Source organism: Vanessa atalanta, chromosome 11 (assembly GCF_905147765.1).
Source record: "Vanessa atalanta chromosome 11, ilVanAtal1.2, whole genome shotgun sequence".
Lineage (NCBI taxonomy): Eukaryota > Metazoa > Arthropoda > Insecta > Lepidoptera > Nymphalidae > Vanessa > Vanessa atalanta.
Genome location: NC_061881.1, coordinates 7,672,612 through 7,744,700, shown reverse-complemented (window position 1 = coordinate 7,744,700; position 72,089 = coordinate 7,672,612). Strand labels below are relative to the sequence as shown.

Below are 72,089 nucleotides of genomic sequence, written 5' to 3'. Positions count from 1 at the left end.
GTAGAAAAAAAAAAAAAAAAATAAAGTCAGTACGGGCAAGAGCCTCCGGCAAGAAGACATCGCCGGCGGAGGCGGAGAAGATCTTCGCTGCTCATCGATCTACAGTAGTTGATAAGCTAGTACTGTTAGAATAGTAACTACTGTAAATCCCAGTGCGCTAATCACAGGCACAAGGGACATAACATCTTAGTTCCCAAGGTTGGTGGCGCATAGATGATGTAAGGAATGGTTAATATTTCTTACAGCGCCTTTGTCTATGGGCGGTGGTGACCACTTACCATCAGGTGGCCCATATGCTAGACCGCCAACCAATGCCATTAAAAAAAAATCGTGATTTAAATAAAACAAATTATTTTACCGGAAACAAAGCACCACTGGTTTATAAAGAGTGGGCTGCCAATAGACCAGACGTCCAACATAAGCTCCCGATCCGATGTGTAATAAATTTGATAATTTGTTTTAGATCTTGAAATAATAATCTTTCATCACCGCCTTTTATTTCTGAAAAAATACATGATATGTAACAGTTAAAATATGATTAACGAAGAAATTTTATGAAAAAACATACCGAAATATACATAAGGTAGAAATTAACATATGCATATGACTTATTAGGATATTACAGTAGAACACGTATTTGTGTACTGAGTTATACATATTTATATATGTATAATTGACGGTTCAATATTTAATGGTTTATATTCTATAAGCGATTACATTTATGCGTGTACATGAACACGTATTAAGAGACGTCGTTTGGCGAATTTATACATGAAAATTCCATCGAAATAATGAAATAAATATATAATGGATCACATCACGTCTACGTCTAAAGGTCGATGACACTAAAATATGAATCCTTTGAATAATGTACAGTGCAATGTTATTTTTATAAGATTTTGGATGTTACATTTATTTTATATACATTAAAGTTAGGTATAAACCAATATTGTTACAATTTTAGCGACATTTTTATCCAGTTTATGGAACCTACTATATTAAATTTATGGAATAAACATATTTCTGAATATTGAAATCAAATTTGTTTTGTTGCAGTGTAACACACTTTGGTAACAAATAATTAAAATGTCCATCAAATTTATACGATATTGTGTAAATATACGCAATACAATGTACATATATAATAATATAATATTAACAACCTAAAAAAGTCAATTTCCCACTGCTGGGCTAAGGCCTCCTCTCAATTTGAGGAGAATGTTAGGAACATATTCCACCACGCTGCTCCAATGCCGGTTGGTGGATACACATGTGACTGAATTTCGTTGAAATTAGACACATGCAATTTCATTCACCGCCGAGTGAAAGATAAATTATAAACAAAAATTAAGCACATGAAAATTCAGTGGTGCTTTCCTGGGGTTTAACCCGCAATCATCGGTTAAAATATACGCGTTTTAACCTCTGGGCCATCTCGGCCCTCCATGAATGTACATAATCTGTAATGTTCATTTCACATTCCGTAAGAAATTCAGTTCAGGATAGTTATTATCTATATCCTATACAATAATATTATGAATGTGAAAGTAACTCTGTCTGTTACCTATTCACGCTTAAACCGCTGGACCGATTTAGTTAAAATTCGGTATAAAATATAGTTTGAGTCCCAGGAAGGGACTCGAGCTACTTTTATCAATTCTTGTAAAACACGGGTGACTGTTGTAGGTAAAGGTTTTTTTTTTTTATTTCGCGAGTGTATAGCCGCAGTTTTCATTTTTTATTTCAACTTTTAACTAGTTACTAATAAATATCGATATCAGTATTAGACGCGTACGAGACGAGCAATTAAGCTCGGCAGTTTGTGATCATTGGCGATATTCATAGGCGTTGTATGCAGTATATTCCGTTGTTCCTTCCGAAATTATTCTTGATCTTAGAGTTGGCAACGCGTTGACAATATAATTAATGGTTTATACTGACATAGCATAAGGTATGTGTGTGCCATTAAGCTGATACACTCACCCTTTAAACTATGACAAAGCCATATAAATTATTGACGTTTTGGTTATTTTAGTAGAAATAATTTCACCCGAAAATAACCTGATTAAATGGAAATAATCTCATTGGTTTACACCTACCGTATTAGTTCTTGCACAAAACAAAACACCTATCAGCACTAATAACGAAAAGGAGCGTATTTAGATAGAAATCCTAAAATAAATAATAGTTAAAAAAAATAAAAAACCTAAACTAATTTATTCGACACTAGGACGCTACGTGGACAACCTATACAAGTATATTTTTAATTTATATCCTGCCCAAACAAAGACAAAATGAAACATTTTTATTGTCATAGGTCATTAGTACGTGTGCCAATTTTCAAGTTCATCAGATGTCTTGAAGATGTAAGTTACGTTTAAAGACTCCGTTACATATATACGTTCATGAAAATAAAGTCATGAAATCATATGGCTACTAATCTAACGTCGAAATATCTAACAGACGACCCAAAGCCACTATTAACATGGTAATAATTCATTCTGTGAATATAATTGCTTTGTTATTGCTTTAGTCGTATATTTTATAACAGGCCTCTCGTTTATGATTCAGCCGTTTATTGCTCTATATTTGAATTAAGGTTTTTTCATAAAAATGTTACTCAAATTTAAATGTAAGTATAAAATACTACCGAGTACATTTCGGATAGATTTTTAAAGATTTTTAAATCAAAAAATATATATTCAAATTGTAATGAAGAATAACGATTGTATACACAATGTTAAGATTACATTTATTTTTAAATTAAGATAAAAAAAGTTGAGTTATTTTAAATTAAACTTTTATTTTAAAATTCTGACTGTTTTATTTCTCAATATTTTTTTAATTAGTGTTGCCAATGTAATATTTTGAAACTAATTATTTAATATTATAATAAAATAATAAATTTTCTTTACTAATGTTGTCTTAGATTTTCGCGATTATTACACATTGATTAAAAACTAGTTTTATTTTCTTTACTAATTATGTTCTAAAATAAACTAAGTGCATTGATAAAAATAGATTATTTTTCGTTGAAAATATACATTTGATTTATTGACTAAGATTAACCATTCACGTTTCATAATTACAGCTTTTAAAATTCCTTCTTAAGGATTTAGAATTCTTTTAATTTATTATTGAAATAAGGTAAGTCGAAATAAACTTCGCGTAGGCGCAATTGAAATAATTTTGAAAATGCGCATGATAGTTATTTCATGCTATGGAGTTGAAAAGTTACTCAAGCATTTTACGCCTTTCCCCTACTACGAGTAAGCTTATGATAAAAATATAATATTAAACTTTATTTTATTTAATTATTGTTTATGTTAATTTATATTTTCAATACATACATTGTGTAATATGATATTGCATAGTGAGAGTGTGATAATTTGAAATGTAATTTATTTTCCTCCTAGTGTCCTAATGAAAATAAAATAAAATATATTTATTTCAAAAAATTAAATTAATTGTAGCTACTTCTATCCAAAGGAGTTTATGTATAAGTCTGTAAAAAATCAACCAATTAGTTTTAATGTATGTCATTTGTATTATGATACATAGAATGAAGGAAAAAAATGGATAGAAATCATATAGACATTATGTCGCTTGAAGGTTTCCACCAAATAGCATAACAGCAGCTTGGTGGAATGTTCGAAAGTTCGTCGCTCATGAAGAGACGGCCTTAGCCCAGCAGTGTTACCTACATTACAGTATACTAATTGTACTATTTTAACAAAAGCTTTTAATATTTGATTAATCTCAAATGTCTGTTGGATTTTTATGAAGATATAAATACATTGCTCCAAAAAGGTTGTATATACTTTGCGTTACAATTCGATATTCGGTTCGTGTTTAAACAATGTTTGTCATGGTTTCTATCAAACCAATCATTACGAGTATTGTTCTAGATATATATAATAAAAGCACATAAAGTCAATAGATATTTTTTACTTATATATAGTTATATTAGATAGCAAATGCGAAAGTAAGTCTGTCTGTCTGTCTATTGCTCTTTTACGGCCAATCCACTGAATCGAATTTGATAAAATTAAGTATGAAACAAGTTTGAACTCCAAGGAAGTATATACTTTTTATTCCTAGCACTTGATGACTTACCCTTAAAGCATGAACGAAGCCGCGGGCGACAACTATTATATAATTACTTTATATCTACAACACGCAGCCTCTTCAAGTATAAGTTTTTTTTTAATTGCTTCATAATACATTTCCACATAAAACTTTATCCTTTGACTCACATATTATTTAACAAGTAAGTATCAAACTGTATTCCAATAGTATAGGTACAGGTGTGGCAAGTGAATATAATTATGGGAACTTTCTAGCTCGCACGCTGCACCATTTTAAAGTTACACTTTCGTAAAGTAAAATTAGTTCTGTGGCTTTCTTTTGTGATGTTGGATAAATACAGAGCGGTTTTACTATGAAATAAATCGAGTGATTGACCCTTTAATTTTTTTTTTATACATTACAATTATGTTGTCTCAGTATTCTTCTCATAGCCTAATAAGTATTTTCAATATAACTATAAACGATAAATCAATATTTATAAATTTATAAAAGGTGTCGAGTATTGCGCTGGTCGAGTCATCGTTGTTTTTCAAATCTGAATTTGAAATTCTAACAAATTAACAAAGAAACTCTTACAAAGTTCATTTTAAATATATTTAAATAATTTTGATTTAGATGCTTGCAACATTTTGAACACAACCACCGTCAAAATACTCAACTATTTGTGTTAAAAGTTTCAAAATTGTTAGTTTAATTAAATGAAACGTCACAAACGTAACTGTAATCAACGTTTAGAAACAGCTAGTGCAGATAATTGCTTATAAATATGTTACAAAGTGTTGCCACATTGTATAAATAAACAATTTATTTATCGCTCGAGATGGTCAAATGGTGAATAAACCAGGAGAAACTTAAACGATGATCGTGGAATCAAACCCATACAAGGAAGCACGTATCGAATGAAAATCTACCACATTTTTTAACAACATGGCACTGTAAAAAATATTAATCATTCCTTACATCGCTAATGTGCCGCCAAACTTGGAAAGTAAGATATTATGTCCCTTGTGCCTGTAGTTCCAGTGGATCACTCACCCTTTAAACCGGAACACAGCGATACTGAGTACTACTGTTTGGCGGTAGAATATATGATAAATGGGTGGTACTTACCCAGACGGGCTTGCACAAAGCCCTACTACCATACTCATATGTACTACTCGAATGTAGTGGTTTCGACAGCTGCGATGCAGTTCACTGTCGTTTCGGATAAGTATCAAATACAAACCCCGTTGCGTCAACATTTTACTGAGTGACTTATTCGGAATTGAAACCGTATAAATATTGTGAAATATATTATTATTTTAGCCATGACTTGGGTATTTTTTGTTTTGTATTATTATAAACGTCTTGGTCTACCTTGGTGGTAGTTTATAATAATACACACCTTTGTCCAAGCGCATCTGGTTAGGTTAATATTACTTACGTCACCAATGTTAATGGGCCATGTTGCTCATTTACCAACTTACGGACGAATGACTACAAGCAAATATACACGATCCATACTTAAACTTTTTGTGGTTATAAAAATACATGGCAAATCACAGACATACATGACAATTTAATTTATTTGTAGATACCACATATACTAGTATATTGAGTGCAAATGTTTTAAAAGATACATGAAATAAAATTAATTGGATAAAATATACCTACATTATTTTACTAGTGTCGATACATTCGAGTTTTAATATGTAGGTACATAACATTAGGATATCTGTTTTTCAATTTAAGCCTTAACCACGTTAATAATAAAATTCAATGTCGTTTAAATATATAAAGAATTAATAACAATCTTAAAAAAAAATAAAACTGAGAATTCTCATAAACTCATATTATTATAAATGATGTTGATATTAGAATACGGTATGTGATTTAGTTAATATAATTTCCATTCGGTGACATGATGTCACAGATTCAGTGTGACCCAGAACTATCCATGAAAATTAATTAAGAAGATTAACTACTCGCAGCGCATGTGTTGCAGCTTGTGACACTTATTGCCACGTTAGTAAATACGTCAAGTGACAGCCATTATAATAGATAACCAATACTATTAATACAATAATTATTACAAGAATAATAAAGTGTTTATCGCGTCAATAGCCTAAATTAAGCGTGTGAAAATATGACTCGCAGTATTTTATAATAATATTTTATACTAAGATCTTCTCCGAAACGCGTTACATTTTCTTGTATAAGTTGTGTATGTGTGTGTGTTTTAAGTGTTATGTATTGAATTAGTAGTTGTAATAAAATATGTCTCCTCTACCATTAGTATAGTTAGATATTCTGACTGTCAGTAATTGTTTCAATTTTTCCTTCGTCAATATGACACAATTATATCTCAAAAAACTCTTAATACTTAATAAATAAAACCTTTTTTAATAAGTAAACATTCCTCCTACCTTCTTACCGCGCTTCAATGTTATGTCCTTGATTCTTAGACTGTCTGGAAGATACCTTTGTTTTAACAACAAGACCGTCTTTAGTATATGGGTTACTGTAAAAGCTCGAACTACTGTAAATCTTAAGATTATCCAGTAAAACCTAAGATTTACCGATTATGAATGGTAAATGTCCATAAATATCATTCACTTGGTAAATCTTAGGATTTACATTTTGTCATGGTTAAATTGGAATGGTTAAAGTCCGAAAAAGTCGTCCCTTTATAAAAAATACTTACATTTACCAACTCATGTCGGTAAATCTTAGGTTTTACTAGAAAATCTTAAGATTTACCTTAATTCGAGCTTTTACAGTAACATATACATTAGTCTAACTTACTAGGTAATAGAGGTTTTTGCAAGCCCATGTGGTTTGGTACCACCACAGACCAAATATTCCACTACCGAAGAGCAATACTTAGTATTGTTGTGAATCGGTTTGAATGGTGAGTAGGAGAGTGTAATTAAAGGCACAAGGAACATAACATCTTAGGACCTAAGGTTGGAGGCGCCTACCTACCTGTATCATAAAAAATATACATATATAGCTTACAATAAAGTATTTTAATATTACAGTATTCACGTTTGAACTTTGTGTCTTGAAGAGTCATTCAACTGACACTTTATATAAAAGGTTAAAGTTTTCAAATCAATATTAACACTATATTAATTAAGGAAATAAATAAGATAAATAGCATAATAGTACTCAAATTGCTTGGCGTTTGTAATATATTTACATCTATGCAACATGTTATAGAGTACTGAAATTATAAACGGGTTTCTTGTTAAGAGGCAATTTAAAATCCATTAATAAAATTTCCCGTCACGCGACCGCTACGCTTACTGATCGATCCTAAGCCCTGCTATTCATAGCTCTAGTACAATGCACTCCCTTGCTATTTACGTCCTTGTTAAAATTAAAACTTAATTTTGTTCATTGGGAATTTTTAAATTTCATAAAAACAACTATCGATGTAATAGCGAGGGCAAATAACCTGCTTGTAAAATAAATAATGCATTCTGAAGACGCTCGGAGAGAGGCACGACACTCAAACTTACATGCACTTTATAAAATTGTATGTAAGGTCTCCGGTAAGTTAAAATGTCCACTAACTTTTTAGTTCTAAAATGCTGTAGTGTTTATTTTACAATTGATGTTATGTTATTTGATTTATTTCACTTTGAGTTTATGTATATATTAAGACATGATGATTAAATTAATTTGATATTTTTGTTGTTTTGTATAAAGTCACTTTATAAAATTTTATTTCACAATATAACCCCTAAGTTTTTAGTTTAGAGCCTTGTTTGTCAAAATTAAATAATTTCAAAAAACTTTTCTAATAAATAAAATCTAGTCAATTAAAAATAATTTATGACAATATTTTATGAATATGGATGGAAAAATTTATATAATGTAATAAAATTAATGTTGTCTTAGATTTTCGCGATTATTACACATTGAAATAAAACTAGTTTTTAACGTTTGGTTTATCTTACATAGGTCAAACAAAGAGAAGTATCGGTACTAGGGTCAAGGAACATATAGGAGATGTCAAAAATAGGCGTTCTTCAAAGTCTGCAGTCTGTGAACATGCTCTGGATAAACATAACCATTTTATTCGATTTGATAAACCACAGATCCTCGCTAGAGAACACAGATTCATTCCTAGAATGATACGCGAGGCTATTGAAATTCAAAAACATCCGAACTTCAATACAGAAGATGGTTGGAGACTTTCTAACACTTGGGATTCACTTATTAAAAATTTAAAATCCCAAATCCAACAGACTGCAAGACCTAAAGATACAGTTAGTGCCTTCTGCGTGCAACCGGAACGCTACTCAAGATATCAATTAAGAAATCGTTGGCGGTAGTTGTAAATAATATTTCTTTTGTAATTTGAACAGACAAATGTCACCTTAGTCTGCCCGTGACCACGAACACTGCAAAGTGCTCGAAACGTCGGGATGTTAAAATAATTAATATACGCGATTAAATCCGTTAAAAACTAGTTTTAGTTCATTGTAATAAAATTAATTTTAAGTTAATAATTCCAGTTTACTTTTTTTTTCATACAAACAATTAAATTATTGTAATTAAAACATACATATGCATACACGTCGTGTTGCATTGCCTACAAAGCTCGGAACAAATTACTTTTAAGTTTTTGCTTACATGTTTGTTTGAATTATAATGTAACTGCATTTACACGTAATATTTAAACGGAAAGACCAGAAAATTAAACGATTTGGTAGATTAGTTCGATAGTTACATATAAATGACGTAATAGAAATATAAAAGTTATAGCAAGTATGAGAAAATACTAAATATATAATAACAAAAACGAAATTCGTTCTTATTTAAAACACGTGATTCTTATAAAGACGAAGATTTCTGGTTTGACACTTTAATAATAATAATTTGCTTGCACGTCGCAAGATGATTTGTTTATATGAAAATTACTTTTAATTATAAAATAATAATTAAATTCTAAAACAATATCTACCTATTCTGAAATGCATGGGGATAGTATTTTCGTGAAACATTTGAAAATTTCTTTCATAATGAATTCCTATTCAAAATGTCATCCTGTCGTCCATCGGTTTGGGAAGTGCGTTTTATTTCAGTCAATTATTTTAAAATTTTATCATCTAGACTAAGCGAAGGAATGTCATAAGAGCCAAAAAAATGTACACAAATATATACTGTGAATCATTATGAAATAAGCTCCAACTTCTCCTTCTTAAAAGTAGATGAGCTATTTAACCACGGAGAGTCCACTGTACCACCTAGTACAAGAACCATCTATACTGTTACTACAACCATGTAAAAGTATAACGTTCAATTATAACCAGCTCAATTCGTTCATATGATTCATTAGCAGCCCGTAAATGTCCCACTGCTGGGATAAAGGCCTCCTCTCCTTTGAGAAGAAGGTTTGGAGCATATTCCACCACGCTGCTCCAATGCGGGTTGACGGAATACACATGTGGCAGAATTTCGTTGAAATTAGACACATGCAGGTTTCCTCACGATGTTTTCCTTCACCGCCGAGCACGAGATGAATTATAAACACAAATTAAGCACATGAAAAATCAGTGGTGCCTGCCTGGGTTTGAACCCGAAAGCATCGGTTAAGATGCACGCGTTCAAACCACTGGGCCATCTCGGCTCCCACTGGGCCATCTCGGCTCGATTACATTTTATTAAATTAATATTGACGTCATAAATAAAAGAAATAGTACTTAAAAGTAAGAGCTGAGTAGACTCAGCTAGGACGTCAGTCTTGTTCAAAGCCGAAGCCGAAGTTCAAACCCAGGCGAGCAAAACTAAGTTTAAATGTGCTTAAATTGTGTATAAAATTCAAATCATGGTTGAAATTGATAAAAATCTGTCTCATATATAACCAGCTTTGTTGCAGCGTGTAGGAATGAGCTCCTAACTGTCTCGTCAAAGCAAGAACCTTAGCACAGCACTATGACATTTACAGACTTACTTTAATTATTTTTACAGAATGCAGCTATTTATTGTACAATTATAACTAGCTGGTTATAAGAACTTACATTTGCAAGAGTAAGTTTAATAATAATACAGACCTCGCGATAATAGCGACGGAGTATAACTAAACAGTGTAACAAAGACGAAATGAAAGCTGCTAACCTAGTTAGCACAATACTGCCACCATTACTTTAAAAGCCCAACCCACACTGGCGAGAACATAATGGGACTATCAAAGAAATAAGGGGCTGTTCCCAATGTAGTTGTAAAATCATTCGCAGTGATTAACAACGACTTTAGTGAACTCGGTTATGTGAGGATGATTTTATTGCTTATTTGATTTACTGTTTAATTAATAATGTGAATATTTATGACTGTCTCGTTTGATATTTGTCCATGCTTTAGAAATATAAGGAATGATTAATCCTTTTCATAATGTCTATAATTACCATTTGTAAATAGCTGATCAAATGTCACCAATCAATAAAAACAAGAATCAAAATTCAAGTAAATAAATGGAAACACAATATTTTAAGAAACATTAATTGTACACCTAAGAATTATTTTTTATCATATAAAATTAAATATATATTATTTTATAGTTTTATTTATTTTCACCGTGTAAACAAGGTGTGTCTTTACATTTACGTGTACATTCCAAAAGAGGGTGTACCATTTATATTATATTTAACTTAAATACTGGTTTAGATAGACATGGCTAGTGACTGGATTGAACGGATGTCTTTTAAGAGTTCACGGCTTCATTTTCAAATTGAAGTCAAATAAATACAAGTTAGTGGATTTTTTTCTTGAGATATTCAGTTACTCGCAATAACAGCCCCAATTTATTCATATAGCAGTATTTGCTTGCGACTGAACAATTTTCTTACCATATCGGATCGCCGTCCAATAGAACTTTGAGAATGACGGAATAGTCCAGCTGTGTTTACGTAAAGACTTATGCATTGTAATATGCAAGTTCCCGTTGAAAGACTACGATTTCAATCGATATTTTAATTTATTTCTTTATTATTGGAATCTTAATTTACATTTCCTTTATAACAATGAAGAAAATTTTGATTGATTGATTTAAAACATAGTATGATAAATATTTATACTCATAAATAAAACGAATTATTATACATAAAAAAATATAAATAAGCTATGTGTGTGAGATTAATAAGAAACTTTAATATTTACATTAATTATATACATGAGTAAGCTAAATTGCTTACTTTTTATCGATAACAAAAAAATTTTTCTAATCAAAATCAAAATATACTTCATTCAAGTAGGCTTTTACAACCGCTTAACATTTCGGCACTTTGAATGAAACCTCAACTCTTTGAATCGTCATTTAACAAACTATATTCAGTTAAGCTACCACCGGTTCGGTATGCAGATTCTACCTAGAAGAACCGGCAAGAAAATCAGTAATTACTCATTTCAAAATTTTAAAATACAAAGTCACGTTAGTTAAATACTATTATATACCTATGTATATAATACATCCTACCTGGAAGTCAACAAGTAATTTGTTAATACGGATTTAATCTGGGACATCAAACTGATGGGTATACAAAAATATATTTAATGATAAAAACATCGAAAACTAATTCGGTGAAATTGATTCACGAAAACGTGAAAACTCTTTCCATTCGTTTTTAATATGTTCCGCGTGCTGTCAAAATGCAAGCCAATTTCCGAATTGGGGAACACGTTTCACCCGTTGTATACATACCAGGCGCAGCTAACATTTTCTGTGGCAATGGTCCAGTTTGTAGATGTGTAGACGACCATCTGGCGCGTAACGTGATAGCCGGGGGATATTGTTCCAGCCAGCGAACTTGGTTGACGATACGTGTACATGCATACAATACAAGCATTTGCAACTTAACACGATACTGAGGGAACCGGGACGTGGACGAACAAACTCAATTTTCTAGCCAAGGACAACGTGCAAAGACACTTATTAAAGTCGGTCTTGTCGCATTACTTAAAGTAATTAAAAATGCAGGTGCTATAACAAAATGACATTTATATTTGTATTAGTTAATAATACACACAAATACAATACAAAAAATAAAAATCTATTTTCCATATTATAATTTAGGCAATCAAGAGTGCGTTTTCAAAATTTCGCTTAAATTTTTCTTACTTCACAACAATTCCCATTTTATACTGGAAATAATTTTCTTAACGGCGCTTGTTTCGTTAAAAATGCTAAGTATTATAATGAGCGCTACAAAAGTGCTACATCTCGTAACTCAACTGGTTTTTTCAGACTGTTTTCTTGGTATATATCACCTCGACATTGGACCTGTGGAAAAAATATTGTACCGTTTTTAAATACGACAATTTAACAAGGCAACGTTTTATTTCAAAACTCGTCATTTCTCATTGTCATACATCATCTGATCAGCCCGGTTGTAGTTGTCCGAAAGAAAACAAATTTTAGATTTAATTTCAATAGTAACTATTTTAATGAGCTACGTCCTTAACTGTATCATGTAGATACTTTTAGGGTTGTTACATGGTCGTCTTTAATTAGTTAAAACGCGTGACGTTATAAATCGGCATAAGTATCTGATATCGATATAGTTTTTAAAAGGTCGAGAAATCTCTCACAGATTCTTAGAATTATCATAGCTGTTTTCGAGAAAAACTTTTTTTAATCCAAATATAAACGACCAGAAGACGTTAAGTACTGTCTATTTTACTATTGTTTTAATATTATTTACATAAACGTACAGACAAACCAAGAAATTAAACTGATTTCAAAAAACGAGTGTATTATTAACATTCTAATTTTACAATTAAATTGAACTGTTTTCTGCGAACTTTAATCATACAATTTTCGTATAGCCAAGCTATTTATAAGTACTTTAATTGATGCGGTTCAATTATCAACTTTTACAGAAATTAGAATCATTTCAATTATATAGAACACTTTAACCTTTGTACACTTCTTCCATCGTTTTCACCTTAACGTTGGGAGGTTTTGGGTATTTAAAGAATTTCGGTATATTAGAGTCATATTGCAGATTGTACGTGTGATTCTGTATATACGTTTTGAAATCCTTCGGCTTGGGATACGCAGTCGCTAGGTCTGGAAACAAAACTTTTATATTGAAAACTACTTTGTATAAATCGATCGACGTATTGTATAGAATCCAGCAGTGCGCTGGAAAGTGTGACGTAAATTTCAAACTTATGATTCAATATTGCTTATTCACTCACTCGCATCTATCTCATTTATGCAAAACATATACTTTTTGATTGATAATAACACGCATATCATATTTAGTATAAAAGTTATACTCTCAAACGCTCTAACATTTATTACATGTCATTTAAGATTCGAATTGTAAATACGTGCTCAAATATGATCTAAAACAAAAATTTGAAACTGGTTATTTATTAGGAAGCGACGTCTAGGACGACGAATCGTCGTTTTCTATTAAAACCAATCATATAGACCAATACAAGATATCTTTCTTTTCAAACGACTATATGTATATGTACACAAACATTACGTATTATTCTATACACCGTGTATTATAAGATTTTGAAAGCGTGATTTGGTGGGATTTTTTTTAAAGAATTATAGCAATTAACGGATTTAAGTAATAACCAGTGTTCATATTTACCGCTTCAATTAAGCTTTAAGTTTATGCTAGGAGTGGGGATGACAATAGCTTAAGGGGTCAGGATTGAAACCAAGACTTCTTACATCGTTACCCATTGCGCTATTGAAGTTTCAATTGTTATAAAAATATAAAGCACTGTGTTTTCGTTATTTAATCAAACGAGGAAATAATTTGAGATAAGTCAGTATGGACTGTATTAACCGCTACAGTCACAAAAACTTTTCAGAACTGCGCTCATTAATTATTTAAAATTTTGTTAATTGATAATAATATAGTCGTTGAAACAATATAACAAAAAAATCTGGTATTCAATACCGAATTCAATTAAATCAAATTGCATAGCTAATTTTAAATTCAAGTGTTGAAGCTTAGCTTAAAATTTTCACGGTACTCGTACACATAACTTAAGAATTAAACGTGTAATATATTTTTTTTAAATACACACACAACTAATAAAAATAATTGTTTATAATATTCAAGAGAATAGAGACACATGAATGACTTTTATTATCTACACTCACACGCTCACATACGCACGCACGCATAAAGGTAACCGCACGCACACGTAGATTGTATTGTGTTTAGTTTTGATTTAAGTAAAATACATCTGTCTACATATCAATATACAAAATGTACCTTTACAATAGGCTAACTTGGCGACTTCGATCGCAATATTAAGCGATACGTTCCTCACGTCGCAGAGAGGAGGATATATTCGGCCGAGCGCCAAGTCTCCTTCGCTTACAAAGTTTGCCAACGTCTGAAATGATCTCTACTCTTATCTATACAACTTAAATTCACACTATTGTTGACGGTAGTGAATGCAACAACTTTTTCAACAAATACCGGAACCGCTATGAATGCAAATTGAATTCAAGAATAAGCGCGCAATGAAAATGGTTAAATGTGATAATTTTGTTTGTATTGCTTGGTAATGGCTCTGTTGGTACATACAACGTATACTTTGTTCAAAAGAATATAATGTTGTTTAAGATTTCTGAATATTTTTATGATGAAATAAACATTTTACAACCGTTTATGCTAGTATAATGTTTCGTAAATTTTCATGAACATTTTATACGGGCTGTTCCCTATAGTTTCCCAGTTCGGAATTAGTTTTGTTCCGAAAGCAGAAGTTTTTAAAGCAAAGCATATCAATCTTCCCATGAAATTAATGGACAAATATTATGTCTGCTTAAAAAATAATATCTGTTATGACATTGTGTGCTTTTGAAAACCAAATGGTTAAATGTTTTTTTTTTTTAATCTGCCGACTATATAAGTAAATTTAAACTATAGCCTTTTTGTATTAAATAGTTCTCAATTCTAAAGCGATTATGATGTAGTTCTCGATATTTCACAAGGTGACAAACTATCGGTTAACAAAAGGTAATCAATGCAAAAACCATATAACTTTTGAAATTCGACTACTTACCCTAGCCGCAGTCAAGAACATACTCTCTGGAATATGTCGCGAGCGGGCCACAATCACACCGAGCGCAATTCCAGGGAATATGTAAGAATTGTTACCTTGACCGGTAAAATATTCTTTGCCATTATACTTGACGGGCGGGAAAGGAGAACCTGATGCGAAAACACATCTCCCCTATGAAAACAGACGAGAAAGGAAACAAATGTTAAAAAAAAATATAAATGGGTTTATATGAGCTTGTACTGACTGACTTTGAATATAAAAAGTATTAATTATTCTCTTGGGAATATCTTAATTTTCCGAATAGCTCACGGTTACTTAAAACAATAACAAAAACATTTTTGAAACGTCATTTTACAAATCTATTCTCATTTTATTTTAACGCTACAAAAAACTAAGGCAAATTTGGTGTTCTTTATCTGTTTAGAATTCCACATTGCAATTAGTAAGTGTTATAGTCATAATACACTAACAAATTATTATTAATGATATAATTATTAATTAATCGATATATTATTACAATAATAAAATAGGATCGATAAAATAGCAATAGGTAGGTACATATTTTTGAAACATGTTAAATTATTAGAAATATCTTAATAAAATTTAACACAGAATAGTTTGTATCGCAAGTTGTTGTCTTACTACTAATTATCAATAATATTGTTTAACTACTAATTGAACATACTGATTATTATTACTAAGTCCTCTGGCAAAGCCATCTGGCGTACTAATCAAAGACAATGAGATTTAGACATAGACAATTTTGCTACTTTTTACTAATTGTTACATTTCCAATGTACGTAAAATATGATATCTTGGAAAATTAAAAATTATTCAAAAATAGAAAACTATTAATTTCTTGTCTAGAGTTCACGCAAACGATATTCGTTGAAGCAGCGCCTTTTTTGTAAAAAATAAATTGTCAGAAAGATCTTTAATTCAAAAATAATTTAAAAATATCCGAATTCCTGTTCCATCTTTTACTTTTAATTCAAAATAAACCAACGACAAAATTCGCCGTTCCTAGTATGACTTATAATTAAACAATTAACTGATCCTTTGTAGAAATTGTTTCAAGAAATTTTATCCTTCAACTCAACTTTAGTTGTTTCATAATTATATCTTTTAGACTTTATCAAGATTAAGAATTTCCTAAAGCTCATCTTGTCGTTGAGTATATTCCTAAATTGTATTACTTGTACAAATTACCTCTGTGTGATCATAAGCAGCTTGTGCTGTGCATTCCGCTTTACTGGTAGGGTTCGATAGAGCGAATATTACCGGTCTCTCCGCATTTTTAGCCATTTGCTTCAAAATATTTTCGTTAAACGCACCACCAACAGTCGAACAACCTAAACGATAATGATCGTTCAAAAAATATTCAACTACTTAATATTAAAACAGCTGTATGGTAAATGTTCATTCATAATTTTAAATTTCGTTAATTTCGGTAAATTAATTTAACAATTTCATCAAGAATTGCTTCTTAAACTTCAAGTTATAAATTATTTACTATTAAAACTAACCAATTAGACAGGTTGGCTTAATAGTAGCGACGCACTTTTCAAAATTTTTTTCGGCTTCCATATCTTTTCCGAAATGTTTGGCATGGCTTGGAAGACCATTTGGACGATTTTTGGTTAACAGACCGTCGACGTCGAACATATAGATTAATTTTTGAGCTTCTTCGAGTTTCATACCATCTTCGACCATAGCTGCGACTATTAAGTTGGCTATACCGGTTGCCGCCTAATAAACTCATACATTTTATATTTGTTTATCTATTATTGCATAAATTTCAAGAATGAATTTAAAGCTCAACTTACAAGCATGTCGTTAAAATTCATTTCTCGTAAAATTATTTTATTATCAGGAAATTTTATAAGCTGGCTAAAAACCGAAATAATTGAGGTATGTCTTATGTAATATCTTGCACTTACAGATCCAGCACCGAGGAACATGAAAATATTTTCGTTCATTTTCTTTTTGGTTATTCTACTAGAAGCAAAAAGTCCGGCAACTGCCACACTCGCAGTACCTTGAATGTCATCATTAAATGTACAGTATTCCTCACGATATTTTTCAAGAAGTCGAGTTGCATTTATTAAGGCAAAATCTTCAAACTATAAAGAAAAGTAATGATAGCTATAGTAGGAATTATCGTACGACATAATATTTTGTCCGTTGTTTAGTTTGTAATGTTAGTGATATTATGAACTTTGGTTCCAATTGATTAAATTCGGCCTTAACTGACTACTCTATCATTGGGTTTAAGTCTATAAAACATTGTTGACTTTATGATATGATGAATTGGGTGTAATTATTTTCATTAGTTTTAAACTACAGTGATAGAGTTTACATAGTATTTGCATAATATCGTTTACTAAACATGTATATGTATTTACAAATTTGTATAATGTTATATTATGTTTCATACAAATAAACAACTATTATCATTATTTTACATTTTTTATTGAAAATTTTAATGACATTTAATATCTTGAATTTTTGAACTTTGAAGACAATAATGAATAAGTAACTATATGCCTAACATCTCAACATCCTCTTTGGGTCGGCGCAGCATGTCTTCTTCTTCCATACTTCTGTGTCGGACGTCATCTCACAAGTAACATTATTTCTAACCATATCGTCTTTCACACAATCCATCCATCGTTTCTTTGGTCGTCCCCTACCTCTATATCCATCCATATCCATTCTCAAAACCTTTCTCACAATATGGTCCTCATTCCTACGCATAACATGCCCATACCAAGACCGCCGGTTTCCAGATAGCTTCTCGATTTTCCGGTGCCACTTTCGAACTTCCTCTTATGAAAAACCATATGCTTAACATCTATGAGTAAATATTAGTTAAAATAAATTTACCTGCAACAGAGTATTGGGACCAAATCTTTCAATAGCGGCTCGCATAAACTCATCAATAAATTCATCGTATTCTTTGCCACGAACTCTCTTCTGCCGAAGGCCTATATAAAGAGGGTCTTCTAAAAGGTCCTAAAATAATGTTTCCGACAAACAATATAATATATTTATAATGACATACTGCCAACATTGTTAAATGTAGGTATGTTTTGTGTTTTCATTAAGAAGTACCCAATTTATTTGTTTTCAGAGTCGTCATTCTATTTTGGTAGAGATTGCCACCAATTAATTTGACTGTCAGTAGATTTTACCAATAACAACCAACTAATTTAAAATAACTTTAAAATAGCTCTCATTTGCTTTTTATTTTACTGTTACGGAATTAAACCATTAAGAAGCACCAAGAAAGTTTAGAGGTTTCTCCGAAATATGTACCAATAGCGTCTTTCGAATTTATAATTTTTTCTAGTTAAGCAATATTTAAATTTTTATACACATACCATACACATACAAAATATAACCAATAAAAATAATATAGCAACACATTTCATACAAAAGAATTTACAAGGTAATCTTAGCAGACCTAAAATATGTAACATGTTCATCTCTGAAAACCATATTTTAACTAAAACTTCTAACAAGCTAAGAAACATTCCTTTATGGGAACGTTACGTCGCTCATAATTAGTTTGTACTGTTATGAACGCTTTGTAAACTATAGAATATTCTAAAAGCTACCTATTCCAGGCCTGACCTCATGTTATTTATTTGTTTACTGTTCATGATAATTTTCAAATTATTTTTAACATCTTGGTAAGGATAAGCGAAACGTACTAAGACATCTCCATGTAGATTGTTTCTATGAATAATAATTAATTACCAAGTTGCATATTTGTCTTGCAAGCAAATATGTATATTAATTTTAAGCTACCATTCAAAACTAAAAGTACTTAGTCCATTTAATATGATTATACCTTAACGTATTTTATTTTAAACATGAAACGGCATTTTCAAAGTCAGTTAAAATAATGTCCAATTCATTCATATGGAATTTTTGAAAAATAATTATAAACGCAAGATACCTGATTATCTGTCCCGACATCCAAAGTAATAGGAAGACATTGATGAGGTTTGATACCAGCTAAAACTGTATAAAGAGCCAGTTTACCAACAGGTATTCCCATTCCATAGGCGCCTAGATCTCCCAAGCCCAATATTCGTTCACCATCTGTGAATACGATGGCCCTGACGTCCTGTTCAGGCCTATTATATAAATAAAAATTATTCCCCTTAAAATTTTCGGTAATAAAACGAATAAGTTGATAAGGCTAACAACGTCGTAACATGCCTATGTCTAAGCCCGCCCGGTAGCCCAAGGGTATACGAGTACTTGAAAACACTTCGAAGATTAATCCACCGCGTTATGCCACGAGGTTACATAGATATAAATGTTTCATAACTCCTTATATTTCCATAGAATGTTTTTCTTCAAAGCTTATTCAGTAATACTTGGCATGTAATTAACCCTCACTTATACTACATACCTATTTCGTGTGTTGTCGATTCATATTACATCATAGTCCTTCTTTTTTAAATCTATAATATTATTTGTATAAATATTTAATACATACCAGTTATTAAGAATGTTTAACACATGACCTTTGTCGTAAATAGTTACGAAGAGGCCACGAGGTCTTCTGTAAATGAGACCAAATCTTTGACAAGCCAATCCCACTGTCGGGGTGTAAACTATAGGCAAAAATTTTTCAATATTCTGTGATAAGAGACTAAAGAATAATTTTTCATTCATATCCTAAAATAAAGCACAAAAATATCATAAAGGCCTAGAAAGATATTTGTTACGAATAGTTTTGCTTAAATATTACAAGTATTGTTGGGTTAAAATACCTGCAATTCTACCAAATAAATATATTTGCTTAGAGGGTCTTTGTATAAATCCAATGATATTCTGCATATATTTAATTGTTCTTCTTGTGTTTTATATTCAGTAGCTAAAAGTCCTTGAATACCCAATGTTTGTCTCTCTTCTAATGTAAATGCTAAACCCTAAAATATATAAAAAAGACTTTGTAAAAAGAAATAAGAGGACACAAAAGAAGGAATAATATTCTAAGATGTTGCTGTTATTATTAAATATCTTGTTGAAATACATTTTTATAAAATAAATAAAAATTATTTAAATTAGATAAGTATCTATCTACCACTTTTTTTTATTTGAGAGCGGGTTAGATATTAGTGTTTTTATATTAAATTTTTTATATAAGCTGTTCTGAATTTTCTTTATTTTTTTACCAAATAATGATATGATATTTTTTAAATATCTTACCTTGTTAAGACGAGGGTCTCGAAGGTGGTCTATACCTCTAATCATATTCGGACAAACCATATCTCCAGTAATATCAGTAAAGTTGCGACACATATTTTTCAATTTAAGAAAAAATAGATATTTTTTGAGGAACGTACCATGTATAATTATATTTCTACAACTGAAAAAAAAAGTATGCCATTAGTTCGCCCAGGCAATGTATAATAATATCTTAGTATCTTTGTAAAAAAACGGGCACAAACATTTAAAAAATATTGTCCAATTTACTTTTGCTTTTACTTTGATTTTTTGGAATAAATGCCTACATCATTTAAGTATCACATTACGCCCTAAAAAATAATAGTGTTCTTAAAAATGCATAGAATATAATACTCCTGCATCCTTATAACAGCTCAGAGTAGGAAGTCAGCAAAGATGACCGATCGCGCTGCCGATCTGGTACGTGAGTTTCAGATCACTCTCACAAATGAAAGCGTGCAGAACTGCCGAGTATGTTAAGATCAAGACGATTTCCTTTCCCCGTAGGTTGGAAGGAAGAGGAGCAACCTGAAAGGTTGAGGCGAGTCTGTCTTGCTCTAAGGAGATTTTTTTCCACCGCAAAGCATAACGGCTAACCCACCCCATAACTCCTCCGATCAATGCAGAGGCGCGGCCGCAGAAATTTTAGTGTGTAAGCTTAAACAGATTCAGATAGCCACTATTAGAAAAATACCCCTTATCTCACCATTAAATCATAATACTTGATTTAGGACACAGTCTGAACATCTGACTGTAGCCGTTCGAGCCTAAGCGTTATAAATATGATAAGTTCTGTTGAACATTATGATTTTGCACATTACCTGAAACATGCATTCTTGTGTCTAAGCATTTTCTTGATAAAATTCGTTTAAAGTCAAAAAAATAAATTATTTCTTCTTAAAACATAAGTTGAATCTAAAAATGTTCCTTGCATTATAAAAAAAATAATAACATGAAAAATATTAACTTGAAAAATTTAAAAACATTACAGAAAATTTGACAGAATAACAATAATTACAAAGATGTCAAATATTCTCTATTTTATTCTTATCAAAACGGTAGATAAAAAATAAAAAGAAAAAAATGAATTTATGTTCAGAGGTGTATATGTCACCGTAAATACCGTTAGATTATAAATCTATTTCGCGAGATTGTAAACTGCCGAAATATTGTGAACAGTGATTTAACTCAAAATAAAACGTCAAAAATTTAGATATTTACGCCAAATTGTAAAATAAAATCTACTACTTATTTTGCATAAGCACTTCTCATTTCTAACAGTATTTAAAACGGGATATTTACCATGTTTTTTATATTTATTTGGTGGAGCTCGATATTTCGACAATATCTCCGAATGTCTTGTTCACGAGACTGACGTTTGCGGGTAGATGTTCAAATCAACATGTCTTCTTCTACCATAACAACGAAATATCGAGCTCCACCAAATAAAAATAAAAAAACATGTTAAATATCCCGTTTTAAATACTGTTAGTAATAAAAATAACCATGTTAATTTAAAATCACTTCTCATTTCTCTATTAATAAACTGATACCGCGCGAATTCGGGGCGATTTTTGGCTCGCTAGTATATCATAAAACAAATATATATTATACTAATAAATTTGCTGCGACTTTATACTTTACTCATTAGGGAAAGGTATAATAAAAATAAATAGACACGATAAGGTTTTGAACATTTTTAATTAGTAACATCCATTCGATATAATTGAACAATTTACTTTCTAGAGAACAAACACATAAACGCCTTGTATTCCATGAAGTTTCTAAATTGTAAATAAATTGACCTAGTACACTGAACATAAACACACCGAACCCATGTCATACTACAATTACTGTTAGGCAAAGGTCACACGAATCATTATTCGACCTTAAGCAACGAGTACCTTAACACACCGACATCGATTTAAGCCAAACAACAAAATAATAAATACATTAACGTAAATAAGTTTAAATAAATACCATAATCTTCACATAGACTCTTTTCTATGACAGTGAAATAGATTGAAGAAAATGTGACATTTATAGCAACTTCATACAATCACGCATTATTAGTAATATATAATACGGCACTTCAAATTGTGACTATAATATTAACAACCACACGAAATAAAACGAGTTCAAACGTTTTACTAGGATATTAGTCTTTAAAGACTTTCTTTTTTATTAATATCATAACATTTTATAATCCGATTGTTTTATTGCTTCGCCAATAGTGCGTAACATTAATAAGTGTGGTTATTGAAAATTAGAATATTTTATAACGAATAAAGCAACACGTCACGGGTAGTTCTCGAACTGTACTATGTTTAAATAGTTCATGTCAATAGAATTCATAAAAAAAAATACATCATTCTAGTTCAAACATAGATAAATGTTGAATTTTTAACTTACGCGAAACCGTGAACACCTCCAAACCGCTGTTAATTTTCGGTCTTACGCCAAATGTATATAGAACGCCTTTATAGATTATTTCGTTGTTATTTATCTATATTTATTTTCTTATTATTTAATAATAATTTAAAATAAATATTAAATGTATTGTTTTGAGCTCACAAAACTTTAAGCTTTTAATTTATATAAATTCTATTGAACAGCACTATATATAATCTAATTTTATTATCTATCACAAGAAAAAAAAAAAGATGAAATAGTGATAAATTACATAATAGTCCATAACAGAACAGAACAAGCACAACCAACAAATTAATTTAAACATTAACACGGGTGGTTAGTTCAAAACCTACATACACCTCACAGCAACATAATCACTTCGTATCAAGAGATACCGGGTTTAACATAAATTTACACAAAACTTGAATCAACATAAATTAATATTTTTTTTCGCTCAGCGAAAATAAAACCTGTCTCACTATATTAAAATACTGAACGAAATACGTATACTTTATTCCCAGTCGAAGTATATAGCTGATGACATAAAGCATTCGTCAAAGTTAATTAAACACGTTCAACTGTTCAGTTGTGTAACATACATTTTAAGTAAATAATTATAAATATAATGTCTCACTTCGTGGTCGATCGAACCAATTTAGGGCCTAATATATAAATAGATAAAAGTTGATAATAATATATAAATACATTATGGATCTACATTTTCTTACAAATAATGTCCCTACATGTCTTTTATGTTATTTTATTATTTAAAAGTAAGAATTTAAGTATAGTATTAGATGACGTAATGCTGCGGTGACTAGACGTTGAATTTCGTACAGAAATGACGTAATACTCAAAAATACACGGGCAAAGGTTTTATAAAACGTAACTAATAATTTAAGACCAGTTAAGAATCATTAAAGATCACTAAATTTGAAAAATAATTTAAATATTTTTTTTGCACGAAACAGATCTAATATTACCGAATTTGTATTAGTCGTAAACGGGGCTCAAGCGATACTGGCCACATATACGTTGCACAAACAACGGTATTACATCTACTGGCACAAACATACATACAATAAATATTATAGAGTAACCATAGCTACAAACTACGATAAATAGTTTTTTTTTTATATAGAAGTCAGACAAAAATTATGTTTACAAATCAAAATATGCATCAATTAAATTTTATAAATACTCTTTGATCTTCAAAATATATTCTTAATACAGTTGCTTTAGAAGCGTTGTTTTTCATTGTCGAATCAAACAAGTCACGGTATTATAGTAATTCTAGAAATTTCTAATATTTAATCTGTGCACAGTTTGAACACATTGACTGATGGAAATTTTTAGAAATATACGTATAATTGATTATTTCTACAATTTTACTTAATTTAATCATGCATTTTTTAATGGGACTAAAACTCTCCTTATAATCAACAATTACTCTAGTATCATTATAATAACTTGACTTATTCAATCTCGTTTCATAAAAACCTTAAAAATTAGCTAATACGGAGGTAATACATTGTGTATCAAATAATAATTAAAAAAAAACACAAAATCTTTCAACCTTGTCGCAAAATGCTTTGAATAGATAAAAAAAAAATACTGTTTAAATATTTTTGGGTACTGGTTGTATTGGTCTAATGTTGAACTTCTCTTCTGGTTTCCAGTCCCACACGATGGGCATGGAGCTCTCGTAGTTGTAGTTATACATCTGGTTCTCGACATGCTTAGCTAGATCCTTCGGCTGGGGATAAACTGAAGCAAGACCTGGAAAATTAAATTATAGTCTTAAATTTATGGATATTTGGAATATTTTTAAATATTTTCATTTTAATGTATATATTTTATGCATATCAATCTCAAATTCTCATTTACAATTATTAAATAAAAATAAGATATGTTATTAATAATAATATAGTTTTGAAAATATATAGGGTTTATAATTAATGATTTCTTAAATAGTATGTTTCATGAATAATTAGGTATATCTTATTAAGGTACCTAGTTTATATATTTAATTTATTTTTATGCAACATTACTAATGTACTAGCAAAGCTACTTAAATTTTTTACTGAGATACGTTACTCATTTAATTTAAATGTCGAAGCAAATTTTGTCAACTCATCTATAATGAGCGCTACAAATCCAACTACAAATAAGTTTATCTACATAAAATTACGTTATAGCTCGACAAAACTCCACCAAAAATTTACTCTTTAAAATAATATCGTTACCATTTATAATGCGCACACGTTAAAAAGTTATTTACTTTATAACAAATGAACATCGTTAAATTTAAAGTTTAAACGAAAACCGGTGAACTCCTTCCTTCGCAGTACTTATAATTTACTGGGGGATATTCGGGCCAGCAATAGCTGTCTGGCAACTGAGACTCATAGTTACAGTTATATTGGCAACTCTTTACGTGTTCCTTGAAATCTGTTGGCGTTGGATACACAGAACCGCATCCTAGATAAAAATTCGATTATTGTTTTTTATTTTTAAAGTATGTATATATTTTATGTATGAAGAATACACTTAAAAAAACGTATCAAAATTAGTTTATTAATGAATATAATACGTCAGTCATGTTATTGCAACAAACACAATAGTAATCTCTTTTATTATTATAAATTAAATTTTCAGTTGTTAATAATAACAATCACTAAAAATTGACAATTTAAATCTATAATTATATAATATTGTCAGTAAATCTTTTAGCAGTCTACTTTAATAATAATTTATTAGGTATGAATCAACCAATGATGTTATCTGTTAAAATTTACTGTAACCACGGAGTTTAAAAACTGTGATAATTACACAAAATAAATTTTAGAACAAGCATCCAGACATTTTTTTGGTCCTCTCAAGTCATTACTGTATAAAATTATAACTCTCTTAATAACAATTGAATGTTAAGAACGTAATGTTTCTGTATTTTTATCAGTACTGTTTGAATTTGATATCTATTTATGTGATTAAAACATCGTGTCTATTTATTTAGATTCAATGCATATCAATGGAATGAGAAGAATTTTTTTTATCACTAGAATAATATTATAATAATCATATCATACCTTCGTCGTAAGCCATCTTTGCGACCTCTATTGCTATTGCAAGTGAAACCTCCTTTACTTCAGCGAGAGATGGATAAATACGACCAAGCGCCAGATCATCTGTGCTAACATAGTTAGCTAGAGTCTGTAAACAAAAAAAAAAAAACTTTTTGTAAATTCATTTGTATCTTATGTTTTTAAGATTGGTTACACAGGTGTATAACTAAAAAAAGGAATAATTGTAGATTAAAAAATTCTCAAACTTAATTTTATTTATTTTATATTTTTGATCTATAAACAATAAACGCTGTCATAAAGTTAAAGTCGCTTATTTATGTTTATAAAAATATAAATAATTGGCAAAACAAAAGTAATAGACGAGTCTTTGTCAACACTTGGCAACAATATTTTATATGATTGCCAACAGAAATGAAAAGTAATGAAAAAGTAAACAACGACGGAACGAAATTTTTCATGTAAATTTTCATAATAAAAATCTACATATTACATCTTGTGCTAGAGGAATGTATTTTAGAATATTAAAAAAATATTTAAAGTTTCTGGTCAGTCGGCTGGTTAGTTATTCGCCCCTTATGATGTGGTGGTGGTAGGTGGTATAGGGCTTAGTGCAAGACATTCCGGGTACTCATCACATGTACTACCACCAAAAGCCAACAATCAGTATTGTTGTGTTCCGGTTCCAAGTAAGTGAGTCAGTCAGACAAGCAAAAGGGTCATAACTTCTTACTTCCCGAGGTGACTATGTATGGCGGTTATGACCTTTTTATCATTAGGCTTATTTACAAGTCCAAAAAAATTAAAAAAAGGTTTACTTATTTTTATAGTGAGCATATTCCCAACAATTTAATTATTGTTACATTTGCGTTGACAATTGGCACCGAACGCAACTCGGTTCCCGACTTTACATCACTTATTGTGTACACTGAATTTAACGCCCACTTTCATTCTATTTATACGCGGTTCCTTGGTACTTTTATTGGCGTTTAATCTATACGTTAGCACTATCGTTTCGATAACCATAAAAATGCTTTTCCTAGCAACACAATGTACCATTTTCTGCATTTGATAACTTAACCGACCAATGTGTGCTTATCAAAAACTTTATTCGACGTTTCCTATAGTCATAAACTGCATCAACTCTTAGGCTAATTATTTTTATGGATTAGATATTACAGCCCATAGCTGATATTAGCATAATTAATATCATTCGAATAAATAAATATAAATAAATAAATATTGGACAACATCAGATATATTTCTCTGATCCCAATGTAAGTAGCTAAAGCACTTGTGTTATGGAAATCTGATTTTTACACAACTGTACTGACCAATAGACAATTATTAGTGACAATTTAACTGGTAGCTTCAAATATGTGGCTAGTCTATGTATATAAATACATACATGTGTATGAGTTTTAATCTATTTAATAATGAAAGGTGCTTATCAATATTGGTACAAATGAAAAATTACATTATAAAATCACACAGCACATACTCAGATTACAAGTAACTAAAATAACAAAATTATTGTGAAAATTTAAAAACTTCTTAGATTACATACCCGAGCAGCAGTCAAGAACATGGTCTCCGGTATGTGATGGGTCGCCGTCGCGATAACCCCGAGAGCCACTCCGGGAAAGATGTAAGAGTTGTTTCCTTGTCCCGTGAGGTACTCCTTGCCGCCATACTGAACGGGGGGGAAGGGGGAGCCCGAAGCAAAAATGCAGCGACCCTGGAAATATTCAAATGAAATTTCATTAGTTATACGATAAACGAATAAAAACACCAAAAACATCACATATATATACGTTATATATTTAATAGAAAAAAAAATTTAGATTTAAATACATATTATATAAGGTTTTAAATCGTAGAAATTATCAGACAAAACTCCAAATCTGCGTTTACACGATAAGAGTCCGATGCGAGTAATCTGGATTATATGCATGACTTTTATTTTTATGGACTAATTATAAATATAAAATATATATGTAATATATCAATAAAATGGTGGCACAAAAAGAAGCAGACATCACAGATATATTACAACAGGAAATATTGAACATTATGTATAACATTTTGCTTTATTTTACACACAACCTTGACCTTGAAGTAAAAATGCCATGTCAATCGACAAAGACGGTCTATTTTTAAAGACGTTGTAAAACAATCTATTATTTACACTTCACGTTATTCACCGGTACATTAAAGAGCGATGTATTTGAAAAACTAGTTTTAGGCAGTTATATTCGCTTTTCGGGACCGATACGAAATCGATATGCTAATCTGAAGCTTATATTCATCGAAAAAAAGATAAAAATATCGAATCGTTGGAAATCATTTATTGGTACATAATCATCGATGGAAGGATTACTACAACATTATAAACATGATCGTAGTACTCTGAATAAATTTTAATAGGTTTGGAGCTATTTGGAGATATGTATGTTTATCCACCGTTCAGTACTCTTTGGTTAGATAAACATACATACGGGAGTATATCATCCGGCACATAGTTCACCACCGACTGATTGTACTAGACATTGGGACTGTAAAAAATATTAACCATTCCTTAAATCGCCAATGTGCTACCAACCTTGGGTGCTAAGAAGTGTCAATTGTGCCTGGCACACTCACTTTTCAAACCGGAACACAGAATGTAACAGATTTTTCAATTGGTGGGTTACAAAGACTGACTTAAACAATGCCCTACCACCAAGTAAACTTACTTTACTTGGTAATATTGACTTCTGATTTAAATGGTATTTAAGACAGTGACACTACACTACAGGCACCAGAAACATAACATCATAGTTGCCAAGGTCGGTAGCTCATTTGGAAGAGATACCCATTATAAATTAAATAAAAAAAAACGTTAAATCATTTTAATGACTTACTTCAGTGTTGTCGTATGCTGCCTGTGCGGTACATTCTGCTTTACTGGTGGGATTGGAGAGGGCGAAGATAACCGGATGTTCGGTGTTCAGAGCCATTTGCTTTAAAACGTTCGGAGTGAACGCACCTCCCACAGTAGAACAACCTGATAACATGTTATATGAATAATTCATAACATGAAAATGTTTCTAGACGATTACCTGAGTTTTTCTATAAATTAAAAAAAAATAACAATAACACCATAGAAAGAAAATATTAATTTTATTTATTCGTTGGTAGAGGCATGCCCATTACCAATATTTAAATCGATACAATGTCGATATTATTAAGATAGTTGCACAAATTAAGGTAAAAGGATTAACTTTGTTCAAAGTCAATGATCAGTACCACAAATTTCAATCCAAAAATATTCATAATTAATCTTGGAATTTGCATATTTCGTCATGATAGGATTTTAATAATTTTAACTAACAAATCGACTGTCAAAGTGGAAATTTGACGAATTCAATATTATTCAAAATGTATAAATACTCACCTATAAGGCAGCTTGGTTTAATCTTTGCAATGCACTTCTCAAAGTCCTTCTCGGGCTCGACATCCTTGCCGAAGACCTTCGCGTGAGGGGGAACACCGCCTTCTCGTCTCGTAGACAAAAGTCCGTCAATATCGAACATGTAGACTCGGTCTTGAGCTTGCTTCTCAGTCAAACCTTCAGACACCATCGCGGCAACAGTAAGGTTTGCTATACCGTTTGCAGCCTGTTGAAAAAATATTTTTATCAGGTCAATTTTGAATAAACAAGGACACCTTTTTCGGGAGTTAAATAAGAGAATGTAAATCATAAAAACGGATATTTTTAAGTCAAGGCTAGGAGGTCATTCAGCCAATACTTCAAGGTTGGACAGGTTTCCTCACAATTTCTCCTTCACCGCCGAGGACGAGATGAATTATACGTATCAATAAAACACATGAAAACACAGTCTTTGTCCGGTTTTGAGCCCGAAATCTTTCATTCAAGATTCTAGTGTTCTTGAAACTGGGTCATTACTTCCTTTTTTTATGACAATATAATAAACAAGCAACAACGGTAAGTTAGCGTTGTGTTAGTGAGTATACGTTAAATTATTTATTTCGTTACCATCTGCGCAAGTCATATTTATTACTACTACGAGTACTACGCCTTTCAGTACTTCTAGCAAACCGTGTGCCGCCTTTAGTAAAATGTTTTGGAATTTAGGAGGTTAGGGTAAAATAATAGAGGCAGCTCGGTTCAGTTTGAATTTATTTCACCGAATAAATATTTTAAGAGACTTAAAGAAAATATTTAAATTGACAATACTCTGAAATAAGTATTAGTGGCCAGTAGCAGGCAAATCTTTTATGGTAAGACATATAATACTTTTTACAAGAGATTAAATTTTGGCTATAAAAATCTTTTGAAAATCCAACAGAACTTAATTTGGTGCAAAGAATTCGTTAAAATATCCAAAATTAAACGGTATTTTTTTTTACAATAGGGCCACCATAGAGGAATGGAATTAGGAGGTCAGTTCCGCCCATAGACATTGGCACTGTCAGAAAAATTAACCATCCCTGACATCATCAACGCGCCAACAAGCTTGGGAACCAAGATGTTGAGTCCTCCGTTCCTGTAACATTGTCTCACTCACGCGATACTACAATTAATAATAGTTTTCATTAAATAAATGGAGTTTAAAACTACTTTATAATATTCTACATACATCATAATAATCTACTTCGACTTAACTTTCTAATAAATAATTTTGCCAACAATTTTTTTTTCGTTTTATTTTCGTATTTCGATTTAAAACACCTACTCATAAATGGTATAGAATATAATTTTTAAGTCAATCGGGCTTATAGTTTCCGGGATAGTGTGATCAGTAATTTATATGATTACCTAACGTACAGCAAACGCTACGAAATTATAAAGAATTGTATTACAGTAAGAATACACAAGTACCAATTTGATACAAATAATACTTATTTATTTAATTAATGTTTTTAAACTTTAAATTAATTCGTTCTAAATATAAATCTTCAAGTAAATTAATTGGCTTGTTACTGCGCTATTTTCGCTAATCTTATCATTCCTACTGCTTCTAGTGAAGATAGTCGTCACGATTGCTTTATGCGCTGTCGACTTAAATATAGAACATATTCTTAAACCAACTTCGTCACAATACGACATTATGTAAATGTATTGTGTTATACGTGTTACGAAATAGCAAGTATTTTCTTTTATCTCTCAAACTAACTAACATTATATTCACTTTTTAACAGAGATAAACAAATCGTTAGAGCATGAATCTTAACTAAAGGTTGCTAGTTCAAACCGTGACAAGTATCACTGAGTTTTTATGTGATTAATTTGTTTTTATATAGTTATTGTGTTCGGCGATGAAGAAAAACATAGTGAGGAAACCTACATTAATACCATATATAGCAGGGCCGGATCTATCGGATATGGCTTTTTGGGCCAAAAGTCAAAGTAAAAAATAGACGATAATGCGAAAGAACCCATAACTTTATTAAATTGAACAGATCGTATGGTTTGCAGTCCAGCGAGTCCTGCAATTAATCAAACCCATTCAATTTTTTAAATTCAAGTCTACGTCCAGATATGTCTTAGTTGTGCCCCTAAGTAGTGTTAGCACAGGGCTCTCTAAGCTGACGGTCCGTCCCTGAATATTAGTGTATATATCGACACGCAATGGAACGTCTTAGTGGAATAGCCTGTGCTATATATTTTAGTATATTTACACTGCGTATGTTTTTATAAATAAACCTACAAAAAAATGGATACGATACTGTTGTATGAACGATAATATTCGACTGTTATTATATAAAAACGCTTAAGATAACAAGTGATCGAATACTTTATTTGCGTAATTATAAATCTGCAATGTTATCAATTTCAAATCAATATGTATAATTGATAAAAATAACAGTTGTAAGTAAAAAATGTATTTGATATACATAATATTAAAAACCAGAAGAAGCAGCACGTTTCTTAAAATATTTTATATGTTATGTTATGTTGGGTTATTTTTACCGGTTATAAAATCATAGTATCGGCAAGCGTGAATTTCGTTCCATATATATGATATAAACAATTTACAAAAACAACAAAAATAGATGAAACTAAACTGACTCATGACGGACTAGTGTATTCAATACAGACCGGAACACGTTAATACAAAGTATTTAACGGTCGTGTTTAGCCATAGAATATCCGATTCATTTAAAAATACATACTAAATTATTTATTTTTTTCACTTTTAATTACCTATAATATATATCTTATATATTAATAGCGTAAGCCGATTTTTGTCCCAGTGTTTATGGGACGATAGCTGCACATAAATTATCGGTTATAGTTTCATTTTGAAAAGCTCAGAAAAGTAAAGAGGTTTCTTGATTACAATTACCTAAATTGTTATGATTTATACAATGACAAATAATTAATTTTAGAGAGCGGAAAAAAGTTACTGGCCACGTAGAGAGCGAATCTATGGCTGTATAAAAAAACAATAAATCGTGCGAAAGGACGTCGTCAGTTTACAATGAAATTAAATAAAAAAAACCTTTCATAGTTTTCGAAAATTGTAAAAATCAGTCGAATAAACGAGAAGTTTCGCGTGCAACTCCCTAGTATTACACGAAGATCGTAGTGTAATTTTATTAGTCTACAACCTCGAACTGGCGATACTGATTGATTTTAAATAAAAACAATTGTCGTTATTGAAACGTTACTCTATATTACAAGTAGACATTATTATTTTATCATTGACATCTGGGTCCTGTCGCCAATTTTGTGGCTATTAGAAGGCCAACTGTAAGTAAAATGACTACGGAATCTTGGCCGGTGGCCGTTAAAGCAACACATAAGAGTAAAATTAGACCTTGGAGAGATTAATTTTGACTGCAAGAAGGATGTTTCTTTATAGAGAGGAAACCAGTGATTATTTACTAAAAGTGAAATTTCTCACTGTCGATAAAATTAAAGTTAATCTTATACGTTGATCTTAACGGAACGTCACTAGTACACATTAGAACAAGCGCCAATGCCGGAAACATACACATAAAAATAAAAGTCTGTCTGAAGTAAATGTGCCACTGCTGTCCTCTCGCTTTAAGGAAAATGTCTGGAGCTTATTCCACCACGCTGCTCCAATGCGGGTTGGTGGATGGATATTTGCACACTACGCAAAATTGCACCACATATATCCTTTATCAACACTGTTGATATAAACTTTAATCAAGAGCTGCCACAATATTACAAAACTAAAAACTAAGACTCAATCCCTCAGAGCGGCAAAGTTAAATTAAGCAATAGGTTTTTAAAACTTATTATTGACATTCATTCATTTTCTTTTAAATGTACGACCATAGCATATTTATAGATGCAAAAGACCTTGTGCTCTCAAAAGACAAATGCAGGAAAATATTGTCGTTGATTTGTTAATATTGAATAATTTGCTTAAATTTGAATACATTAACAATTTGATAGATAAACTAAAACACATTTAAATTGAATTAATGTTAAGGTAAAACATTTATATGACACTCACAGATCCGGCTCCAAGGAAGAAATAGATGTTTTCGCTGAGTTTCCTCTTAGTGATCCTGACGGCTGCCATCATACCGGCCACGGCCACGCTGGCGGTTCCTTGGATGTCGTCATTGAACGTGCAATACTTGTATCTGTACTTCGCGAGGAGACGACCGGCGTTACCGAGCGCGAAGTCCTCAAACTACGGAAGCAAGAACGGGAAATTAAAATGGAAAAGTAATGGGAAAACTATTCTACATTTCAATGTGTGTGGTTTATTGAAAATATCAATAACAAAATAAGATTTCATGTGCTATAACAAATAATTTTTTTTTTTTTAAATGTTAACTTTCTTTTGTTGTGTTATCAATTTAAACCCCCATTGGGTCTATTTTTTAATTCGTACAATTGAAGTTCGGTCGCTGGAAAGAGATCGCTTGCGATAAGGTCGCCCTTCGAATGCTTTTAACTCATTGTATTTACAGCGCTATTATGATGTATTGTGTTTGTGGTTTAGAAACATATCAATATAAAATTGCACATTATTATTATTTTAAAAAAGTTTAATTGCAGAGAAAATTACATTAGTTTCATTTAATTGTTATTATTTAATAACATCAAGTTCAAGTAAAGAATTAATATTCATTGATATATGTATTATATTACGCACAGTAAGTAAAGCGTGCCAATAACACAAATTGGACAATCAAATTATCATAAAATCTTATTATGCACGTCGTTGAATCAAACTTACTTTTTTTTTAATGAATCAAATCAACGTACGAAATAAATATTATTCTATTCGATATTTTTCAGTCATCGAGAATTACACAAAGGTAATCGTATTTATAGGCAGTAAATCCAAAATTAACCGGATAAATGGTCAAACAACCAAACAATAGTTTTAAAGTGGTTTATTCCACTTGGAACTCGATTATTTCCTCCTATTAAAGAACATTAGGCGAAAGAACAAATTACTGGAAATTATTGCCATTCATTGTTATTAGACTAAATTGTAGATATAATCTGTTATGGTTAGTGTTACCAGTTATAGAGACGGTTGCTTTTATTCAATGTGAAGTTTGTTTTGTTTTATTACTTTTATTTTTAATACTTTCGTAAAAACAAATGAAATTTCGACTTGCGGGAATTTTTAGTATCAGAAACTAATATAAACTACTTAAGTTTAATTATACAGTGTGACTAATTGTTTTGCGGAACCATGGGTATATATGATCTACAACAGTTACCCAGAAAACATGTCAAAGGAACGTGTCCAGTAATATTATAGAATTAAAATCTATTTAAACTCGTAAGGAACAAAACATCGCTCCAGGCGTTTCAAATAAAATATAAAATCATTGTAAACAAACAATTGTTTAAAAAAACACGCTGATATATTTTTTTACGAGTATTCTCAAGTCTGAGATACCTACTTCTTTCGAAACCGAAAGTACATTTTTGAGAATCGATAAGCAAGTGAAATTCTATATTTAATAAAAATAAGCAGTTTTTAATAAAACTAATATAATTTAAGTGTATTTTATCAAATTAAAAGATAAAAAAGATTAAAATAATAATACGCAATAATAATTAATTTAAATAATAATAACAAACATCCAGTAATATTACGAACAAATAACCTCTTATCATACTTCAATTGAATAGATAGAGAAAATATAAACGATGCAGATATTTATAAAATACCGAATTATTACCAAGACTTTTTTTATTACACTAATAGATAAAGGTCAAGTGGTCAACTTCACCAAAATACCGACGAGACGTTTTAACATCTAGTATTTTATTAATTGCAAGTCGTTGACTCCAATGTTCACTTACTATAACTAACGGCAATTTATTTTATTCTTTTAAGACCTACTAGTTTCCGCCTACTGTATCAGCTGCACGTGGAGGGGGGAGGGGGTCGAGGTATGAGGTAGTAAGTTATTTCAATAAACTTCTTATACATATCTGTATTATATAATTGTCAAACATATCATGACAATTTAATTGAATTGAGAATTATGATTTATTTATTTTTATACGAAATAGGTAACCTGGTACCTGATCGTAAATGGTCACAACCACCCGTACCCATTGAAGTCGTTAGAAAAAACTTTTTACATCTCCAATGCGCTACCAACCTTGGAAACTAAGTTATTATGTCCCTTGTGCCTGGAGTAACACTGGCTTACTCACCCTTCAAATTTGGAACACAACGGAATATATTATGAACGGGTGGTACCCTTACGGGTTTGTACATAGCCCAACCACCCAGTATTATAAAATTTCCAGGTATTAGAAACATTGTAAATCATATTTTAATATTATATTGTTAAAATGTATTTATTTTCGAACGTAGATAAAACAGCTGATAACAATAGACAATAAAAAAATATATATTTTCCGACAATCATCTTCGATACCAAAATTTATTTGTTTTCGAAACCCTGCATCACGATATCATGACATATTAGCAAATTATCCGACTATTGTAAATTAAATCTTATGCCTAATAGAGAAAGGTCGAATTTCTTAAAACAAACTTTTCGCCAAACTAACGCTTACCTGTAGCAGTGTGTTCTGTCCATATCTTTGGACACACGCTTCCATGAATTCGTCAATAAATTCGTCATACTCTTTACCCCTTACTCTCTTTTGACGCAAGCCGATGTAAAGTGGGTCTTCCAGTAAATCCTGTGAAAATAAACACGAATGAAAACAAAACGATATTGTGTGTAAATTAAGGTACACGTCAGTGATAAAAACTTCTCACGTCCATGCCAACTATAAGCGAAAGATTAAGTTATTTTAATCCAAAGCGAGTTGAATAAACTCTACTGTATTTGTTGTGGAATCGCCGGCTGTTTATCTCCTACGTAACTCTTATGATTAGATACTGATAGAAATCTAATGGATTAGGATCTAGAGAACTACATAAGTCATAGACACAACATTTTTTCTCCAATGTATAGTTTTTGCACAGCTGCGTCAGTGTGTGAAAATAAATAGGTATCTTTATTTTTTACGATATAGGTAGGGACGGGCAAATGGGCGACTTGATGGTAAGTGGTCACCCCCGCTCATAGACATAAGCGCTGTACGAAAATTTAACCATACCAACCAAGCAACGCGCGGCCAACCTTGGAAGCTAAGATGTTATGTCACTTGTGCTAGTATCACAACAATTGTAAGTATTACCACTTGGCGGTTAGAACATATAATGAAAACCCCTAAAACCCTACCACCAAGTATATAATATATATTATTATGTATATTTTGATAAAAAATAATAATAAAAATATATTTACTACGTCCTATTTCATGATATAATCGACTTCTTTGCCAAATCTCATTACATTCCGTGTAAGAGTTCGATCCAACTTTGTAACCTTGAAGCGTCAACGAAAATTCACATGTATATTTAGCTAATACTTTCGATTAAATAAAACTACTCAACGTAAAAAAAATTAGGTGTGGTCAGTAAAACAATATCTAGAATGACATTATAATAATAATTTAGTTTATCTCTCTAAGACTTTTCTAATTACGGTTATTTGAAATCCAAAAAATATTTATAAAATTTTTTAAGCACCTGGTTATCAGTTCCAACGTCCAATGTGATCGGAAGACATTGATGTGGCTTTATACCAGCCAGCGCTGTGTACAAAGAGAGTTTACCCACAGGTATACCCATACCATATGCACCCAAGTCTCCTAAGCCGAGGATACGTTCTCCATCCGTGAATACTATTGCACGAACATCAGGTTCAGGCCTAAAATTAATAATTTGATAAAACACGCACCATATCATGTACGCTGATACAAAAACAGTGTTATAACTTACCAATTTTTGAGAATATTAAATATATGTCCCTTATCGTTGATGGTGATGAAAAGACCTCTAGGTCTTCTATAAATGAGACCGAATCTTTGGCAGGCCAAGCCCACGGTGGGTGTGTAAACAATTGGCAAATACTTTTCGACGTTTTCGGACAAAAGTCGGAAGAACAATTTCTCATTTCTGTCCTGGAAACAAATAAATCCACTATAAAAAAATTCAGATATCTGTGTAAATAAAGTTGATAGCAAACAAGCATACGTATGACTATAAAAATACAAAATAAAATGAACATAAAATGTTTTGTGATTAATTAAAAATACTAAACTAGCACTTCAGTCTTAGTCGTAGTACTGAAACGTCTGAAAATCGTTACTAATATCGTATCACAAAAACCAGAACTTAGAACTTTCGCAATTTAACTAACACTTTAGTTGTTTAGTAACTTCTGCAATTAATATTGTAGAGTTGAACACTTAAAGAACTTTTCTTTCGAGGTCTCTATTAATATATATACAATCTTCAAAACCAAAATCCAATTGCTATGCTTGTATAAGTTACCTAAATATAGGTATCACAGTATTCATCTCGTACAGGATGGAGGGTCACGATTGTTATTTAACGTAACTACATCAGCGGATGAGAAGGACAAGATATGACACCGAATAAACTAACCTAATATACAGCAAGCTTCATAAGTAAAGGAAGATGAGTAAAGCTATGAAATAAACAACTAATAATAGCAAAAGAATATTAACCGCATGCACCAATATTTTTTTAAGAAACATCTGGAAACCTTAGAACCGAAGAAAAACTTAGTAAATTCATTAAATCAATGGTACCTTTATGGTGTTTAGTCACCTGTAACTCGACGAGGTAAAGATATTTGTTCAGATTGTCCTCATATCTATCGATTGATATTCTGCAAATATCCAGTTGTTCCTCTTGTGATTTAAACTTGGCCGCTAAGAGACCATGAATGCCAAGGGCTTGACGCTCTTCTAACGTAAATGCAAGACCCTAAAAACGAGTACCATTTATAAAAATGTATAAAAATTGCACATTGAAATGTAAAATCTTATTATCGAACAAATTTAGCGCTACAAAATCATATGCTAATTGAGAACCAGAACAGATTTATAGTTAAGTAAATGCTAATTGTTCATAGCTGCACTTGGCACTTGTAACTATTCCACTCGGCATCAACTGCATTCCTGTAATTGTGCTATAAAATTCTGATTTATGAAAATTTAATATAGCCGGATTTGTTTATGCGCACCTTGTTAAGGCGAGGGTCTCTGAGGTGATCGATACCCCTCACCATGTTGGGGCATATAATATTGCCGGTCACCTCGTGGTAGTTCCGACATTGCGACGCTGGTTCTAATAATGCTGGACATTTTGTTAGTGCTAACGCTAGAGCCCGATTCGGGACTATTGCGTTGGAGCAGCACCTAAAAAAATAAATAGTATTCATCATCTTAATAAAGAAAAATGTGTTTCGAAGATTGACTTTTCGGAAAAATGAAAAAGACTAGTACTGATATTTAAAATATCAGTTATTTCTTTTGTCGCTTTATATGGCGCAACCCGAAGTGATTACTTGCATAGATATAATCTATAGGCTGTATGGAGAGTGACATGCACATTTTTGTGCGACGATGAAAGATAAGTCGCTGATATTTTTTTTTAGAAACGTTTTCTTTAATTTTGGCAATGATATTTTAAATAAAAGTACGGCATGTTCGATATTTAAAATAACAGTACACAAGAATAAAAAATACCCCAACGAATGGAACGTATACCTATATCGTAATCATATATCGATAGTTAAAATATCAGTCATGTTCAGTCATGCACTGCTTTAATAGAAACATTGTTTGACTCGGAAGAAATGTGCACATTTGTATTTAATATTCATGTCATAGGGTTGCCAGTTTTACTGACTCTGCAAGAAAATAATAGTTCAATTGGCAAAGAACGGAATCCGATTTTTTATCAAGTCCTATATATTATTTTCTTGTTATACTGAGAAAGTTGTATATTGTTATTGTTCAATTTTACATTTTTTAAACATCGATGTATGTAGTTGTAACAATAAATGCAGTGTAATTTTTTTTTTAAATATACCAATCATTTTACTCCGTAACTTAATTCGACAAGGTTGAAATACGGAGCTGGGTCCGGCCGGAATGTTTAATCTTACGGCATAAAGTCTTTACATTCCGGAAAATACGGTACATCCGGCAACGTTAATCTGGATTGTATCATCGAAGCCTTGATGTGTCGAAAGCAGTTCTAAGATGATTTTTTGTAGCACATTCAATTTATAGTCTTTCTCGCCAACAAAACCTTTAATACCAAAACATAATATACAGATTTTCGATACGTAACCGTGGAAGCGCGCCATTTGATTTGACCAAAGAACGAGCGCGGTGATAGAGTTGGTGTCAGATGGTACAAATCAATTTTCCGAGAGGATATAATATAAGTGTCATTTATTACTAAAGTGTGATATCAGATGCTACACGTCTGACTACTGTAAGGCTCGTTATGTTTTATGTCCAAACATTTACTAGAACTAAAAAAGGCATCAAAATTACACTTTCTTTTAGACAATTAACTTTAAGCGCATTAATAAAATATAAACAGATGTAATGTATTTAATTATAGATTATTGGTTACGAATTATTTGTGAACTAAAGGCAAGACCATGAAGAGTCATCGCTGACCTTGACTGATGTAATAAACGCGTGACGAAAGCCGGTTTGAAATGTATTTTTAATCAAACTATTTTTGTGTGACGTGATTTCTGATATATAAAGTGCATATATAATACGACAACTTTTAATTAAAGTAACTTGACATAGCCTAATTACTTAACCAACATAAAATGCAATGTTCTCATAAACTGAATACCTATAAGACACAGATACTTGAAATTCGTAGATCGTCGTTACGTAATGTAGATGCGCTCAAAGAATTATGCGAAACTATTATTCAAAGAGGTCGTTGCACTCTTTTTATCTTGTACTCACCAACTGGTTGAAGGTGTTATTATTTTTAGCACACCAACTCTAATAAATATGGTTATATACATTTTTGGTATCAGATACACGTGACGCGCTGAAAACGTTAACAAAATTAAACATATATACGGGAAATATTTTTGTTTTAAATTTCCTCCCGTTTGCGCATCGTTGAATCTAGTATTAACTAGTTTTAACTAGTATTAGTACATAAAATCGGCCCCTTTAAAAAAGAGATAAATACGCTCTCTCTGTACGCTTTATCGTATAACACGAACGAAACAAATTAAAAAATACATATAACCAGCTCTTAATCATATTATTCAGGATCTAATATGTCCCAGTAAATGGAACTTAAATTGTTAACAAATTGAGCGAGACAAAAAACTTTATGAAATTACTTACATCTTTAAAACTATGGACTCTAAATATACGGTACCTACTCAAAACGTGGACATAAGTTCCAATTGTATTCGAATAATTTACATTTATATAATATATTGACGTTAATTATTTACATAACTGAAACATATAAAGTAATTTTATTTTTCCTTTAAAAAAATAAAAGCAAAGCCCCAATTTAATTTAGGAAAAACTGACATTCCTATTTAAGCTTATCACTTGTGTTAGGAGTCGGAACGACAATAGCCCCAGGAAGTCAGGATCGATCCTGAGACTTTTTACATCGATAGTCTTCAAGTTATTTCATTTCAATATAAGTTAGCTCATGACTAGTATGGAAAGATATGTTATTGTTATTGCAAATAATGTATATAAAAGGGAAATTACCACATACATTCTAAGCATATAAATAAACATTATATAATGTATAACAGATTGCACTATTGCTTGGTTAAGTGAAACATTCGTGTTTACGTCACTCTTAACTCAAATCAGTAAAATTAAAGAATACTTTAAGTTTGGTGCGCAAACATCGTACTCACGATGTCCCCGGTTACATTCATTACGTCTAGCGGACAAACATTTACTGGCAAAGATCCAAATGCACCGTCATAGATACCAGCCGTTTTTAATCGGCAAATATAGGCTTGACTCGTAAATATATTACGTTTCCAGGTTATTTCGTCTTGATATGGATTGTTCATCGAGTACTTTCCACTGTGCTCCTTTATTTAAGAATTCTATCTCGTTAAACAAAAGTAACGGATACGGGATTAATTGTATTGTTAAATATTTATAAAACATTGCGTATGCGTCTCCATTGTCCTTATAATTAAAATAAAATAGGTAATAGCCATAACTATTTCAATTGTTCAGCTAAAGTACGTCTGGCCTCAAAGCCAGCCTTAGTAACAATAAATAATGACAATTACAGGTAATAGTCAAAAACAAACATTATGCAATATGTTGACATTTTGTCTATTCATGTTATTTTATTACAAGAATATGAAATTCACATTAGTCACGTAAATAGCCTTAACTTAAAGCAAGTGAAACTACAAAGCGCAGCTACTTATTTAATAATATTATATAGTAAAACCTTTTTCGAAACGCGCACCACTTTCTGGTATGAGTTTTATGGATATTGGTTTAATCGTTTTTTCGGTAAGCCATCACACAGCATGGTGCATTTAAAATAGTTATATTAATACAATTCTACCGACTTAAAAATGAGAGTCAAGTTTGTTAGTTTAAAAAAGTTTAATTGCAAATACTCTACTGGATTAGTTAATTGTTAATATCTCAATAATAAATTATAATTTTTTTATTTTATTTTTTTCATTCGCTTTCGATTTTGTATTCGCTTCATAATTTGACTAATAAGTTATACCAGTCATTGAGGATGAGATTAAGTTGCAATTCCCTCTATACTCATCATCTTTTTTTTTATGTTATAGGTGGCAAACGAGTAGGAGGCTCACCCGATGTATAGTGACTACCATCGCCCATGGTCAACACCGGGAGGCTTGAAGGTGCGTTGCCGGCCTTTTGTGGTGCGGGTGATATTTGGAATTTTGACGAGATGTCCGAAAGTGTAATTCAGCAGCCGGGATTAATCCGAACAATTCCTCGGAATATTCCCCGTGAAAAATTCTGTAGAAGATGCAGAGCGATCTAACATCTCTACGCAAAGCCAAAGGATCGAGCAGACCGGAAAGGGCTTGATCGTCGTCAATGTAGAGAGAGTCGCTCTACATTGGATACGGTCAAATGGAAGGAGCTGGTACTGGGGAGCACCCGCCCAGAAGTGAGAACAGTACTCCATGTGAGGCCGAATTTGCGCCTTGTTTAACCGGTGGGCCGACGTGAAATACTGTCTTGCCTTCCTGAGCACACCGAGCTTTTTGTTGCCAATTTGGCTTTGCCTTCCAATTGACCGCGGAACTGAACGAGGCTTGAAATATCGACGCCAACTATTCCGATACTAGCTATGGCGGCTAACAGAATGTTCTCAAATCGTGGAGATACGACAAATGGTGATTTTTTAGCATAAACATAATGCAAATAATATATTCTACACCTTTTACGCTATTTAATTAAGTATCATATTTAATCACTATTTTACTATCGTAAAATATGTGATTACAAAACACATTATCAATAGTGCAAACTATAATTGATATGAGTCTGTCTAACAATGGAAATCGATACCCATTCAATGTCAACGTATTCAAACATAGTTGACTATGTAATACTATATTAGCTGTGCGACGCGGTTTCACTCACGTTTACTATTGTACAACCTATACAGTGATATACGAATTATTATATAATTGTAACACTTAAGCGATACGAGCATCAAAATAGCGTATCATCGTGAGTCAGTTTTTAACATTTCACATGCGAGATACTTAGATTAAATAAACACCAATGGGTGTGTTTATCATATGAGTAGACGTTTATGGTCAAATAGGGGACAATTCTACTAACAAAATGTTCATCGCAAAAATCGAAATATAATCGTTGCCCCTTAGGCGTTTTCCTATTCAGCACAACAATCTGGTAGCGGTTCGGTCGAAGTTGCATCGAAATAGACACAGGAATATACCGTAATCGTTATAACCTAGTTCCCAACTACAAGTCAGCTGAGAAGTATTCGATATCGAAATACAATCCGAAACGTATCGTAATGGTTATATAAGTTATAACGAGAGAATTCCCCTGATCTATCCTAATAGCGATCGTAGAGAAACGTGTTAAAACTATGATACAGACTAGAATACGTGAGAAATCATTTATCATAATCCCGATCATGGGGAATATGATTGAAATGACGATTGATATTCCCTAGAATTATAGCATTCAATCAAGCACATACTATACAGTTTTATAATATTGGTATATTGATAACATTGGACAACCGTATCTACGCAAACATGACGACCGTCATAACACGATATTACGATAATTACAATTTTCGTGGCTAGGCTTTTTTTGATATGAGAATCGTCTGTTTTTTGTCATTGACTCATAAGGAATTAAAAAAAAACAATAGCACGATAAATCGGTGATAAGTTTTTGCTGTACCTACGAATTAAATCAATTTCAAATTATAAGGAATATTTAACGGAAACATTACATAATATACTGTTCTTATTCAATAAAAGCCTTTAATCTTGATGTGAGATCATTTTTAAAAGAGCTATTCATTCATAAATATTCATTAAAATAGGTTTTCAATTTAGTTGTTTCCTGATGTATTCGAAATTTGTGAACAGATTTTAATCATAAATTTTATCAGACAGTAGTCCTTACTTCAAGGGTAATGCCATATAAAATTTATGACAAACTCCACTCACCAGGTGAATAATGTACACTTGTTTCCTTAAAATGCTAGAAACACACTAATTATTTACAAATTAATTACCACACGAAAGAATTGCAAATAAGATTTATTGCACTTAAAAAAACTTACAACATTAAATATTTTAAATATTTCAATAAGTATAATTTTATATAATCATTATTGTCCTTAAAATTGTATTGTGATCTAGTTATTAAAAATATTAACTTTATATTTTCATGTTAAGCATCTTTTTATTTACATTTGTATAAATTAATTTGGAGTACTTAATATGTATATCATTTAAGATATTATACTTTACATAATATGTTAATTTTATGTTTATGGGCCAAGTTGATATAATTGATAACATTATTTAGAATTTATTTTAAATTATTTTTTCATTTAATAGTATAAAATTAAATATAATTATTTGCACATTACACAACCTTCTTTAGTTTATTAATATTCTAGAATAATCCTGTGCAAATTTATTATGCTATTAGCTTTTAATTTTTGATACATACGGAGATAACTTTTAGTATCATTTATTTTTATTTCTGTATTTTAATTGAGACTTTTGTATTTTACATAAAAAAATTATAAGCACAATTGCCAAGGTGTGATAAGTAGGTCATTCCACAAATAGGTCACATTATAATTATACTCACTGTATGTGAGCTAATTGTTTGAAAACAAACAAATATTACCAATTTAGAAATTAGCAATATAAAAAATATGCCAAAATGAATAGATATTATAAATCAATTATTATTTAGTTACAGTGAAAAATTTAATTTTACTTTTTGTAATTTATTAATTAAATATGAAAAGGAAGTAATTTATTTTAACATGATTAAGTTACTGTAAGAAAGTAACATGAAATTCGGAATATGTTTAGGAATGCGTCAATTTTCTCAGAAACATGATATCATTATAGGCAGTAGCACTACGGACGAGAGATCAATAGCCGCGGCCGCGAATCTAAGGTTAAGGAATATTCTGAAATAAAGGTAGCATATCTATGCAATATATCGCATTGATTTTGAACATAATTTCTGGAAAAAAAATATATACCGATATCTTTTTTTAATATTTTAAAGATAGAAGCATACACAACTTTAATAGATAGCTTTTAAATAAAATATTCGTATAAACCTAGGCTTAACTTTTTTTTTTTAATAAAAATTCTAAAACTCTATAAAAACAATTATTTTACCACGACAACCTCCAATTTCTGCACAAATCGAATAAAACACAGGTGTCACGTTATGTAAACTCCAAAAATAAACGAAAAGCTACTTACAAAAACGACCTGGGAATACTGGAAAACATTTCAAAAAATATTTTTCATCTGCAAAATGCCAAGCTTCCTTATATGATTCACTATTCGAAAACTTATTTTTATAAAATTATATCGTCCTCCATGTGTGGCACTAACCGTGAGATTTCCAGTCCGTATATTTTAGACTGGCTGACGACTTCACGAACTGACTGTTGTTTAGAGCTTGCGAATTTAGGCCAGAGACTATATAAACTTCTTATGATATAGGCGAGGCGACCACAGACAATCCAGTATCAAAAGCGTAGATAGGGTTTTGTCTCTTTCGTTTTCATATTAAACAATTTTATGGTAAAACATGACGTGATTGATGATTAGTGATTAATTTTTTATGTCCCAATGTGATCTATAATAGATAAAATAAGAAAAAATAAACCTAGAAAACTAGAAAGGGTTCCCTGTATATTGGCTGCCTAGAATTCATTAGAGAGAATGTAGTGTTCTGGTTAGTTAATACGAGTGGGTGACATATAATTTTGTTGAGGATCAAAATAATTTTGTGAAGAAGTTTAAAAAGTCATCGAAACTATAAACACCTTTAAGTCACCAAAATTCAAATTTTGAGAAAATACCCGACTAATATAGTCACATCATGCAATTTAGGATTGCAAAATGAGTATTAAACCATAGGAGAGTGCATCCCATTCGCCTAGGATACTGGTCTCCTGCCTTATTAAAATTATATTTTAATGCCTTCCAAGTGACCCAGACCAGAGTAACCCCGTACGATCGGAGAAAGTCTCTGAAAAATTTTGATGTAATTGTGAATTGTGATGAGGCAAAAGGTAAGTACAGATAACTATTATTTTATTTGTAGGTTTAAGTTGCTCATTGATAAAAATCCTTACTCACGTCACCATGATAAATTATAAGTGAGCAGTAAGTATATCATTCAGCTAGATATCAAAAAGGACTGACCACAAATAAAAAATAAAAAAAATACTTTTAAAGGCTAATTCTTAAGGTAAGCCCTACTCAATCATAGATATTGCACCTACCTGAACTGACTTATTGAATGAGTATAAAAATCGTGAGTGACTGGATGAGTATTAATTACGTGGGGTTTTTATATTGAATCGTATATTATTTGTAAAAATCACTGTTCCGCGGAAAACGAACGTAAATAAAGACCACACAATAAAATGAATAAATATTACGACCTAAAAAATGAGCTAATTAAATTTGGCTATGCGGTACCAGCCAAATCTCTCTATAACTTTCTAAAAGACCTTGGTCTGTTAAGAACTTCAGCATAGCAACTTCTAGGTAGGAAAGCAACACGAGCAATCAAGATATATTGCAAAGATAGCCCACTTCAACCACATATGGATCGTAAGTTTCAGGAATTGCTGACAGTTTCATTTTCTGTCTCATGATACACTTACACGGTAAAATACGTGCAATGCTAAGAAATTCGCTCTCCTCCTCTTTTCTTTAATGGAGCATTAAAGAAAAGAGGTATAATAATTAATAACTATACCTATTACAAAACGTTATATTTTTTTAGGAAAAAGTACAAAATGATAAAATATTCAGTAATCTATATAAATTGATATATATTTAGGTATACAGTTAATTAAAAATAAAATTAATTTTTTTCTTGGCTTCAAATTCAAATAATACATATTCAGACTTCACTGATATATATTAGCTCTATGGGATAAACATAGACTATTTGACAATTTATTTGACAGAAACAACATCTGATCGAATATAATTATATCAATACATATTGTTTTATACTTCATTTCTCAATACAAGCTTAGATTTTTTCTTCAAATGCCATGATTCGAGAAGACGATCCCCAGTTTCGTATAACTCCTTTTCAACAGATGGCATCAGCATGTTCTGGTGCATTAATAACCTCCTTGTTTAGTAAGCTTTCCGGTGTTTTTAATATGTTTTGTAGTGTTTTAACAGTGACCACTGTTACCACCAACGCATGATTTACTTACTTTGCAGTGACTCCATTGGATGTAGTAAAAATAAGGTTACAAGCACAACAGAAGGCTTTATTATCAAATAAATGTTATTTGTATTGCAATGGTTTAATGGAACATCTTTGTCCTTGCGGGGAAACTGCATGGATACCTAGACGAGTTCATTTTCATGGAACAATGGTAAGTTTGCTATTCTTGTATACCATCTTACAAAACTCAAAATAATAATAGACTATCAATAACTGATAAGATCTGTTGTAAATGTATAGAAATTAACAAATAACAGTTTTTTAACTTTTCTTTTATTACAGGATGCTTTTTACAAAATTGCTAAATTTGAAGGGGTACCAGCATTATGGTCCGGCCTTAGTCCTACACTAATTCTTGCTCTTCCATGTACTGTAATTTATTTTGTCTCATATGAACAACTGAGATTTCGAATGAAAAATTTTTATAACAACATTACTGGCAATAGTAAGTATGATATTAAAAAAAATTTACATTACATTATTCCAGTTCATTTTCATTGTTACATTTATTTAAAATTACAATTTTGATTGATAATTTTTCATCATGTACACATAATTGGCTTAAATTATTTTCCTTTGCAAAAATTCTGACTGAACATGTGTATTATGATATCTAATATCTATTTATAGCATAATATGGCTTTTTAATGAGTGTTTAAAGATTGATTGTTATTATTCATTTCATTATTTGTTCTTAAATAATAATATTATGAATTATTAAAAAAAATTTCAGGTGGCCAACCTATGTGGATTCCGATGATAGCAGGTGGTACGGCAAGAATAACCGCTGTGACTCTTTTCAGCCCATTAGAATTAATTAGAACAAAAATGCAATCTAAAAGCTTGACCTATTCTGGTGATTATTTATTTAATTTTTTCATAATTAAATAACATACTCAAACAACATCATAAACTTAATTGAAGTTATTTTTACCAAAATAGGTTTATTTTGAAGAGCTTAAATGGTGTTTGATAATTTAATTTATTTTGTTCCAGAAATTACTTTAGCCTTACGCCAAGTTTTAAAATACGAGGGATATCGAGGATTGTTTCGTGGATTAGGATCTACATTATTAAGAGATGTGCCATTCTCAGGTAAATTATTTTTTGTGAATTCTAAAATTCATGTGTTTAATATGGTTTTAATGTGATAATGTGATTTCAAGCAAGGCAAATCAAGAAGTTTTTAATGAAATTTGTACCACTATTTGAATCTTACAGGAATATATTGGTCCACATTTGAAACTACGAAAAGGGTATTCAACAAACCAGAGTCAGAAAAAAATTCATTCATTTTCAACTTTTTCTGTGGATCTGTAGCTGGCAGTGTATGTATTTAAAATTCTAGTTTGCTTATATAGATTCTACTTCCTTTGATAATTTTAAATTACAAATATATTTATAAAATCCTTTACATACCTTGTTTTACAGATTGCAGCTTTTATAACTTTGCCATTTGATGTTGTAAAAACTCACCAACAAATAGAATTAGGGGAAAAAGAAATTTACACAGGTAAGACAAAGTAGTTGGCTGTTGTTGCTAGATTTATAGAAATTGTATTTGCTTAAAACTAAAAACTTATGAAATAAACTTATGAATACACTACACAAAACCAAAAAATTAATTGATGATGTGAATGATGGTCAATTTATATAATTTGCAGATGGTAAGGTGCATCAAAGAGCCTCAAATATGAAAGACATAGCAAAGACTATTTATAAGAATCATGGTGTTAGAGGGCTATTCACTGGCTTGTTACCTCGAATATTTAAGGTTGCTCCAGCATGTGCTATCATGATCGCAACATTTGAATATGGAAAACAGTTCTTCCAAAAATACAATACACAAAAATATAAGGAGAAAATGCAAAGGTATAATGAAAATGATTAAAATTTGTTCTCTTTAACTGCATATTATAACACACAAAATTTCGCTTTTATTTTTTAATTTGTTTTTTAAAGAATATATTAATAGTTTTTGTTTAATTTCAGACATGGAATAGACATTAAGATAATTAAATCTGATTAACTTGATCACACAATTTTAAGTCTGTTGCTTAGGTATTATACTGCTTTAGTTTTTATTTTACAAGTAGAACATTATTATTTATTATTCAATATCATCAAATTCAGACCAACATGGTTATCGCTCATCATGGTTTTTTTTAATTATTAGATATGTAATTTACAACAATAATCAGTAAGCATGTAAATGTCATTTATTACCTTAGCAAGTAGGTAAGTTCGTAAGTTCTATAATTTTACGTGTATTCAAAAGTATGCACCATAGCTAGTATTGTATACAAAATGGTAGTTAGTAAAATAGTAATACGATTTTGTTGTTGCAGGCATCATGACATAGTACTAATGAGCCAGCCATCAAGTAATAATGAATATACTTCTTTGTAAGGAGCTTGACATAAAAAAAAAATATGTTATGAACTATTGGGATGGTTAAACGGTTTTTAGGAATTGTACTTGATTACTTTTAGATTCAAATTAATAACTTCATCAAGTAGATCACTCTAAGTATCACTTAAATCTATGTATAACTTTTATGTTATGAATTCATTTTCATTAATTTAATTTTATTTGTTGTATTCATTTACTGTTGTAAAAGTAAATCTAAATGATTTAACTGATTTAAATAATATCATTAGCATTAGTACTGAAGTATATTGCAATTTTATTGAGTTACCAAAGCAATTTGATTGGGCTTAGTTTATATGAATTCCATTTTACTAGAGGTTATAAGGTTTTGTAAATATTATAATTAAATGTAAATAACCTACACAAACATTTTTGTTTTATTACCCATATTAATAAACAAGTGTAACTATCAGATGTAAATTAACATTTGTACATGAAAAAAAAATCAAATAAAAACAGCATATTTACAAAAAATATTTTAATATTATTCCTAAATAATTATTAATGTGCAATAGATCCTAAAGGTTCTGCTCTTATATTACCAAGGTCCAATCTGCTGTCAATAGATTCATCTATTTGACCGACGATTGCTATGTTATCACCTCGAATTATATGAAGTCCGAGTACAACTTGTGCTACTCCAGTGGACGATGAAAATACTCTTTCGTGGGATTCATCCAATATAATGTTTATCGTTTGATCGAATCCCTTTAAAGTACCAATAAAATTTCGTCCATCAGCTGTTATCACAGAAACTGTTTGGTTAATATAATTTTCAAGCCCTGATGCCATATTAATACTATAATTTGTAATTGTTAAAACAGAGAACAAAATATTTTCTTTGGTTATTTATGCAGCCCAAGCGTTTTTCTTTCAACGACAGAAGTTCATAACACTGTCAAAACAAATGTCAATCTCGGTTTTAATTCAATTTATTAGACAGCTCTGGATACTATAACTTCAGCCTTCTTAATTAATTTCGAGTGACATGCCATAATTTCCAAGTATTTCATAAGTAAAATATAGTTAATAAACCAAAATAAGTTAAATATTTATATTTTTCAAAAGGTATTAATTTAAAAGTACAGTAATGTTAGTACTATATTAGTACACTCTTATTCAAAAGTAAATATTGTATAGAAATATCAGGAAGAAGATGGATACCCAATTCATGACGGCGTTACAAATTTAAAATCTAAATTAAAATAATTCAACAATTGCATGGCATTCTATTATAGCATTGGCATGAAGAATATTTCATGTTGCCCTAGTAAAATACGGTTATTTTCTTCTTTATATAGTAATTGACTATTTACAAGTCTTTATTCACAAATAAAAATAAGCCGTGATAGGCTTTATCAACTAAAATTTAGTTATTTAATATCAATAGCCACTCCGACTGCGATTACCGCCGCTTTAAGTACAGAGGTATGATAAGATAGTGGACACTCCGTTTACACGGTCTTTCTTGTTTTAATAGGTCAGGCAAGCTTTTCACCGCGATTCTCTTAATAATTACCATTTTCATCATCTCAGCTATTTATCTCAGTATTTTTTTATGTAAATAAATTTGATATATAATGTGTAAGTATGTATTATATTATACTTTTTAATAACTTTTTACAATTAAATAAACTGAGGCAATAATAAAATTTATATGGCATTCGTTTATTTTATACAAAAAAACACTTTACTGTTTTTTTTTTTAATAAAATATGTATTATATTTTTTTTTTTATGAATGGAAACTGATTTATTTAAAACTGTATATTATTATACTGAAAATGCGATCTCATTATATGTTTCCTTAAAATAAATAAATTTCAATATTTTTTGGAAAGGTTAATAAATTATCATCCATATATATCCAATTTTGGTATATTAAAAAATATTAAATTATGATTGGAAAAAGAAAGAGAGAAAAGGATGCCAGTCTGTGACAACTGATTGCTGGGTGAATCGGTTTTACGTCAAGGTGTCATTGTGACTGGTATCTGGATCTATCTAACGTTAGCTGACAGGTGATAGCTATAAATTTTTCTTTATTGTCGGACTACAGAAGTTCAGAGTTAGGACTCATTAGAGTAAGTGGTTCCAATAAGCATGTTTTAAGTAAAAGTATTTTATAGGCAGCATATAAATCGATCATTTAATATCTCAAATTACAATGTCTACTTCTATCGTTCAATATATACTCCTAAGAAGTGATTTATTAAAAGATTTGGGATGGTCTGTTGGTGCTTTAGTGGCACAAGCATGTCATGCATCCACAGCCGCTCTCCATATATTTAAAGAAGATGAACATACAATACAGTATCTCAATGATTTAGGCAATATGCATAAAGTAGTTTTAGAAGTAAGTATTTTCTCTTTGCATTTACTCGAATGTATATATTAAAAATTTAAAACTTTGAATGTTATATCGTGGTAAAATATTTGTATTTATTGATAAATACTTAACATTAAATAAATTTAGTGTTCTGTCAGAGTAGAATAAACCCACCAGTCATTGCCTGTGGTAAGAGCCAGTTAAAGGAGGTTTTTTAAGAACACCCACCTAACATTCAACTTTAATCACCCGTACAGTGGTTATGTTCATGTTTAATTTAAGTTTTAACAGTGTAAGTTATTTATATATGGTTGGTTATATTTCTTTAATATATTTCTTGCTACTTTGTCATAGTTATTTAATCCATAGGTACCTAATGAAGAATCCTTGAAAAAAACTGCAGAAAAATTAAAAGAAAATTCAATATCCCATAAATTATGGATTGAACAACCAGAAAATATTCCTACATGTATAGCTTTAAAACCGTACCCCAAGGAAGAGGTTAAGAAATATGTTAACAAATTCAAATTATATAAAGCATCAATGAATAATTAAGTATTTTTTTTTATTATAACATATGTATTAATAAAGCTGAATTAAAAAAATATGTTTTATTGTTTTTCAAATTATCTTATTAGGAGTTATAATATGAACAATTGAATACCTATGCATATAATCAAAGTCATTTTGTACTGAAGGTTCTATACCTACAGAAAAATAATATTTTATACAATATTTTTTTTAATTATCTTAACATAAGTTATTCTGTAACCCGCTTGGACAAAAATAAAAACTTGCATACCTTAACCATCGTCACAATTAATTTTTTTGTTAGGTTTGTAATATACTTTTATGAAACACCATTTTACGTTTCTGTTGTGTCGTAGCGTTTTAGCATACAGTTGAGACTTTACTAGGGTTATGTTATATAAAATATATGAAATCTGAAAACTAAATTGAAGGGTGTTACATTCAAATCGTTTTTGAAATTTGTGTACTATTTTTTATTGCTTTTAATTTGGTGGTATTGTTGACATATAGCTATAAGATAGCAACACTTCGTTTTAAATTCTGTATAGCAACACTGGTGATGTTGTCATAGATGGTTTTGTAAAAAACATTGGTTGAATGAGTAAACTTAATCTATAGTTTGTATTCAATTCTAATTTAGATTGTAAAAACTTAATTGTGACTTGTTTCATTTCAAGATTAATTGTTCTTTATGGTGGGTATAAATAAAGCGTTTCTACAATAATTAATTATGTCAATGTATTGCTAGATTATTGCCAGACAATTTGTCATACTATAATCTATATGCTTACGAGAAGGAAAACGTAAATTTGTACTCGATTATAGTTTTCTTTTTTCTTGCTGTACATAAATTACGAAAAAGTCATTATTGTTTTTACTATGTAGATATGTCTTCAACCGGATATATTGTATGTGTCAGCCTTTAATTGTTATGCATTGGATGATGATTAACAATTAATTGGATCAAATAACAACATAAAATTCATCAATTTAACATAATCAATATTTGTTATTAAAACATAAATAAAGGTTTAACGAATTTTGCAGGTTTAAAGCACAAGAATGGCTTCATCTAACACCTTACAAAAGGCCATTGATCTTGTAACGAAAGCCACGGAAGAGGACAAAAATAAAAATTATGAAGAAGCCTTACGACTTTATGAACATGGAGTAGAATATTTTCTGCACGCTGTGAAATATGAGGCTCAGGGTGAAAGAGCTAAAGAGAGTATAAGAGCTAAGTGCTTACAATATTTAGACAGGGCAGAAAAACTCAAGGAATATCTTAAAAAAGATCGTAAGAAAAAACCTGTAAAGGATGGTGAATCAAACTCCAAAAGTGAAGATAAGAAAAGTGACAGCGACAGTGATTCTGATGACCCAGAAAAGAAAAAATTACAAGGAAAACTAGAGGGAGCTATTGTTGTCGAAAAGCCACATGTTAAATGGAGTGATGTTGCTGGGCTGGAGGCAGCAAAAGAAGCTTTAAAGGAGGCTGTCATATTGCCTATCAAATTTCCCCACTTATTCACAGGTAAAAGAATTCCTTGGAAGGGGATCCTCTTGTTTGGACCCCCTGGTACTGGTAAGTCATATTTAGCCAAAGCTGTGGCTACAGAAGCTAACAACTCAACATTCTTCTCTGTGTCATCATCTGATCTTGTTTCAAAATGGCTTGGTGAATCAGAAAAACTTGTGAAAAATCTGTTTGAATTGGCACGTCAGCATAAACCAAGCATCATATTTATTGATGAAATTGATTCCTTGTGCTCATCTCGTTCTGATAATGAATCTGAATCGGCTAGAAGAATCAAGACAGAGTTTCTTGTGCAGATGCAAGGTGTAGGAAATGATATGGATGGTATTTTAGTTCTTGGAGCTACTAACATACCATGGGTCCTTGATGCAGCTATAAGGAGACGCTTTGAGAAGCGTATCTATATAGCATTACCAGAAGAACACGCTCGTTTGGACATGTTTAAGTTACACCTTGGAAATACAAGACATCAGTTAACGGAACAAGATATGAAAGTTTTAGCATCGAAGACAGATGGATACTCTGGAGCTGATATAAGTATTGTTGTTCGTGATGCATTGATGCAACCTGTTCGAAAAGTACAGTCTGCAACACATTTTAAGAAAGTCACTGGACCTAGTCCTACTGACCCCAATTTAATAGTTAATGATCTTTTGACACCATGTTCTCCTGGGGATCCTGGAGCTATGGAAATGACTTGGATGGATGTACCAAGTGACAAACTTGGAGAACCACCAGTTACAATGTCAGATATGCTCCGGTCTCTAGCAACGTCAAAACCTACTGTTAATGATGATGATATGATAAAATTGAAGAAGTTCATGGAAGATTTTGGTCAAGAAGGTTAATTCCGCTTTTCAGATTTACCTAATTTATAGTGTTAAGCAGATTATAAAGCACAGTGCCTATATTTTTGCGAGAGCTTTTTACAATAACTATGATTTTCGTTCTTTCATTAAAGTAATTGTGTGATTATCATTTAATTGCTTATAAAATATATGATAGTAAAATAAGCACTATGTTAATTATTTAGAATATTGATACAGTTAAAAGTCTGGAAAATAACATGTTTGTTAAAAGTAAAGAGATATTTAATTCTTACTGCAACTTAAATATATTAATGTTATTTACTATTAAAGGAAATTAGGAGAAATTAATTCAATATTTGTAACGGATATCGCAGACCTCATTTCATTAATTTTATTGCTAGGTATGTATTGATTATGTGATCTTAAAGATTTTAAATAATATGTGACTTGCATTAAATTGAGATTTTTTTTAAATGTAAATGCATATATGATCTAATATACATTACACATATTATCTTGTAACACATATATATTTATGTATTTTTTGTTTATTTAAGGTCTATCTACACATTTATGTAGTTTGGTACGTCCATCATAAAAAAAACCTGAAAATTTAATGTAATTTGTGATCTATCTTCATTATAACTGATATATAGAACAGTAACAACTTCTGTGTTCATTATACACATACATTTTTTTTAAGTGTGTATATGGATTTTCTCATGTTGTACGTTTTTGGTAGAAATAAATTAACATTCAACAAGATATATGTAATTAGAGACATAGTTCATTAAATTTACATTTTTAAAAAACAACATTGGTATGTTCTGTTATTGCAAATTTAAAATATATTTTTTTATGAAAGTCTATATATCGATTTTTTTTTTTTTTATTAAATAGCACTTTAGTTTAATTAAGTCTGTATTCTTGTAACATTGTTTCGTCTCTATTCATTTTGTATGTAATAACATAAGATTGAATTAAAACTTAATTAACTGATCAATTATTATTATTATTTTTATCCACTGTAGTATTAAAACACGAATAAAAAAACGATTTTTTTATTTACAATAAAATAATATAATGAGAGTTATTTAATTTATCACGACATTATTTGGAGAATTTTGTTGACACATCCAATCAGCATTATTAAATTTATATTCGGTGCTCCTCTCCAGTTCGACGAACTTGTTTCTGTAAAAGCAAAATTAGTGGTTTAATTATATACATAATATACATGATAAACTATTTAAATTTAAGTAATCATATATTAAAAAAAAATGTTAAAGCTAATGATTATGATTAATAGATTTAAATGTTCGTACTTAGATCTTCCGGCTACGCGCTACATTTTGAACTATAGTGGATTCACTTGTAACAATATATATTACATAGGTATATTTAGATTGTGAATGTTTCTCTCGATCATTTATTTATTAAATAATTCTCAATGAAATAACGTACCTATTGATGCAGTTCGTTCTCGTCTGTGCGTGCCGATGATGGCAACGCAGCGTATCTTCATGTGACGTTTAGCGGGTGCTCGCAAGCCAAGGGTAGACATCATTAAACCTTGTGCGGCATGTACGGCGTCGTAAGGTATTAGCCATGAACTTTCCGTGACCTGTTAATAAAACCATGTCAAAAATACTTTCTAGGATACAATCAAATGGTCAGAAATGTCAACATTATAATAATTTATTATTTATTATAATAATTTATTATTTATTATAATAATTCACATAACATTATCTGACAATAGAAATATAATATATTTATATATACACAAATTAAAAAGGTTTTTAATTTGTGTATATATAAATATATTTTATGAATGTTCGGGTATAAAATATTTGTTTATGAATCGATCTTGAAGTTCCTTTTTGGGTTCAATACCTATAGAAGTGGTCCTATCATAATTTTACTGATAATAGACATTGTAAATATTTTATTTGAAGCGTTTAAAAGGTAAAGTCAGTTATTACTTATTCTTTACTGCCTGTTACAAAATAACAAATTATATAAGATTAGATATTGTTATATTATTTTTAATTTGTAAGTAAGATTTGTTTATTTGTTATTGAATATAGAATAGAATAAGTTTTAATAACAAGTTTACATTTTTTAAATATCTACTATATTAGTCATAACCATGCCGTAACTTTATTTGATTATTTTTATATTTTATTAGTACAATTTTTATTTTACCAATACATATATATTTCATTTATTTTTCAAAAAAAATAAAATAAATATCTATGAATTTATTCGAACAATGTTCAATATCCAGTATAATCCGTTTCTAGAGAAAGATAACAATATATTTTAAAATCCTATACAACCTTTTCACCATTTATGAGCCATTGCAAATCCGGTGCTGGGAACGCTTTAGCAGAGGTGCAGTTAACATCGAGTGGTTCTCGTAGTTCATATACTCGTTCGTGTCCAACTATACGAGGACTTTCACGTGGAAAATCTGAAATTTGTTATACGAAAAGTTGTAGGTAGTGAACATTTTCTATCAAGTGCGGTTTTTATTTATAAAAATAATATCGTGAGTGTTCTTAAAAGTTACTTTATATTTATGTTCCATATTACAGTCATATCTACTAAATTTACGTATTTGAGTAATATAATTCGAGACATCTTAGTTATTACTTACAATAAACTTCCATAAACGTCTCCGCCTGCGCAGAATGGAATGAAGGAGCTTCTTCTGAAACTTCACAGCGATATGATCCTCTAGATTTTAATGTTAATTCTCGGAGATGTACACGTCGAGCACTAGATTTCTCTAACTGTGGCATAAATAACAAAATAATATTAATTAAAAGATAAAAATATATGTTGTAACTCAAGTACTTGTTATAACTAAGTACTAAGTTAATATTTATCCTATAAATATTCATCGTAAAATGCGCATATTCCAAAGTTTATTTTGTTTTTCTCGATATAACAGTTAGATAGGCCACGGCCGGATTTTTTTATCTATTTCCGTGTAATAAATTGCATTTTTTAATGTTATAATTTAGAATTATTATTTGTCTATTATTAAGGTATTAATATCAATAAATATAAAAACCTAATTAAATATACAATAAAAAAAATAACATGTGGAACACTATGTCTTAGTTGAACGTATCAATACATACTTACTATATAATCGTATATATATAAACTGTCTTAATGAACTTAAAGAACGAAAAAAGTTCTAACACCTATTTTTATAAAATATTTATATTAAAAGATTAAAAACCACAACTGGTATAAGAAAAATCAAAGTTTCATTTATCTCATAATAAATAAATACTTAAAGTAGCAGTTTCAAAATCTTTTAAAAACAAAAAAATATATATATTCAAATAAAAAAGTAGTGTAATTTAAAAACCCTATTCAATTATCGTTTATTACAACGTGTAAGTTAAGTAAATATATTATTAAAAAAAAACTTTCTGACTTACATCAACTCTCACGCCCTCTAATTTATGTGCATGTTGTGGGGGCCTTAACCGTGGCATGTAACGGTAGAATTCTTCATTATCGCGATACCACTTCACTGAATATAGCTTGCCTCCTTCAAGATCGTAGTCGCAAGTGAAGGTTACAGACTCACCTCTCTGCTTAAGAGTCGGAACTGATATTCCTACCACACGAAGACAAATTGACACTAAAACATAAAATATATAAATTAGATAATGATACGATAATTTCTACGAGTCAAATGTAGAAATATCAAGTCTCTAAAGAAATAAGCATAATAAATTTAATGAGCGTGTAAACATTTTTATGTATCTTTACAACTTAAAATTTTTTTTTAATTCACATTATATTTTTTTATATCTCTGCACTTTTATTACAATACGATATTGTTTGCAGAGCCGTATACTCGTAACTTTTAATTTAGAATTTGAGTGTGTGTAATGTCCGTACCAAACAAAACAAAACAATTCAAATTATTATCATGAGAATTAAGATTAAAATGTGATCTTCGAGGTACGATAACAGATAACACCCGGTGGAAATAATTTCTTGCTTCTCTGTGCATCATATTCGCTATTCAAAGTATAAATTTCTTAAATATGTTATTATAATTATTATAATATATACAAACGTTATATTATTTTATTCAATAATTTAATAGAAAACTATCTATAAATATTTCTAAATGTTACCTTCCAAATTGACAAAAAGGAAACTCCAAAATACAATAATTTTTCTCATTTTTTTTAGACTTATAAACAGTATAATATTTCAAATGATTTAAAAAAAGCCATAACTATTAATACTTTATAAATTTCGTTATTCCAAACACCATATTAGTTAAACGAATTTGAAAATGTTTATTATTTTTTTAAGTTAAACGCTAATAAACAAATTGTCGTGTGAGTATTATTTTATTCGCGTAATAACGACTGCGGAATGGTTTACGCAAATACGAGCGTAGCGTAGCGCGTGCCGTAGGCAACTGTTGCTACAAATGATAGTGGCACACCGGTTCGCTACGAATGTCTACGGGTTTTTCCCGAGTCTCGCCTCCTTATGGATGACGAAAAGTACACTGGGCTTTTCTGTTTCCACTTTTTTAAACATTTTTTTTAAATATTGCTTTAATAAAAATGACTTAATATTAAGTATTATAAATCTTAGACTGATATACACATATATAACATAAAACATATATGTTAAAATATATAAGTACATTAGGTTATAAATTTTTTTTTATTTCAATGAATGAAGTATATAGTAACGAAAATGCAATTAAATTTGCGGCATTAGAGGGACTTATTTTGGGTCGCATTAGTATCGTTAGCGTATCAAAGTGCTGGACAAGGATTAGTGAGGGATTTAATAAATAGGTAATTCGCTAATGGTGTGCCAGCGAGTTTTCCATTTGGTCCTTGGGTTTATATTTTAATTAATTTAAAAAAATATTTTAGCTCATACGTGTTAGTTTTAATATTTTTAGTTATTCATACTGCCAATAAGGATAATGTGAGTTATAAGTTACGTTCTTCTACATGTGTACTTATATAATCGAAACACAACAAAACAAAGTGCTGTTACGTTTCGGTAGAATATTTATTGACATATCCAGAACTTGTTAAGCAGCTCAAATGTAATATTATCTTGTACAAATACAATATATTTTTTTACTATTTGATTTGGAAAGCGAGTACGTAAATATTTACTTAATTGAGTCTACAGTTGCAAACTCTATATGATTTTATTTATAATGCTAATATATATCATTATATTTTAGACGAATTATAGAAGTGGACTTTGCTCTACCATAAGAAGCTTAAGGCAGGGTTTCAAATATTCATTGCCGTAATACATAAATGTTTCACACTATACCTCTTGAGTTCTCATTAGAGAAACACTCCTGAAACTTGCTCTCATTTCACATTTTAATTATAATTTATTTAAATTTTGTTCTCATATCTGGAGAATTTCTACATTAATATAGTTTTTTTTTTTGTAAATAGCAAGATGGTTATTTTATGTTTGCCTTTCTTTGATCGATAAATAATCATGTATCATACATAAATGTAAACCACTTTTTTCACATTCATAATATTCTCGGATCGTAATCCAGCCTTGATATCTAATGAGAAAAAAGCCCATTCATTTATTTAAAAAATATATCCATCTTTATTAACAATATTTCTTCCCGGCGCCAATGGGAAAAGTCATAGAGCTTCATTTCAAATTTATTGGTAGCGTGAATTTCCTTTGAACTCGTTGATAACGACTTCTGTGGGTATCTTTTTGCATAATTTTGTAAAATCTTATTATTCAAAGAAATATTTACGTTAATTCCAGACCAAATTAGTTGAAGTTGATTGAAGAAAATGTATATATTTGTATACATATTTTTAGCTTCAAATCAAGACAGGTTTTAATAACCTGCTTTATTTGTGACCTTATTTTTGTTGGAAAAAAATTGTCCTTTCTTCTGTATGAAGTGTATTCAAAGATAATCTAATTATTTTATCAAAATTTCCTTCAAGAAAAGAGCGCATACATTTCTCAAAAGCCAGCAACGTGCAGCAATCTGCAAGCCCTCCGGTGCTGCAGATGTCCATGGGCGGTGGTTGTCACTTTCCATCAGGTGATCCTGCTGCCCGCTGCCACCTATAGAATAAACAAAGAAAAAAGTATTGAGACGTTGTTAAAAAAGTTACTCTAAATATAAAATTGTCTTAGCATCTCTATAAATTTAAATAATAAGTAAAATAAATAATAACCGCGTGTTGTTTACAACAAGTGGTAAGAGTTACACAAAGTTGGAGACGCATCAAAGTGTTGAGAATCAATGTGGGTAACAAAACCGCCAATCCCTTCAATTATTTATGTTTAATTATATTATGGGAAAATTGGGAACGCTGCCGCTGGCATTTTTAATTATGTTTATCCTTCGCTTTATTACAACCGAATTAATGTTTAATTAAAATATTATCTAGGCTGTTTTCATGGACGCAGTGTACGTATTTTTAATTTTTCCCTAAATTAAATTTATATAGGTGTTAGGGATGTCCGTAGGGCATAGGGAAGTTTCATGTTGAATTAAGCGAAAGCAATATATTATTTTTATCACTTTGTTAGCTGCGATAATTATTTTATACATAAGGATAATTATAATATCTATTAATATATTTCCTGTTATTATTATAGGCTTCCATTACTTGTAATAAATAATAAATAATTATAAATGACTTTAACGTAATCGATATAATCAAATTTTCGACATCCCTACATATAAATGTATATCCGTGTTTACTCTCGTTAAAATTTTCGTTTTTGAATATGAAACAATTATCGTTTAATAACGGTTAGCTTGTCGCATATTCGCATTCGTACTGATTACATTATACATTCATCGGAAGCCAGATTTGCGTAAATAGCTTATTATGCACTGCCTCGAAATTGCACTGCTTATGTCAAATGGAAGCTTCTCTAACATTCACGGAATAATTTGCACTTCAAATGCCTCTCTAGATTTTTAATGAGTGCAAATTCAAAAGTTATGTTAACGAATCTTGAATTTGCTTGATTGAGATGAAATATTGTTTAATAACACAGCTCGTGCCATAGGTGTGAGCGACGTGATAGAATGTGAGTTATTATATATAGCTTGAATATCATACATCGCTTCAATATTATATTTAACTTAAATATTAAAGATAGCTGTCCTGAAATTTTCAAAAGTCATCTTGAATATCTGTATAACATCTTACACACTTTCGTGAACCTATAATAGTTTTAGTTTAACTTGGTGACAGGGCTTTGTGCAAGCTCTTCTGGGTACCACACATCCATCACATTTTCTACCGCGAAACAGCTATAGGTACTGAGTATTGTTGTGTTTGGATTTGAACGGTGAGAAATTCAGTGTAATTACAGGCTCATATATAAGAACATAACGTCTTAGCTCGCAAGGTTGTTGGCGCATTGGAGATGTAAGGAATAAAATTATATTTCGTATAAAGTCAATGTCTATAGACAGGTAATGGTAACCACTTAGCATAGAGTAGTCAATGTATTCCTCCGACTATAATAATATGTATAAAATATTATAAAAAAAAATAGATCGTTATAGTTTCGAGCGTTTGCTTGCAAAACGTTTGGCCCGCCAATTTTGACGCTGAATTAATAAGCTGTAATTGAATATTACTCTATATAATACAAGACATAAATATAGAGCTTATCCAAGTTCATCATGTGACTATAATCTATCGTGATGTGAAATTATATCAAGCATATCATTAGTTTTTTCACGAATCTTTATAATATTAGACAAGTATCCTGATACTGAAATAAATCCAATAACAATAAATTGTTGAGTAATAGTCAAATTAAGCGGATAGTAAAAAATATGATAAGTAATGGAATATAAAAATTGGTAAAAAGAACTTTGAAAAATTAGTTTTTTGTATATTAGCAAATAATGAATCGCCTACATATAAATAAGCAAAAACGAACAGCTCATCAACTTTTTCTTTAATTTTGTTTGGCGGATATTGACCTGCTTTATTTTTAATTATTGACGCATCATTTATCATCAGTATGAAATTGTTAGAAAATATTAAATACATCTTAAAAAAGCACAAAAACGGCGGAATATTTTCGAACTAAAATCTGCCGATGGCAGGTAATGCAGACGCGAGGAACTAATCTAAATGATAATAATTTACTCTCAAAGTTCACGTCGCCTTAGTGATATTGGATAACAGCCGTTTATCCTGTTTCAATAAGCTCCTTTGTATCTTCGACAAAGGAATGAAAGTATTCGCAACGGCTTCTGTAGTCGACTTCATAGGAACTTGAAAGTGCTAATTTTCTTTAAGTAGCATTGAATGGTATAAAATGAACGTTACTTTAAGAAATATTGAAAGAAAACTAGCTTTTCAAATTTTTACTTTAGTTATTTTATTTTTGTTTAAATTCTATACATTTAGGATAACAGTTTAATGGAACGTAACAATCCTTCAACGTTGTAATTTTTACGCCTTTTCTTATCTTAAATTTATTTTTTTAATCTAAAATAAAATATCAAAATAGTTTATGTTTACCCACATCATATACGAGTATAATCTAACAGAAATTTCCCGCAGCAGAAAAAAACAATTTCGTTTCAATCCTCTATTCCGTGTCGGTTTTATTCAATAAACTGTGTGTAAATTGAATTTAAATTTAAAACACCATAGAAATTGAAATAAAAAACATAATTTATATAAAACTGTGCGTCAATTTACAGAAACCAATTTAAAGGCATAACGTGTTGTCAATATTGGAATACAGCAATATGAACATGACAGTTATTACAAAATGGCTTTTAGTTTGTATCCTCTAAAACGAATGATACTATTTGATCCGTGCTAGCTCTATCCCAGTTGATTGTGATGTAAATTCTCTAATATGTTAATTCACATATCGGCCTTTGCTAAACCGAAACGTATGTTGCCAGATCATAAATCTGTATTGAATATTTTTCACGGATATAAATACTGTATTATTTTAAAAGGTGTGCTTGGTAAGGCGCGTTGAGAGCAACATCTTATGGAAAGGAAATGACGTCAAAAAATGTCACTACAAAGTTAATTGCGAAAAAGATCTAAATAAACACGTGTACCTACGTATGTTCGTTCGTAACCGATTGTATATTACTTTATATATTACTCAACTCGTAATACGAATAAGTTCTTTTATTGCGTCTACATATATAAGCAAATGCAAATTTATCTTATATATATAAAACGGTTTCGTTTTTCATCTCCTCATCCTTATTCTTATTGATTTTTATCAATCAGTGTAGATTTGTTGTGTAATATTTATCGCCAAACCTTTAGATAAGTCTGACTTTAATGCCACTCAGGCAAACGGCATGACAGTTTCATATACCGTCAGGCCACTCCGAAACTGCTACTTCCCTTGTGTGCTTGGCGTGTAAATTGTAATAACTATATTTTGCACATTACTAAAAAATGCCTATTTTGATACGTATAATAATAAACTCTTGTGTGTTTTAAGCATATTATGTGATTTATTAAATGTTACTTTTAATAAATCACATAATATGCTTAAAACACACAAGAGTGAGCCGTAGTAACGATCTTTAAACTAATGTTGAGGATTGTAGAATAATTTTCAATTTAATACAATCGATTATTATAAAATAATATAAGTGATTACTTATGATTTATTTCTAGGAAATGCAGTTAAATGAAGTGTAAGTTAAGGTCTTAGAAGTCGCCAGAGTAAACAGGCCGCTTTTGAATTGGTTCGCTGTACTTGTGACTGGCGAATATGTAAGGAAGCATTCACAGAGAGGTTATCGGTATAAAGGGTTTTTATTATACAATAATATTTCTAATCAGTTAATAAGGGTTTTACTTCCCAAAGATCACTGTTCCACTGTGTGAAAGAAGGACAGATCAACAAGCACACTTCTATATAAATAATACTATCAGTGCCCGCGGATTTATCCGCAGTTATTTCAGTTTGTAGCTGTAAGTGTCTTATTGTTAGTGAAATAAAATAAAATATTCTTGCTGGGTAAGTGGTTCAACAGATTCAGATTTTGTCTATTACAAACAAACAAATCTTTATTCATAATATTATGAGGTCTCGGTCCGCAGGGTCCACTCTAAAATACTTAAATAATAAAATATCCTTACGTAAGTAGTTTTTTTTTTAATAATAATTTTTATACTTAAATACCATTCAAAATCCTTCTGCCATAATTACTTTAACTTCAATAACATTGGACTTTCATACAAACTACCATCCCTTGTTTTATCCCCAAAAGGGGGATTGATTTCTAAAGATACATTATTAGTACCTCCACACCATCTATAGCGCTTACATTTTATATTTAAAGACTCTTACTTCAAAAACATAGGACTTTCATACAAATTCGTGATAAATCAGTGGTATTTCGCTTTTATATTTATAAAAGATTATTACGAGATAGGTTTCTTCTCTGATATCTTAACTGATTATTGTGGGTTGAAACCTAGGCAAGCACTTTTGAATTTCATTATACTTAATTAAATTGATTAAATTTCAATTTACTTGTTGGTAGGGCTTTGTGCAAGCCCGTCTGCGTAGGTACCACCCACTCATCAGATATTCTACCGCCAAATAACAGTACGCTGTATAGTTGTGTTCCGGTTAGAACTTTTTCTCACTCATCCGAGTGAGCTAGTGTAATCACAGGCACAAGAGACATAACATCTTAGTTCCCAAGGTTGGTGGCGCATAGGCGATGTAAGGGATGGTTAATATTTCTTACAGCGCCTTTATCTATGGGCGGTGGTGACCACTTACCATCAGGTGGCCCATATGCTCGTCCGCCAACCAATGAAAAAATATATATATATATATAATTTATTTCGTGCGGCGGTGAAGAAAAACATCACGAGAAAATCGGCATCTGTTTAGTTTCAATGATATTCTACTACATGTGTATCAACCAACTTGCATTGGAACACCGTGATTAAATTAACAGCAAACCTTCTCATAAAATTGAGAGGAGACCTTAGCCCAGGAGTTAGACATTGACTGTCTATTAGCCAGACAGCGGTATCTGAGGCCTTACTTTAAGGCTATTTTGTCTATTAAAATTCACTCGAGAATACATTAGTTAAACTTAAAATCACACTTAAGCATTTAATCAATTATAAAAAAATATATATATTTACATTGAGCTAAACTGTAAAGCTCGTAAATAAAATTAATGTTTTAAATATTTGAATGCATATACATATATTAGGCATATGGTTAGATGTAACGTGAATTGGTTACTATCGCATGTTTCAATAGAAATTTGTGAAATACCAATATTTTACCATAATTGGCCATTCCAATATATACTATAAATTTGTTTTGGTATTCTGCTAATACAAAATTACAACATTAACGGCTTGGGCTTTATTGTTAAGTTTACTAAATAATTAATGGAATATATTGTGATATCCGATATATACTTTTTTCAAATAATATGAATACGTCCTCGAACTTTCTTTTTAACTGCCCTATTGGAGTGGCTAGTTTATAAGAACCTTGAAGCTTGGCTTTCAAAAGCCTGGATTGGAAAAAAATATATTGAGTAGTTGGAAAAAAATATATTGTGTGAAATGTTCAGTAATGTGAAGTAATGTTAAGTAAGTAAGTTCAGTAATGTGAAGTCTCGATGAAGGCACGTAAACCCGCGCCTGATTTCTTTCCGGTGTCTCGATTATTATCCTATCTGATTATAAGAGAATTTGCGCACATAATTGTGCATATGTCGTGCGCTGTTTACTGTTCCGTCGAGATTGACCGCCCTGAACAAAATTGGCCAGGAAGACATCGTCATAATTTTTTAAAGTTATAACTGTGTAAAATGAAAACAATATGAAGATAAAAAAAAAACTAATTTCCTTTTTCTGAGTAATTTTATGATGCTAGGAGGCTGTATATGTATGCTGAGGGCTTGATCGTCCACTATTTATAGACTATGTGACAGAGACACTGAATACAACAGAGCAACGCTTGAAATTAAAAAAAAAATCCTGTATAAAAAATGCTTATGCTGGATATCAAAAATATTGTTAATCAGGTTTAATGCTCTTTATCTTATAAAATATATTTATAAAGTATCGTAGTAGTAACATGTATATTTGAATTAACATTGTAAAATTAAGATTTATTTGAATTGCAATACAATCGCACAATTCCAAACTTTCATAGCAGTGTGAATACAGCCTCCGTAACAAAGGTGGTATCAGAGGCGAACTTCAATTAAACTTAGCCCATTCAACGGGACATCACGTGCATAACACACAACACTATTGCATGACTTAGCAACTAGTTTACATTATCACAATACACATTTTCACGTTTCAAACTTTCTGCTTTATAACGAAGTGATCACGTTCCGTCACAACACTGCGATAGATTCTGTGCGTTTAATTATCGTTTTTATATTATTAAAGTATGATACGCAAATTTCGCTACTATTATATAAATATTTAGTTCGGATAAGTGTACGCATTTTGCGTGACACATACGCGCTTGAATCATAGCTCGCATTAAGGATTCGCATTGACTTTATTGAATTGGTGTTTTTACTTGGTGGTAGGGCTTTGGGCAAGCCCGTCTGGGTAGGTACCACCCACTCATCAGATATTCTACCGCCAAACAGCAGTACTCATTATTGTTGTGTTCCGGCTTGAAGGATGAATGAGCCAGTGTAACTACAGGCACAAGGGACGTAACATCTTAGTTCCCAAGGTTGGTGGCGCATTAGTGATGTAAGGAGTGGTTAATATTTCTTACAACGCCATTATCTATGGGCGGTGGTGACCACTCACAATCAGGTGGCCCATTTGCTCGTCCGCCTATCGATATCATAAAAAAAAATCGTTTTAAACGTGTATATTTAAAATAAAATAAAAGGACGTCACATATAAATAGTAAGTGAACCGTGTGACTCCGTGTATATACTGAAATAAAGCAAGATAATAACTAAACAATAAAACTATAAGAAGATGAAGAGAATTTCCCATTTCCACTCGTACAAGAGCAGCGCTCTCAACGGCAGTAAACGTAAAACAAACAAGGGACGGAGCCATTGTAAAATCGCTACCTAGTGCGCTTTCCCACGTGTCTTATTTTTATAAAATATAGCTCATAAACTAAGACATAAACCAACAATATTTTATTGAATCTCATCGGCTCCTGCTATAAAGGGGTTATCTGTTTTGAAAATTTATGGACACCAGTAGTCGATACTAATGGAATGTAAAAATTAAACTTGAATATTATTAAGAGAAACGCCGAAAGACGAGAACACTTTAAAACTAATAATGTATAAACCTTGTATGTGTATAACAAACTGCTTTGTTAACAATACTTAATGTAATAAGCTTAAGACTCACGTCCCCTGAACGTGATAATTCGTTTCTGACATTAGCTTTTGTCTAAATCTGCTTAGCAATATATCAGCGAGTAACACAATAGCATAGACAGAAAGCACTGAACTAGCAACAGTTAACCTAACTGTCCGCAATTTGGACTCGCATGAAATAAAATAAATTGGTCTTGCACATTGCTAATTATACAAATCCCAAAATGACTCTTATCTTTTCGTACATATCTCTTACATTCCTTTACCATCATTATTGTCTTATTTCATTCTGGATGTGATAGAAGTTACTACCTTGAATGTGGTGCGAGCTAATTTTGACTTTATTGCTTGATGTTAGAGTAGAAATTCGGTAATGCGTTAATTGGGATACATTACTAAGTTGGCTGATGTCTATTGCGGGCGCGAGAGAGTTAATGGAGCAAGTGTTATTGAAGCCAGATATTACCCTGAAATTCTGTATCGCACACAGCAGGTTACAAAAGCAGTATAAATGTAGCGGTCACGATAATTTGAGTTAGCGCGAACACTAATTCGCTTATCCCGAACAATGCTATCCAGATCGGTACAGCGCGATAACCTTCTGAATTGAATTTTGAGTGATTAAAACCCTTGATTAAAATTTATGTCTATAGGATATAAAATGTTAGCTTGAATTCGTATTTAATAGTAAAGGTTTTTAAGCTAATTACTTTTTTTAATTTAAAAAATTTTAAAAAATGGGCTTTTTGTACACTAATTAAAAATAAAGTTGCAAATGAAAAAACAGCAGCAGAAGTTTTAGTGCTCAAGATGATATATTTGAAAAATACAAAATAGTTTATTTAAAACAGCACTCTACACTGAAAAATACAATGCAACTAAATTGAAACGGTTATTTTCGGATAAACCTGGATAACTCGACCGACACGTAAACGTGCTTCATCGAACCCGAATGTGAAGTGGTCTATCCATTTGTTCGGATTATACCGTTTAAACTTTAGAATATGGATCCAGAACTTTATTTACACAATTGCAATTTTTCCATTCCGCATACAGTTGCCTTTCGGCACCTGTATTATATTAAAACTAAAAAGGAAAATGTTCATTTGGACGACTATATTTATTTTCGTTATTTGTATAATTAAAATTAATGAAGTTATATGCATTTTAAATGTCATATAACAAGAAGAGTAAGAGTTGTGGTAGGGTGAAAGACCGTCTGGTTAGCTAACATCCACTCACCAGGTATTCTGCCGCCAAACGGCAATACTTGGCATTGTTGAGTTCCGGTTTGCACGATGAGTGAGCTAGTGTAACTACAGGCACAAGGGACATAACATCTTAGTTCTCAGTTGGTAGCACATGTGCGGTGTAACTAATGATTAATATTTCTGACAGCACCAAAGTCTAAGGGCGGTGGTGACCACTTAACTTCAGGTGGCTCGTTTGCGGCCTACCTATTACAGAAAAAAGTAAGATTGATAAAAATATGGTTATTATTACTGAAGTACGAATAGAGGTAGATATAATTGAAATATAAATTCATAAGCTGACATTCACAATCTAACTGAATATAATAAGGGGTAAAGTGCAAGCGAATGATGATAAGATAATACCTTTTCTTTTTATTAAAATATCTATTGTCACTTGTTTTATAGATATAATGACTTATGGCTGATATTACATTTTGTTTGGGTGCGTTGTGAATATAATATGTAGTCCACCCATTTTCTAGCGGAAACGGTCCTTTTTCTAACCTCTCATAAAGTTGAGAACATAAGCGCTTTATAACGCTATACTTGACATTTTGGTCAAGTCGTTACATTTACTTGAGAAAGATTTTAAGGCCTTTTGTTAGTTCATTCTTCCACAAATATTTTAATAAGTAACTTTAAAACATTTACAGCACACAGAATATTTAAGAAAACTAGTAAAATTTTGTCTAATTTAATTTATTTTGCAAACGAATTTAATTAACATTGGCTTCTACAAAAAATAATATAAAATCATGGCAAAACCTAATTAATCTTCCTTTCATATTGCACCACAAATTGTAAATTGTAGCGTTTAATTTAAGAGGGTCTTGTCTGTGAAATAATATTAAAAGAGGTTGCTTTGTGAGGCGCTAACAAATTGGCGTAGAGACTGTGTGGCGGGCCTTCTAGCTACAATAGGTGAATACGATGTGAGATACACAGACGTGACCTTTGACTAACGAGAACATTATATAAATTATATTAAATTAAAAAACACAACCGAGGTCAAAATTAAATTTTTAGCTTATATTCTTAGATATATTTCATAAAGAGAATTTCAAATGATTATATTACAATGGTGTCAGAATATATTGAGTATTGAGGGACAATAACTTTGCTTAAGTCACGTGATGTATTGAAGCACGTGATGTAGCAGCGAGCAGCGATTAAACGTCAAATATAATTGCCTCCACAAAAAGTTAAAAAAGTAAGATAGACATATTCTGTCTAGGGGTGATCACAAAGGTTCTAATTTCAAATCTCGCACAAAGTAAAGTACTTTTTCTTTAAACAATTTTCAATAGACCATAGTTTGTAAGTTGCCAGTACTTTAGAAACGCATGATAAGATGTTGATCTTCGCCTGATTTTTTATTTTTTTATTCTAGATTGCCTTTGCATAAGATTAAACTAGTGCGATAATAGAGATTGCAGCTATGTGCACGCTAATACTTGTGTTCTACAACATCTCACTCATGTTTGCTAGGTCTTGAAATTGGTCAAAAAGTCGGTGAAGGTTTTATTCGAGAAGTAAGCTGGTAATCTTTTGAAAGTTTTGATATGATGTTATAATAGAAAATTAGAAAAAAAACCTTAGTTTGTTAAAATTTATAACGCTGAGTCCGTATTGCAAGTGAAATATTTGAAACGAGAGCGAGTTGCCGTGGAGCTCTTTGTTCGCAAATCGCGAGGCCGAGAACGTAAAGCGTTTCGCCTGAACAGTTTGTGTGTGATTGTACATTTCTTAGGCACTGCTGGTTCCAAAAGGTCCTATGCACGTTTGCTGGATATTAAATAAATTTATCCGATTCCAATTTCAAAAATTGTATCAATTTTGTAATATAAAAATCATTTGATATTAATTTATACTGGCTATAACGGAAACTTATTATTTTTTCTTTTTCAATGAGACTTTACTACCGATTATTAGAAATATCTATATGCAATTAACGTATGCCATTTCACATTAATTTTTAAGATATACAACCAAAAAAAAATTTTTTCCGTAAACACATAATTAAAAAAAAAAAAACTTATAAGGAAGCAATAACTCCATATTTCGCTTGCGTACACTCTTAATTCAGAAATGTATCGTTGCAAATGTCCTGTAATAAAATATATCAAATATGCCATTCTATGGAAAGATATCAATATACTGAGTGTCGTTATGAAACAATCAGTGATTTCCGCATGATACGTGCACAGAATGATAAATAAATCATATAATAAAATATCCCTTTGTCCTTTATTTTCAAAATGAGAACCGTATTAGGTTATATGGCTTTGTGCAGACTAGTGGGTGTATATACCGCCCACTCATCAGTTATTCTAGCGTCAAATGGCAATACTATTGTTCCGAATTGAATAATAAGCTTAATCACAGGTACAAAAGATATAATATCCTCTGGTTTGCAGCGTTTCTTACGATGGCTATCAGTGAGCGAAGACGAAAGTACTTTCTGCTTTTGTAAAATATACGTTATATTAGTATCACTCATAGTCAGTTAATAATCAGTTCCAGTTTAATTTTTGTAATTA

General features: G+C 30.8%; 7 protein-coding genes across 9 annotated transcripts; 3 read left to right on the top strand and 4 right to left on the bottom strand.

The window, feature by feature from the left end:
• Positions 1 to 12,148: 12,148 nt before the first annotated feature.
• On the bottom strand, positions 12,149 to 21,720 carry LOC125067231 (NADP-dependent malic enzyme-like). The gene is made up of 13 exons (XM_047675704.1): positions 21,670 to 21,720; positions 20,350 to 20,509; positions 19,911 to 20,069; positions 19,634 to 19,815; positions 19,085 to 19,265; positions 18,007 to 18,135; positions 17,061 to 17,243; positions 16,647 to 16,869; positions 16,330 to 16,472; positions 15,121 to 15,291; positions 14,322 to 14,445; positions 12,992 to 13,144; positions 12,149 to 12,355 (listed from the first exon to the last, which is right to left on the bottom strand). The coding sequence occupies exons 2-13, from the start codon at positions 20,440 to 20,442 to the stop codon at positions 12,339 to 12,341; spliced, it is 1,758 nt and encodes a 585-aa protein (XP_047531660.1). The 5' UTR covers positions 20,443 to 20,509; positions 21,670 to 21,720; the 3' UTR covers positions 12,149 to 12,338.
• Positions 21,721 to 22,049: 329 nt separating this feature from the next.
• Positions 22,050 to 45,452, bottom strand: LOC125067151 (NADP-dependent malic enzyme-like). The gene is made up of 12 exons (XM_047675532.1): positions 45,264 to 45,452; positions 38,463 to 38,637; positions 38,045 to 38,203; positions 37,190 to 37,371; positions 36,938 to 37,118; positions 35,911 to 36,039; positions 33,359 to 33,541; positions 29,299 to 29,521; positions 28,766 to 28,908; positions 27,430 to 27,600; positions 25,869 to 25,992; positions 22,050 to 24,558 (listed from the first exon to the last, which is right to left on the bottom strand). The coding sequence occupies exons 1-12, from the start codon at positions 45,290 to 45,292 to the stop codon at positions 24,398 to 24,400; spliced, it is 1,860 nt and encodes a 619-aa protein (XP_047531488.1). The 5' UTR covers positions 45,293 to 45,452; the 3' UTR covers positions 22,050 to 24,397.
• Positions 45,453 to 46,996: 1,544 nt separating this feature from the next.
• LOC125067239 (probable mitochondrial glutathione transporter SLC25A40) lies at positions 46,997 to 50,023 on the top strand. 2 transcript variants are annotated; one of them, XM_047675717.1, is made up of 10 exons: positions 46,997 to 47,174; positions 47,262 to 47,419; positions 47,551 to 47,713; positions 48,002 to 48,124; positions 48,265 to 48,363; positions 48,490 to 48,596; positions 48,700 to 48,781; positions 48,933 to 49,140; positions 49,261 to 49,329; positions 49,617 to 50,023. In XM_047675717.1, exons 1-9 carry the CDS (start codon positions 47,084 to 47,086, stop codon positions 49,295 to 49,297), a joined length of 1,068 nt encoding a protein of 355 aa, XP_047531673.1. In that variant the 5' UTR covers positions 46,997 to 47,083; the 3' UTR covers positions 49,298 to 49,329; positions 49,617 to 50,023. The 2 variants fall into 2 exon arrangements, with proteins under 2 accessions (XP_047531673.1, XP_047531672.1); XM_047675716.1 differs by lacking the exon at positions 49,261 to 49,329 and having other exon boundaries at positions 49,617 to 50,019.
• Positions 50,024 to 50,161: 138 nt separating this feature from the next.
• On the bottom strand, positions 50,162 to 50,582 carry LOC125067364 (U6 snRNA-associated Sm-like protein LSm8). Its single transcript, XM_047675916.1, has one exon. The coding sequence runs from the start codon at positions 50,488 to 50,490 to the stop codon at positions 50,200 to 50,202; it is 291 nt and encodes a 96-aa protein (XP_047531872.1). The 5' UTR covers positions 50,491 to 50,582; the 3' UTR covers positions 50,162 to 50,199.
• A 1,205-nt stretch (positions 50,583 to 51,787) lies between these two features.
• On the top strand, positions 51,788 to 52,632 carry LOC125067333 (putative peptidyl-tRNA hydrolase PTRHD1). Its single transcript, XM_047675873.1, has 2 exons — positions 51,788 to 52,053; positions 52,396 to 52,632. The coding sequence occupies exons 1-2, from the start codon at positions 51,865 to 51,867 to the stop codon at positions 52,579 to 52,581; spliced, it is 375 nt and encodes a 124-aa protein (XP_047531829.1). The 5' UTR covers positions 51,788 to 51,864; the 3' UTR covers positions 52,582 to 52,632.
• Positions 52,633 to 53,091: 459 nt separating this feature from the next.
• On the top strand, positions 53,092 to 55,816 carry LOC125067420 (vacuolar protein sorting-associated protein 4). 2 transcript variants are annotated; one of them, XM_047676022.1, is made up of 2 exons: positions 53,092 to 53,251; positions 53,605 to 55,813. In XM_047676022.1, the coding sequence occupies exon 2, from the start codon at positions 53,620 to 53,622 to the stop codon at positions 54,940 to 54,942; it is 1,323 nt and encodes a 440-aa protein (XP_047531978.1). In that variant the 5' UTR covers positions 53,092 to 53,251; positions 53,605 to 53,619; the 3' UTR covers positions 54,943 to 55,813. The 2 variants fall into 2 exon arrangements, with proteins under 2 accessions (XP_047531978.1, XP_047531979.1); XM_047676023.1 differs by lacking the exon at positions 53,092 to 53,251 and adding an exon at positions 53,376 to 53,465 and having other exon boundaries at positions 53,605 to 55,816.
• A 178-nt stretch (positions 55,817 to 55,994) lies between these two features.
• On the bottom strand, positions 55,995 to 59,124 carry LOC125067532. Its single transcript, XM_047676191.1, has 6 exons — positions 59,076 to 59,124; positions 58,365 to 58,570; positions 57,566 to 57,701; positions 57,246 to 57,379; positions 56,368 to 56,527; positions 55,995 to 56,097 (listed from the first exon to the last, which is right to left on the bottom strand). Exons 1-6 carry the CDS (start codon positions 59,122 to 59,124, stop codon positions 56,006 to 56,008), a joined length of 777 nt encoding a protein of 258 aa, XP_047532147.1. The 3' UTR covers positions 55,995 to 56,005.
• Between the last annotated feature and the right edge of the window lie 12,965 nt (positions 59,125 to 72,089).

Coding starts and splice junctions, on each gene's coding strand:
- LOC125067532 (XM_047676191.1), bottom strand. CDS start 59,124: ATGAGAAAAATTATTGTATTTTGGAGTTTCCTTTTTGTCAATTTGGAA. Junction 58,571..59,075: donor CCTTTTTGTCAATTTGGAAG/GTAACATTTAGA, acceptor TTTATGTTTTAG/TGTCAATTTGTCTTCGTGTG. Junction 56,528..57,245: donor GGCTCATAAATGGTGAAAAG/GTTGTATAGGAT, acceptor TTTTATTAACAG/GTCACGGAAAGTTCATGGCT.
- LOC125067333 (XM_047675873.1), top strand. CDS start 51,865: ATGTCTACTTCTATCGTTCAATATATACTCCTAAGAAGTGATTTATTA. Junction 52,054..52,395: donor TGCATAAAGTAGTTTTAGAA/GTAAGTATTTTC, acceptor TTTAATCCATAG/GTACCTAATGAAGAATCCTT.
- LOC125067364 (XM_047675916.1), bottom strand. CDS start 50,490: ATGGCATCAGGGCTTGAAAATTATATTAACCAAACAGTTTCTGTGATA.
- LOC125067151 (XM_047675532.1), bottom strand. CDS start 45,292: ATGTTTTCCAGTATTCCCAGGTCGTTTTT. Junction 38,638..45,263: donor AGTATTCCCAGGTCGTTTTT/GTAAGTAGCTTT, acceptor TTATTTTTTTAG/GTGCTGCTCCAACGCAATAG. Junction 29,522..33,358: donor TCTTCCTTGGAGCCGGATCT/GTGAGTGTCATA, acceptor TTTTTTCAACAG/GCTGCAAACGGTATAGCAAA.
- LOC125067420 (XM_047676023.1), top strand. CDS start 53,620: ATGGCTTCATCTAACACCTTACAAAAGGCCATTGATCTTGTAACGAAA.
- LOC125067231 (XM_047675704.1), bottom strand. CDS start 20,442: ATGTGTCGCAACTTTACTGATATTACTGGAGATATGGTTTGTCCGAAT. Junction 18,136..19,084: donor ATGTCGGGACAGATAATCAG/GTATCTTGCGTT, acceptor ACATTATTTTAG/GACCTTTTAGAAGACCCTCT. Junction 16,870..17,060: donor TGTTCCTCGGTGCTGGATCT/GTAAGTGCAAGA, acceptor TGAGTTTATTAG/GCGGCAACCGGTATAGCCAA.
- LOC125067239 (XM_047675716.1), top strand. CDS start 47,084: ATGATTCGAGAAGACGATCCCCAGTTTCGTATAACTCCTTTTCAACAG. Junction 48,364..48,489: donor AAGAGATGTGCCATTCTCAG/GTAAATTATTTT, acceptor TGAATCTTACAG/GAATATATTGGTCCACATTT. Junction 48,782..48,932: donor GGAAAAAGAAATTTACACAG/GTAAGACAAAGT, acceptor TATAATTTGCAG/ATGGTAAGGTGCATCAAAGA.